The sequence below is a fragment of the Chaetodon trifascialis genome, chromosome 19, assembly GCF_039877785.1.
Source record: "Chaetodon trifascialis isolate fChaTrf1 chromosome 19, fChaTrf1.hap1, whole genome shotgun sequence".
Taxonomy (NCBI): Eukaryota; Metazoa; Chordata; class Actinopteri; order Chaetodontiformes; family Chaetodontidae; genus Chaetodon; species Chaetodon trifascialis.
Window position 1 is genome coordinate 7,414,248 of NC_092074.1, and position 60,948 is coordinate 7,475,195.

The 60,948-nt window shown below is 43.5% G+C and overlaps 3 protein-coding genes across 3 annotated transcripts; all 3 read right to left on the reverse strand.

The window, feature by feature from the left end:
* Window positions 1–17,993: 17,993 nt before the first annotated feature.
* Window positions 17,994–30,732, reverse strand: LOC139347292 (calmodulin-1). The gene is made up of 7 exons (XM_070986759.1): window positions 30,613–30,732; window positions 28,509–28,749; window positions 23,534–23,564; window positions 22,613–22,756; window positions 19,308–19,414; window positions 18,869–19,004; window positions 17,994–18,089 (listed from the first exon to the last, which is right to left on the reverse strand). Exons 2-7 carry the CDS (start codon window positions 28,509–28,511, stop codon window positions 18,061–18,063), a joined length of 450 nt encoding a protein of 149 aa, XP_070842860.1. The 5' UTR covers window positions 28,512–28,749; window positions 30,613–30,732; the 3' UTR covers window positions 17,994–18,060.
* A 2,374-nt stretch (window positions 30,733–33,106) lies between these two features.
* On the reverse strand, window positions 33,107–42,626 carry LOC139347420 (26S proteasome regulatory subunit 4). Its single transcript, XM_070987012.1, has 11 exons — window positions 42,595–42,626; window positions 42,005–42,058; window positions 41,604–41,700; window positions 39,926–40,050; window positions 39,646–39,831; window positions 39,250–39,378; window positions 39,037–39,133; window positions 36,128–36,317; window positions 34,940–35,091; window positions 34,502–34,656; window positions 33,107–33,442 (listed from the first exon to the last, which is right to left on the reverse strand). The coding sequence occupies exons 1-11, from the start codon at window positions 42,595–42,597 to the stop codon at window positions 33,308–33,310; spliced, it is 1,323 nt and encodes a 440-aa protein (XP_070843113.1). The 5' UTR covers window positions 42,598–42,626; the 3' UTR covers window positions 33,107–33,307.
* A 3,977-nt stretch (window positions 42,627–46,603) lies between these two features.
* kcnk13b (potassium channel, subfamily K, member 13b) lies at window positions 46,604–56,015 on the reverse strand. Its single transcript, XM_070987530.1, has 3 exons — window positions 55,271–56,015; window positions 50,260–51,047; window positions 46,604–47,295 (listed from the first exon to the last, which is right to left on the reverse strand). Exons 1-3 carry the CDS (start codon window positions 55,605–55,607, stop codon window positions 47,140–47,142), a joined length of 1,281 nt encoding a protein of 426 aa, XP_070843631.1. The 5' UTR covers window positions 55,608–56,015; the 3' UTR covers window positions 46,604–47,139.
* Window positions 56,016–60,948: the final 4,933 nt, after the last annotated feature.

Here is a 60,948-nt window from a genome sequence, read left to right on the forward strand (position 1 = left end):
TGTCAGCGTTTAACCCTGTTGTTGTTATTATTACCAAGCCCAGAATGTTACCATGCTGATGACTGGCTTCATTTACATGTTGTGTAAGTTCAAAGCTGTCCACTAAATTCTCAAGCTCCATGGCTTTGCTGTCATTCCTTTTGTTGATATGAATATTCTGATCTCCATTAAGGATTGGGTGAGGCTTTCTGCCTGTGCAGGCTGACCATGGTACTAATCTGTGCTCTCTTGTTTTGATACAGCATGTAGCAAGTGCATCTCGCAGCGCGGTGCTGAGCAGTCTGCAGCCAGTAATGTCTGGATGTATCCCATCAGGCTTGAAGCAGACTTTGCAATTCCAAACAATATGGAAATTGTCAATAAACTTTATCCCATGGGTGACACATGCTGCTGTCAGCCATGAGGTCAGGGCAAGGAGTATCCTGAAAGATTTGATTCCTTTCCCCAAGGTTGCAGTGGGGCCTGATATAAATGCATGTTTTGACTGACAGTCGCTCAGTTTCCCCAGCAGCATGCAAAAGTCTTTTTTCAGAGCCAGTTTTCCTTTGCAGAATTTCAAAAGATCCAACGTGAATGATAATCTTCCTGTCACTTGGATGTGTGGAGAGGATGGCTGGTAACAGCTCTGTTAGCTCCCTGACAGATGTGTCATTCATGGTGAGAGTGTCAGCCTTTGCCATTCTTACATGCTTTATTCTTACATTCTAACATGGATATGGAGTCCCCAATCACAATGGTGTAGGCATTGGTTCCTTCTTATTTAATTTCTATTGGATTTGCCTTTGTGGCGTTAGCCTAAGGCCTGGCTGGAGGGGATGCTTTCGGTGTTGTACCAGTTCTGTGCTAGTAAGAAATGTCATTAGGGAAGACAGTTTGAGAACCTCAACAGCTGATCTAGTGGCATTAGGACTCATTTAGGCCAATGTGTCCACCAAATCTACATGTCCATTTTCAACACTGAGTTGTCCATTTTCTCATATTCAAGCTGTGCAATTCTCTCAGTTCTTTTACTTTATCAGTTCACTGACTGAAAAGATGCCTAAGAGAGGAAATGACCCGAGAGAATTTCACCACATAGATCAGCCAAGTTAAGTGTGCTGAGTTCATCTCATGCTGCTAAAGATAGGTTTAGCATTTTGAAATTTTTAAGGGCCGTTCCAATTTTAATAAAGCTCTAACGCCCGAACTGTTAATACCAACTGAGCAAATGGCATATGATGTGTGTGATCCCTGGCATTTTCCTGTTGAGACGAGTGCAACCATCAGTGTAGCATCATCATACAACAACTTATGCAGTCTGTAATGCCATGACAGAAAATATAAATATATTAAACATATCCTGCAAACAGAAAAAATGGTATTATATAATAAATACCATATAGTATGAAGCAAATAACAATACATGCGTGCTTGTGTGCATATGCATTGTTGTTAGTCAGCAGTGTCTTCGTTCCATACCATAAGAGCAAAAAACATTTGTTGCTTACCACACATGCTTTAACACTGGTTAAATGGTTAGCACCAAGAGCTCTTTACAGGGCATTTCTGACGTGAGAGGAATGACTCAAATAGCTGTGGCCATAGCATTTGCCACATTGAAATACAATTCAATACGTTTCATCAGTTGTCTACAGATATGCACAACAATAACAGTGAAGCAGTGCAGAGGCTCAGAATCAAACTGCTCACAGTCACATTCCACCATCTTTGCATTTCAGGTGGCCTCAGTCTCATCACATCAGGTAGCTAGTCTTTTCGTATATGACGATGCCTATGACTTTATCTGTCTATGCATACTGTATAAGCATCATCTTTAAGATGAGCTCTGCCAATTATGTTCTTAATCAGGGATAATTATGTCAGAAAAATGCTCAGTTTTCACATTTTCCTGAAAGCCAAGGTGAGGTCATGAATTTGCCACTCTGACAAGCACTCCAACCCCGATAGTATTCAATTTACCATTCCCCAAGATAAAAATGAGAGGTGGAAATAAGGAAGTCTTGCCATTTTTCCTTGAAAATGACTTCTGCAATGAATCAAATGCCAAAGTGGATGATGATTGCTTTTAGTCTCGCTAGCAGCATGGAAGTCGGGATGGCAGTGTTGGTTGGTTCACCTCTGGTCCAGACTGAAATATGTCAAAAACTGTTGGAAGGGTTGCCATGAAATTTAGTTTAGAAATTCATGAACCCCAGAAAATGAATCCTAATGATTTGTGACCCTCAGACTTTTCATCTAGCGCCATCATTATGGTAAAATTGTTTTTTGACTTTGAAATATCTGCAAAGCTAATAACATTCCCATCAGTCTCAGTAGTACTTTGTGTTAACACTAAATTGAGAGGCAAACATTATACTGGAAAAACATCAACATGTTAGTATTGTCACTGTGAGCATCTTATTGTTATGGTTGGCATGATGACAAAGCACCACTGTGCCTCAGTCCAGCCACACGAAGCACAAAGCATAGCTATAGACTCTTAGTCTGAAGGACTGCTGATTAATCAGCTCTGCTTCATTTATTTACAGTAATATTAACTGTTGCTGACATCGCTGAAAATCGTTAAGCTCAAATGATTCCTCCCAGCAGGACTTAACACGCTGTCTACAGCAGCAGATGTGGAGGCTTGCATCAGTTATAGATATCTTTTAGATAAACAAAGTGGTGTGATGGAAATCTACACGCAGTTTGATTCCTAAAACTGACTTCACTTGTGCCTTTATCGCCCACATTTCACTCATGTTGCCACATCAAATGCACAGCTGTGAGCTGAGCAACGCTGCCAGGGGACCACAGAGTGCAGCAGTAATATGAGGGTACTTGTCAATGTCTGGACCCTTAGGCTTGGCCTCGTCACAACTCTCCAAAGCTGACATCAGATTGGCTGTCATCTCCATTTATTATCATGACTCTGCCTCTGTACTGTCGAAGCTACTGTAGCAACTGCGAAGTTGAAAGGCAGGTGTTGAGCACGTGGTATGGAGCCATCCGAGGACATGACGAAGAAGCACTGACTCATAAACACAAGAGAGAGCGCTGTGAAATTGTCCAAGTGCTGCTGATGCCTCTCCAAATCAATTCATTAGGTTGTGCAGAGGTCAAGCTCATTACAAGTCCAGCATGTGTGTGGTTGGCAGGCCGATAATGTGAAAGAGAAGCAGCTGTCCAGATATAGATTCATCACAGATAATCCAAACTCACTTACACATTTGAATATTGACCGACTCCTTCAATGAACGCAGTGCTGAATAATGACAAATGACGCAATCTGTGTCTGGATTGCTTCGCCAAAGACCTCGCGGAGGAAAAGTGAAGACCACAGTTTTCACCAGCCAGACCATGTACACATGAAAGCATGTAGGTGGATTTGAGTCTGTGCGTGCGCATGTGCGTGTGTTTCGACATTTGGATGCGCGTGGGTGGGCGGGATGTCAGAGGAAGACAGAGAGAGAGCAGCAGCACCACGCATGCATACTGTACAGCACGGGTGTACTTGTGTGTTTTCGCACAATGGGGATTTCTCGGCGCTGATCTCAGCGAATTCTGTTGCGTCTCCAACAGCGTTGAGCAACATGAATATTCATGAGGTCCTCTTGTCTTTGGTAAAAGCCTCATGTTGTTCCACAGAGGCCTGGTCAGAGGGGGTGCATGGGTGCTTTGTGTGCACTGCTGAGGTGAATCAATGTTTCATTGCGGGCTCACCTTTTTGGCGTCTGGGAGAGCCGGGGGAGGTCGTGTCAATCAGGACTGTGTTGAAGCTTCTGCATTTTGCATCAAAGTGTGTGTTCCTGTTTCTGCCTCTGTCAAAATTCGTTTGTGACACTGAGAGGACACGGGTGATTATGGGATCTACGTTTCACCTGTACCCATGTACCTGTACGTGTGGTAGTTATCTCTGCTTTACATTTTTTTTAAAAGCGCACACACACGCACAAAAGCCATGTGAATGTGTTGAAAACCAGCCCTCCAGCTCTCTATTTATGAATAAGTAAATAGAATTTCCTGTCCAGCAGTGGCTCCATTTGCCTCAGCCCAGCCCACTGCTTGTAGCTGTTTTTTTTTTCCCTCACATGGTCCTTTCTTACATCCACACACACACACACACACCTCTATCACCCCTTTGGCTTAACAGGCCTACTTTCACCTCCGGCTGCAACAGCGCCGGTATGCCTGCATCTTCTATTCTTATGTAACCCTCAGAAGGAGGGCAAGCAGAGGAGCAGGCTCGCTCTGTCTTTATGTGCTGGCTTCATTGAGCCTCAGTGATGCCCGGGGTCCGCGTTAAGCCCCGCAGACTGCGCGCCGGAACATACATAAAGACAGAGCTACCTGACCCATCATCCATCCACATACATGTTTAAAGTGGAAATGAATAGGCTGAAGTGTCTGCGTCTTCTTTAGAAGGAAACGTTCTGTTCCCTTTATCTGTCAGCGAACTAATGCAGAGGGCTGAGGAAGGCTGGAAAAAAGGGCTTTTATTGTGAAATGGATGCATCCTTTAATGGGTTAGAGAGCAAGGCAGAGAGAGAGACAGAGAGAGAGACTACATGAGCAAGAAGATGCAGCGAAAAGAGAGAGGAGGCTCTAATGGAATCCACCAGCATCCAATCATTCTCAAGTCCAAATAATTCCAATAGGCTTTTTATAGTGACAAATTTTCTCTGCTTCTTAGGCGATTAGAACTACACACAGTCTGACGGAACTGTGCCTTATTAATGCATAATAATAATATAAGCGAGCACTTCCCAAAAGGTTGAGAGCTGGATTTTCCAGTGGAGTTATTAAGAGAACACCTGCCCTCATTAATGTTTCATCAGGTCAGGGCTAACAGCAGAATCACTAGAAAACCTGCTGTGAGCGCTGATCAGTGACTGGATCTGTATTACAGGTTTCCCTCGTGGTAAGAGGGTCCTGGGTTCAAACCTCGCTGGGACTTCTCTGTGTGGAGCTTGCTTGGTTAGAATGTGCATGTTCTCCCCGTGTTCATCTGGGTTTCCTCCACGTGTCAGGTGCTCTACAGCAAAGTGCACAAGCAGGTGAGCCGAATTGGAAGCTACATTTCAAATAGGTGTGAATGCGGATGTGTTTGTGCAGCACTGAGACAATAATCCCCGGTTATTGGCAGGAAATGAACCGATTTGATGACCAAAATGATTGCGTAAGTCAAGCAGAATCAAGCAAAAACACCAAATGTCTCAGCTTTGGAAATCTGCAGATTTGCACTTTATATCAGTGTGAAGTGAAAAATCTTTGCGTTGTTGCTGAGACAAAACAAGCAATTTAAAGATGTCCTTTTGGCTGTGGACAAATGGTGACGGGCCTTTTTCACTAATGTCTGACAAGAGCATCGATAATTAAAGTAAAAAAGTAGAATGTAAAGATTTTTTATTATTATTATTGTTAAATTATCTGATGGCTTATAAAAGAAGATTTTGATTTTAATGTATCGAAAAAAAAGTTTTAAAAAGTCTCCTCTTATTTACTTCAAACAGGTCATTTTGTCTGACAAAGAGTCCAAGACCCAAAGATATTTACTGTTTCATTTACCATAATCAAAGAGGAGTAAGAGATTGACTCAAAACATTGAATCATTCATCAGAATTGTGGCAGAGTAATTACCAGTCCGATGGCTAATTGATTAATTGACTCTTTATTTCTGCTGTCTATGGCAGGTATTATCTGAACTTTTTCTATGCTAGTGGCGATATGACACCTTACTATTTATACATAAATGAACAGGAAGTTGGAAGCATCCTGAATTCTTATATACTTGCAAATGGAATATGCTGTAAGTATCATTGCTACAAAACTCAAAAATGTGTTTATTTAAATCAGGAGCTATCTGATGAATGAGTAAGTAAACGAGCTCTTCAGCGTCAGTACCCAGCTCTGCTGCTGTCATTTGCTGCTCACTATACTGTTGGGCCTCATTATCCCTGTGACCCTGGTCCTGCCCGGTGCCTCACACTGCCCCGGCCTCTGTGGCCGCTGGCCTTTGTTTGCCCCTCTCACTTGTTGCCCCTCTCCTGTGGCGAAGTGTGAGCCTCTAAATGTTGGCCTTTAGCTGCTCCAGCTCTAACCACATCCCGGTGAGTTCACCTGCCCTCACCAGGCTGCAGCCCCTCTATTATTCATCAGCTGTCTCAGGTGACCTCTCATAAACACTCTGTTATCATTTAGGATCCAATGTCTCATTAGCGGTCCATTCAGCTTCCTCAAATATTGCTTTGTGACTTCAGCAGGCCGCCACCCGCTGCCCTCGGCCGACCGATTGATCCTTGGCCGTCTGTCACTCGCCTGCTGGCGCCGCCGAGCTGCTGTGATTGGCCCGCGTTGCAGAGGCTGACTACAGGTGCTCCAGCAGAAACTGAAGACGCCTCAGCCCGTGGTGGCGAGTTTCAGCAGGCTGCTGCCGTCGTCTCAGGTTTTCATCTTCAGAGTCCCCCACAGGTCTCCTTGGTAACTGTGGATGAAGTGCATTTATTTCATTTACCCCCCTCTGTTTAGGAAACAGTCAAGCTGTGAGGGGAGGAATCGAGGTGGATGTGAGATACAAGTGAGATGTGTACTTAATGCAACTCTTTATTAACCCAGAGGAATGTGGAATAAAAGGATATTTTTAGCTGAACAAGCTGTGCCTCCATGTGTTTAGCCTTTGACCCTCCATTAGAGCTGGACAGGCTTCATTGGGACAGACCTTTGTCCACTTAGATTGGACTCTCAACACTAAGTACAGCTGCTCCATTACTACACAGTTTGCCTTGAGCACTTAAATAAAACATGCTTTGATGCTTCTGTATAGCCTCTTGTGTGTGTGTGTGTGTGTGTGTGTGTGTGTGTGTGTGTGTGTGTGTGTGTGTGTGTGTGTGTGTGTGTGTGTGTGTGTACGTGTACGTGAAGACAAAGTGATGTTCTTTGACTGCTAGTCTTTGTAGCTGGCATTGATTCAGAAATTCTCTTAATATAACCAAAACAAATGACAATCATCCCAAGAAAACATCTGTTCTGACCTCTTCCTGCTCCGTCCCTTAGCTCCTGAGTCAGCTTCAAGAGTTTTACAGCATACACTTTTTCTCTCCCTTACCAACAAATGATGATGTTCTGTACAGTCAACCGAGCAAGAGCAGGTCTCTTATACACACACATACAATATACAGTACACATGAACACACACGTGCACGCATTTGATGATCTCCCCCACCATGTTGATGGCGGGCGGCGCAGCCTTTATTTGTCTCCGTGTCAGCTCAGAGTGGGCCTTTGTTAGATGCTCCACTCTCTGACACAGTGTTTTCAAAAAACAAGCCAGAGAGGCTGCTAATTAAGGGCCAGGCTGCTGTTTGTATTTAACCAAAGAATCCTCCTCATTAGTGTGCCAGGCAGTAATTAGAGAGAAAACGGAGGGAGAGAGGGTGAGGAAGGGGATGAAGAAGTGACTGACTCTGCTCAGCACAAAGCACTGTGCTGCACATCAGTGAGGGTTTAATGATGACTGCCCGACCAGTTGCTTAATCCCCAAGTTTGATGTTATCTATGGCAAAAAAAATGTACCTCAAAATTGATCGGTACTCCTTTTTGAAAAGGTTTAATGAAAGAAAAGAGTCTAAGAGACTAGAAGACCTGAATTGATTAAAGAGGTCTGATGGAGAATGCCTGGTTCCCCTTCGTCTAGACAGCCGAACAGACAGACGCGCTATGTGTGCCCAAGGACTTCAGCGAGCTGCTCAAACAGCAGGACATGAGGCGTTTTAAAATTAAGGAGAGTGGTTAAATAAAAATAAAAGCCAGTGTTTCACCCGCAGAAAATCATTAAAAAGCCGTCTCTGCATACAGCAGGTTCTTCTTTGAAGGATTTGAAGATAAATTGAGAAATGTACAGTGCAGAGCTGTGCAGACAATGTGTGCTTATGTAACCACATAGACAAGAGAGCTCCTCTCAGTTTTTTCACTAATGCTTTTTAAGTTTTAAAAAGAGCATTCAGGGTGCTAAAAAGTCTGATTAATCACTTTCTGTCCGACCAAAGGCACTTGTTTAATATGATGTAAACCACTTAGGGAAGTGTTTTAATGCTGCCTTGTGTGATTGTTTTTAACCCCATTGACCTCCATTTGCATTAACTGCGTCTGTTTCAATGTAAGAACGAGCCAAGGTCTGACAGGCCTCCCAAGCTCACCGTGACTCACTTACATTTCTCGAAATTCTTAACCATCACTTTAAATTCTCGGCGAAGGCTCATCAAAGAGGATGATGGCATAACTATTTATATCAAGGTAATTCTCTGTTCTGAATCAGCCCCTGCTCATCACTGCGGCAGGGGTACGTTGGTGTGGGGAGATGAAGAGATGGAAGTCTTCTTCTTTTGGCTGGGAAAACCGTGCTCTCGCTGTTTCCAGTGGACAGGCGGCCTCAGCTGGCCAATGAGAGTGGACTGCCAGCCGCCCACCTGGTGACTAGGCCTCTGTGTGGGTGGACACGGCGGAGAGGACACTGCTGCTTTCCAGCCTTGTCTCTGTGGTTGCATATACAGACACACATTTGCTTTCATATGCACAAGGCCTGATGCAGATCAGATCTGTGCCATTCAAAGCCAATAACTGGGTTTGTTTAGTTAATGTCATGCGTTCGCTCTATAACAAGCATGCAGAAAATTGACGAGCAGTTTATCAAGATGTTATTTTTGACAAAATATTCAAAGATTTGTGCATTTTTCACTGCAATCTATTTTTCAGAATTCAATTCAGTGCCACAAACACTGCGTATGTAGGATAGTTTTCCTCCACTGTTTGTAATGTTCATATTCAGAATCATAGATTCTTTGCGCAACTGTAGAATTAAGGATTTTAAGAAACATAGTAAAGCACATTCTCTGAGTCTCTTGAATATATTTTAATGTCTTTAAGGAACTATTAATCGATTTTGGGCCACTTGGGAGCAAACTGCAAACACAAGATTAGTATATTATCACTTAAGGGAGTTGCTGCAGTGAACCTTAGCAAACAACTGCCTATTTCCACATTGAGCACACATAAAGCAAGATTAGCATTTATGCTTCTGTCCACCTGGCTAATCTAAGTCTAACATTCACTCTCCTCTTTGGTCCCCACCAACCCCAGAGGTAAATATCTGTGGTTTTAGCTGCTAAATGCTCCACTATGCTCACCAGCTGGTTGCTGACTTTGCCACCTAGTGTACAGTGGGATTTAGAGCTTTTTTACTAAAATCATCTGCTCTCTTTGTCTGGGAACAATGTTGATCAAAGTGTTAAACCATTCATTAAGTGCATACTGTAAAACTAAAACAATGAGCTGAAAAGCTGATGTGTGATAAATAGCTCTGGGTTTGTCACTACGAGCGACCGCTCTCACATTACACATAGTAATTTAATCCATTTGCTCGTATAAGAAATTATTACTGTGTAGCAATGCATGTTGACATTCTGATCAGTGTTATCCCTCCAGATCAATGGTGCACTTTAGGTTAACCACTAATTACTCCACTGTCATATACATGTATCTGCTTACCTTTGAGATGAAGAGACATTTTATTGAAAGGTCTTCCTAGTGTTGTGTCTGCCGCCATTTACATACATGCAGGACACAGAATATTAGAAACACAGTAAAATGCAGTCCAGCACCTCCACAATGAAAACATGATCATAGCTGAATCACCACCTCAGTTTTTGTCAGGGAGTCATGGGATTGCACTGCAGGTCTGTCAGTCCACCACTTTGGTCCAGACTGAAATATCTCAACAACTATTGGATGGATTGCCATGAAATTTGCTACCCCCCCCCCCCCCCCCCCCCCCCCCGGGTCATCCTTCTCTTCAGTGTCAGGTTGGTGCCAATCAGTAGGGGCTTGGCAGCGAGCTGTTGTGCAGACGAGGCAGGACATAGCTCAGTAGGTCTGCAGCAGCAGCAGTAGTGTTTGAAGTAAAAGTAGTGTTGGCTATTGGCAAGGAGTATGAAATGAGCCTAAGGGAGATTACCCATCAGCCCCAGCTGTACTTTGGGTGTAATGCTAATGCGTAAATGTTGAACATTAAACAAATGTTGCGATGTTAAACATGGTTAATATTACCTTCTAAACATCAGCATGTTAGTATGCTGATGTTTGCATTTAGCTCAAAGAACCACTGGTGCAGCCCGAGCTGCTAGCATTGCTGTAGACTCTGAACAATAACAAGCTTCAAAAAGTTGGGATTTATTATATATTGTTGCATTAGAGCGTATTGCATTGGGCTGATGTACTTTTTAGCTTAACTTATGCTATGATCATATATGTCAGATCTTACTTATTATTGTCATTTAGAGCTTTGTCTTTGGAAAGAGACTTGAGTGCTGAGTATTGTACAGGACCATTTGAGGTCTTGCTCCTATCCTAGCCTGCATATAATGGCCACCTCCCATTTCTGCTTCAGCCAGAGGCCACATACGACGCGTTCATGCAGGGCGATGCTACTGTGCAGAAAAGCCTTAGTGTAGCATTGAGAACAAGGCTTTTTCACTTGCTGACAGTTGGCCCCCTGTCAATCAGCACAGCTCTGGATTAGCCCACACTGACGGTTGGCTGACCGACCCATCCTGGGAACGAATGCTCTGCCCTTCCCTCACTGTCGCCTGTCAGCACCTTTCACATACAATATTATACAAATGCAGAGCCTCTCCATTCCCGTCACATTCCCCCCTGCTGGCTCCTCCAACTACCCCTTGACAGCAGGTTTTTTTTTTTTTACCCCCACAGCACAAAATGTGGCCCGCAGCTCGTCACAGCAGGACAGAAAAAGTCTGAGTCGGCTAGTTGCCTCAGCTTTCTTGGCACTCTGATACTGACTGTCAATGCAGGAAGAAGTGACAGAAAGAGAGAGGGAGAGGAAGACAGAGAGGTAGTTGGGGCTGAGGGGTTAGACAAACACGGCGAACAAATAAGGGATCTAAGCATGAACCAGGCTGTCACAACACGTTGTCTGTCTAATTGAATTGTTCCTGGCAGCTCTGAGAGAGCGCAGACCATTTTAAGCTTAGCTTTGTTGAATTATTAAATCAGAAAAGGAGGACGTTAACATTTAAGGGAACATTCTCCAGACTTGTTCGCTGAGGGAAGAGGGAATGGTGTTGTGACTCCCTGACTGTACGCAGTCTAACATGACTTGAAACAAGATTACTTCTGAAAATTGTATTACTCTGAACTGCGTCAGCATAGATTGCCATGTCTACATTACCTAAACCCCAGCCTATTCGCCATAATGACTTCTTTTGTGTCAAGGTACATTTGAGCCGTTTGTGTTTTGCTCAGACGGTGCGTGTATTGGTAATTAATTATTGAACAGTTGGGCACGTGTGTGTACATTGTTATGAGAGAGTGTGCGTTCATGAGAGTGTGCGTTCATGAACGTTTATGTACGTGCTCAGAGGAGGGAGGGCGGTAGAAGTCGGATTTAATGCCTTGTCAAACAAATCTGTGGTCTGGGACTGCAGGACAACTTCTGGCCATTCTCACTTTCATTTGTAGCTACTGTAGCACATTTCCATTGCATAGTAATATGCAATTTATACTGCACGTCAATCAAGGTCAAGGGTGCATTTCAAGCATCATCCCTCACACCTATGGGGGCCTGGAGTAACAGCCTTCCCTTGGATGTCCTTGCCCTGTCTCATCTGCAATGCCTCCCCCAGCACCACTGCATTATGTTGTATTTGCATCGTATTGCCTCTGCATTGCCTCTGCAAGACTGGCCCCCTTTTCACTACCCCTCCACCCCCGCCTTTTTATATCTCCTTCCCTTTCCCCCCCTGTCATCCCTCTCTCCAGTGTGAGGTTGGTGCCAATCAGCAGGGGCTTGGCAGTGAGCTGTTGTGCAGACGGGGCAGGACATGGCTCAGTGGGTCTGCAGCAGCAGTGGTAGGGACTGAAGTACAGGTAGTGTTGGGTGTTGGTAAGGAATATACGATGAGCCCAGGAAAGATTACGTTGCGGTAAAAAGAATGGGGGGGCGGCTACATCAGTGGGAGGAAATCCCTAGCAGGAGGATCCCAGCTCAGCACTTTCTCTGTGACAACCCCCCCTTCTCCTCCTTCCATCCCTCTGCCTCAGTTCCCCCCCCCCCTCCTCCTTTTTTCCTCATTCCCCCTTCTGCATCTCTTTCCTGTCTCTTTGGATTGGTCTCTCTGCATTGATCTTTCTTACTGTTTCTCTTTTTTTCCCCCCCAAGCCAGGGGGGGTTTATCCCCATTGGAAGAGCTGCTGATGCAATCCACTGCCACTAAGCCCCCACCCCCCAAATGCCTGGTCATGTGCATATGTGGTGTGTGCGTCAGTGAGTGGGTGTATTAGCTTTTTGCATGTGTATGCATTTGTCGTGCATTGAGCAGTGTTGTGTGTGCATCAGAAGGCCGGGGACGTCCGGAGCAGAGGACATGTAAAGCTTTACTGGCCCTCTCACCATCACTTTGACAATGTCTCTCGTCCCTGCCGGAACAATATGTATTTCAAAAGAGGGTTTTGCTTGACCGGCTTCCCCAAAGATTGTCATTACAGTGCTGATAATGGTGGCTGTTATGTAGGTAAGCCCTGTGGTGCAAGTGGGCCCCATGTAGCAAACAGGTCGTTGGGTCATGGTGCATTCAGCCAAGGGACCACCTGTTGATGTACAGAGTCTCTCAGTCTCTAACCACAACCAGCCGACTGTACTCCTGAAGCTCAATAGGGAGCAAGCTGTTCTGCCAGGCCGTTATTAAAGGGCTGTTTGTATTGCCTGCTGTTTTTTTCATTAGCAGGAATCTTATATCATCGGCTCTGAATATTGCATGAAGTTCAGGGAGGCTTGGTTGTCGTGACACCGCTGTAATATTTCACAACAATCAAAGATGGATGAGCCTATTTTCCTAGGTAAATAGAGGGAGGCCTGGCGCCGATGAGGAAAAGCCCAAAGACGGTGACGGTGACACTGACGCACCGCAAAGGGGGCTGTAGGAGGAAGAAGAAGGGACAAAAAAACTGGAAGAGTGATAGGAGTTCATAAAAATGAAAACGCACTGTAAGACAAATGGAGCAGGCAGAGACGAGGGAGCAAGGTAAATGAGGGGGAAAGGGAGAGTGAGAGGACAAGAGAGGGAGACAGAGCGAGAAATCAAGACGGAGGGAATGACAGAGTGAAGAGGATAAAAAAGCGAGAGATGGGGCTATTAGAGGATGAGAGAAAGAGTTAGTGAGAGACCCACGCTGCTCCCAGTAATTGAAAAGGCACTGGGACTGATTTAGAGGGGAGCTTAGCGGGGTTTGTTGGGATGGTGGTGGTGGTGGTGGTAGGATGGTGGTGGGTGGAGATCAGGGTGGGGGTGGGGGGTGGGACGCTGCATTGCAGAGTATGAGGAGCAAGAACAGCCAAACCCCCTGCGGCGCTTTGCTCCACCACCTCTATAGTCATCATTAACACAACACGGCGAAAACGACCCTCCAAGGCCCATAATAAGCAGTGAGGCTGCAAAAACGTTATGGCTAAATCCATACAAGCTAATTACTGAAGATGTCTCCGCTTTTAGCCTGAATAATACAGAGAAGTAAAGAACAGAAAAGGACAGCTTTACAGGAAAAAGATCAAATACAGTCATGACGGAAGAGGAAAGTTCTGGTGAGGTCCATACAGCAAAGTGAAACCCCTCCCTCCCTCCCTCCCTCCCTCCCTCTCCCCTCCCAAAGCCGGTCAACCTCGGCACAACTGCAGTGCTTACACAGGCTACTGTAATATTTCCCCTTAAATGGTATACAATTGACATACTATTGGTTTCATACTAAGGTTTTGGACATGCTATAAAATCTCACACACTGCTTTAGCATAGTACATAGCATGGCTAACGCAACCAAGACACTGAAAGGTGTCGATGCCTCAGCTAAAGTTTCGTTGTTCATGGAGGGTTCAGCTTCGTTGTTAATAGCCTCACTTTCTCTTTTTGTCTCCATACCCTCAGTTACTCTGTCACCCTCTCAGACACTGAAATTCAGCAGCGATTGATTAAACATGAATCCGTACACGGTAGTACCAACGAAATTCAATCCATACACTTAAAAGTACTGAGTTCGATACCAGGCCCTGGCGAGAGCAAAAGTGTAAAGGTCAGGACATTCTAAAAGGTCTCTCCTGCCGTTGTTTCTAACAGTGCTGGTGACACTATACCTTTAAATTTAGCAAGACTTTGTTCATCAACTTAAAATGCTGCAACCTTTATACCCACCAGAAGAAAAATCTGCTTGTTTAGCTCAATATAAAACATCCAAAACACATTAAGATGGCTCTAATGGACTTCTCTTACTCTGTGTGTGTGTGTGTGTGTGTGTGTGTGTGTGTGTGTGTGTGTGTGTGTGTGTGTGTGTGTGTGTGTGTGTGTGTGTGTGTATGTGTGTGTGTGTGTGTGTGTGTGTGTGTGGTAAAAAGTGCCAGAAGCTTCCCCCTATTGATGTCGCGCCCGACTCAGCTCACTTAGCCACTTCCTTAACTTGCTAATACAGCTGGACACAACACCAACAAACATGTCACTGCACACACGCCATGTCTGCACCCCCCCCCCCCCCCCCCCCCACACACAGGATACACACCCTCCCACACACAGACATACACACTCCTGCTGTATGTCACAGGCCTGTCTCATAAGTGTGTCTGTTCTTTCCAGGGGCACTGATATGTGATACCTCTGCCCAGTCAATCCATCTCACATTACTGCCTCTGCAGTGTGCTGCTTCATTTACACGTGAAATATTGATGTTCTTAATTTAACCCCCAGGGTGCTCAAGTGTCCCTTCCTCCCCTGGGAGGATGGGAGGCCTTTTCCAGGGAACCTGCAGCCTGAATGCTGAATAAACACCCCCTCTCTCTTGGGATTGGTTGACAGGGTGTGTTTGGTTTTGTCTCATTGGTTGGTTGACATATAGAGCACGGCAGCTCAAACCTACCAGTGGAGTCATATCCTAGTGGGTTGTCCTCCGCTTGGTGCCCCACCTATTCTGTGTGTGCGCTTGTGTTTGTAGGGTTTATATGTACTTATAGTACAGCTGTCACCGTGTGTAACGTGAGTGATTTAATGAGTGTTAAGTGCAATAAGCATTTGAAAACGAGCTGAAAACATCTCTGAATTTCAGTAGCTCAGGCGGCGTCCTTGTTAGGGAGGAAAAAAGCTTTTTCCCTTCATCCATTACGCCTACATACAAACCAAATTGATTTCTGTTCTACAATATGGAACTGAATATTCAGTAAACAAGTGAGACACAATGAAAAATAATCAGATGAGGGCACAGCGAAACATAAGAATGAGCCGATAAATTGTGACATTATTCAACATATTATTTGATGAGGCTGCATGTGCTTTCAGTCGAGCTAGCCAACTCGATTGTGTTATGAGTTTGGATTTGGTATTAAACTGAAATGTTGACAGCTGGAGCTAGCCGGTACATTCAGCTATTGCAATTCTAAAGCCACACGGTGTCTGAAGCCAACAGGCTAGCTCGCTGAGTGGCTGCAGGTGAGCCTGCTGGGAGAGGGCGGGGGCATGTGATTGGCTGAACAGAGGAGACGGGCAATTCTGACAACTCTGATGTCACTAAAAGTGAAATTGACATGTAATAAAAGTGGCACTGAGAAAAAGGCCAAACTGAAAAAAATTAACACTTTCATTGAATAATGTACTACATAGATTCTGAATGTGACTTCATTATGACTCTACATTTCATACATTGCTTTAAATCTTTAAGAGTGAGATTTGACCGCCTGACTAGTTCAGGTACCCTAGAACAGCACAGCTTCAGTCCCAGCTGTCAATCAACTTAACAGCAGTTCTTATTGGCCCGGCTGGTGCTGCAGGGAGGGGCGAGGGAGGATGAGTGCACTGGTTTGCCTGGTTTTCTTCAAACTGAAACACCACGGCTGTAATTAGGGGGTGATGGACATACTTCCCAGTTCCTGGCAGCTTTTGGGCAGGGCTTCTCTTCCTGTTTCTTGTTGCCCGCCCTTTCCTTCTGTGAACTTCAATTTATCTGATTAATGCTGGCAAGGCTCATTCCTCAGTAGCTAAATGGTGTCTAATTTAAAACAGATCTGCAGAGATAATGAGTGGATGAAGAATGCAGATAATGTTCTGTTTTTCCCCCCGAAAGCAGAACCATGCCCAATCTGTGTTTAAAGACTAAGGGGTGTGTGTGTGTGTGTGTGTGTGTGTGTGTGTGTGTGTGTGTGTGTGTGTGTGTGTGTGTGTGTGTGTGTGTGTGTGCACTTCCCTAAATCATACCCCTCGTATGATAAAGGGATATGTTCACGTTGTGCTGTAGGTGGGTGGAGGGCTGTGTCAGCCTATCTGTGCTCCTTTCTAAACATGGTTAAATTACAGTCCAAATATATACAACAATGGAGCTCTGACATGACTTTTTAGACTTTTAGGTGGTATCGTGGGCACAGCAGAGGCCTACATGCCTGTCTGTCCTGTATTCTGTGTGTGTGCTGCTCAAAAACTGCACACTGCACACTGTTGTGGCCTGGTTTGCCTTACTAGGACAAGCCAACATGGAGTCATCGGCAGAAGCAGGAGGGTTTATTCAAACTCCCACTTGCCTTTTCAAAAACCCCCAACATCCCAGTTACAGCATGTTCCTGTTGCCTAGCAACCGGCCGGGTCTTGAGAGAGAAGAGAGGCGTCATAGATGTGTATGTATATCCTCGGCTGAGTGCGAGAGCAAACACTCTCCGCTGCCTCTCCATCCCCTGTGAGCAGCTCGCTCTCTCCACAGCCTGGCTGCCATGTAATGGAGCACAGTATCACACACAGGCCTGCCTCTGCTGATCATCACCCAATGACACCGCACATGGAGAGAATGATGCTTAGAATCATTTATTATTGACATTTGTCCAGTCAGGAAACAAAGTACAGACTTGTTATGCTGTCTTTCGAGATCATTTTCACAATTGAGCGATAAGAAAAATGACATAAGACATGATAAAGTTCATGGTCTTTTATTTGAAAAAAAAAAAAAAAAAAATTAAAATAAAATAAAATAAAGACTAGCATGTACAACTTGGAATGAATGTAAACTGAACTCAGATGAGCAGTCGCGAGGACCGGCGTGCCGACGCTCCTGACAGCATGCGCTGCAAACACAGCACGCCGCTCGCTCTGCTCTCGTCTGAGTCGAGAAACAGAAGAAGAAAAATAAAAGTGAAGGCCAGTGAATCTCTCTTGCAAGAAAAGAGGACAGACACTCCATCTCAGCGAAAAAAAAAGAACAGAAGAAGAAAAAAATAGAAAGCTCACCGTAAGACTCTTTATGTCCCCCCTCCTTTAAAAGGGCAGGACGCACAACTACTAAGATGGCTGTCCAAATAACATAACAAAAACAAAACATGCCAAACATTTGAAAATGTATTTTTTGTACATTGTTTTTTTCTCTTTTTATCTAGCATACAATTAAGTCCCATTCCACTTAAACGCTTGAGTTAGAACCTGGTATATTCTCTCATCTTAACAGTACAGGGATCCTCTCCAAATACAAAAAAACTGTACCAAACCAACAAGAGGACAGCTTATAGTGGAATCAGCACGCTCTGGTAGCCCGGAGGAGGGATGGGGGGGGGGCAGGGGGGTTAGTGCTCCGGTCTCAAGCTGCATGCATGAAGAACAGAAAACAGAGAGAGAAAGAAGAGATGGCCAGCCCAGACATTTACCACTAGCAAATGGAACTGGAAGGAGTTCGCCAAATGCTTCTGCTTTAGTCTGAAGGTAGTAGTTACAGGGTTTGTTGTTATTATTGTTACTTGTTAAGTACTGATGCTAAACTGATCTCCGGGGGGAGGGGACAGGATCACTAACCATCATTTTCATGCAGATATTTTTTGTATATTTTTATGTTTTTCCTGTGTGGACAGAAGGATATTTTATTTCAACATTCAATTATTTTCTATACAGAAACGGTATGAATAAATGAACATTTTTTTTTCCCAAGAGGTAAGTAAAACATTTTGATTTTTTTTTTCCTTTTTTTCCTTTTTTCTTCTAAGAGGGGACAGGACGGGGCGGGCAAGCTTCACTTCGCGGTCATCATCTGTACAAACTCTGCGGAGAGACAAAGAGAGAGGACAGAAGACAATGAGGACATCGGGTTTAAGGCTTTGGCACAGCCTGTTGCCAGTAAGAGCAGTCACCTGCTAAATTGTTAAATGCTTTATTAATTTTTTAATCAAGCTGAGCTGGTTCAGAACACACATCCCAATTAGTGTCCCCTTTCCAAACGGCTTCCATGTTCATCTCATTAAACCCATTTGATTAAAAAGCTCTGGCATTGTGCTTACAGTTGTGGACAGCGATATGCGCGCGCACCTCCAAAATAAATAAATAAATGAGTAAGAGCAGGCTTTTCATTGTCTGCAGAGTACATATTCTCTCTGTGGTACAATGGGAGTGTAAAAGTAGGGCACTTTTCAGCCAAGACTTATGGACTGTTCATAATATATCAACAGCCTTCTAGAAAATGAGCGCAGTCTCTCGTGTAATGTGCCAAGGGACCAATCGTAGGGGGGAGGGAGGAAAGAGGGAGAGAGGCAGCCAGAAAGAAAGAGTGAAAAGGCTCCTGGCGCACTGATGATGATTCAGAAGGATGGCTTTCTCCCATCTCTGTTTCAGCAGGCTCCATCTATAGCCCCTATCTAATAACTAATATTATGTGTGGCTGGCTTGTCTTACAGTCGCCCTCAGAGAAATACACAGCTTGGAAAATCAAGTGCTCTGGTCCCCCTGTTTAATAAAAGCTTACAGCATGGCCTAGAAACTAAAGCTATTTGTGCACCATGACATTTTAGCGTGCGCTTCCTTTACAAGCATCTGCTATATTTTACCTTCGTAATTGACCTGTCCGTCTCCGTCGATGTCTGCTTCTCTGATCATCTCGTCCACCTCCTCGTCCGTTAGCTTCTCTCCCAGGTTCGTCATGACGTGACGGAGCTCTGCAGCGCTGATGTAGCCGTTTCCATCCTGGGAACATGGGTTCAAATGTGTGAAACATGAAAGATCTCACAGGCTGGTGCGGGGGACAAATTCCCACCAGATCCATTAATGAGCTAGAGGAGGCGGCAGGTGTTAAACAAGCAGGAAGTCGGAAACTGACTTTTCACTTCATTAAGGTAAACTTTACTCTGTGCTAAACTGGCCTCTCAAGAGTCACATTTTATTTGACTCCCCTGCGGATCATCATGTGTATTTAAAAAGATTCTTCGGTGACCTGACCTCTTCCTCCACATGAAAGAAGTGTGACAGTGAAACCTTGACCTTATTTACCTTGTCAAATACTCGGAAAGCCTCGCGGATCTCCTCCTCGCTGTCTGTGTCCTTCATTTTTCTGGCCATCATGGTCAGGAACTCCGGGAAGTCAATGGTTCCATTACCTGGAACGAGTGATCAATGAGGCACATTTAATCAGCAAAAATTGCAATTACTTAAAAGCAAACTCAGATAATCAGAGATAATATAACCCAGCATTTAGCTGATGAAAAGCACCCAACTGAAAATATTCATTTAGGCCTCCACTCCTCTTTTTTTCCCTTGTGTATGACATTCTCATATGGGCCATAACTCGTCTCCTGAGGTGCTCCTGGTAGTCACAGTGCAACTTGAGAGGGAGCAGCCCTCAAATCATTTTAGTAAACACCTCTCTTCCTGTGATAAACACAGCTACTGCAGCCTGAGAGGAGGAGGGAGGATGTATGTGTGTTACTCTGAGTGTGTGTGTGTTTTCCGGTCTTCCTCAGGGAAGCCCTGGGAATATGTATGTTATACACAGCGCAGCAGGATTGCAGGGAGGACCCATAGCCAGTCCTACATAATGTAGGCATATAGTATACTGTGCAGCTTGGTCTTCAAGGACCCTCAGTAAATCCAAGTCTCCATCCCTGTCAGAAACCCTGGCTGGAGGGGAAGGGCGTGGGGAGCTTCAATCCAAATGCTCAATCCCTCCTTTCCACTTTTGTCCCACTTCCTTTTTTTTGTCCCTCTTTCCCTTTGACACTGTTTTTTAATTTATCTTTGGTTTGTCCAAAAGGATTCAGAAAGAGGAATCAATGGTTTCCTTTCTGGTGGTCCTGATGGCAGCTGCTGTGCTGGTGGTGAATATATGCGTGCAATAGGATCAATATCCATGTTGCTGTTGTCAAGACAGGATTACCAGGGGATCAGACCCTCTTGACAGAGGTAGGATCTATGAGGAGCTCACCAGCTCACCGACTGCAACCACAGGAGGATGGGAAGACTGGTCGTGGTAGGACTCGCTTTTATGTAGACTTAGAGATATTGGGAGTAAGTGTGGCGGTTTATTATAATTAAAAACTAACAAAAACGAAAAACTCATGGGATTGAAGTGAAGGTCAGGGACACCGAGGGCAAAATACCCAGGGGGATTAGCCCTGGGGTGGGACGGATGGGGTGGGGTGGGGGGGATTGTGTGCAGATTAACCAATGACAGAGCACGCCTCACAGAGCCAGATAAAGAGAGAACAAGCGACAATGGATGTGTGTGTGGAAGGAAAGGGATGCAGTAACGTGATGGGGCAGATGGTGATCTCATGGCCCAGAGTAACAATCTAAGGACCTGTTATCTAACACACAGAGACAGCCAGCAGCACTGAGGGAACACATGCCGCCACTGGGGGTTGGAGGGGGGGTTGTCCCAGTCTTGGAGAAAGACTGACTGAAGAACAGGAAAACCATCATCTGAGGGGCACAATGACTAGAACAGCAAGGCAGCCCTCGAGTTATATCTGCTCAACTGCACCTTAAGCCAGCTGCTGCAGTGGAGGGAGGGAGGGAGGGAAGCAAGTAGGGATGAAGATAGGGAGGAAGGCAGGCGGGAAGAGAGAGAGAAATAGTAGGAGGGACAGAGAGAGAAAACAGAGAGGGAGGGAGGGAGGGAGTGGGCGGTGGAGAGGGAGATGGAGATGAGGGAGATGTGAAGAGGACAGAATATAAGGAGTGAACCGAGTGGGAGATGGTGCGATTACACATAAGAGGTGCTGACGCAAACGATACAAGGCTGAGGCATCTCTGCGCGCTTCTGTGTGTGGTCATCGTTTTTCCTGCATCATAAAACCAACTTCCATCCCTGAGATATGACAGAGAGGCAAGGTTGTGTAATGATGATGAGTGATGAGCTGGGAATAAAGCTCATATTTTTGTCATGCAGTTATTCAATCTATTATCAAATAAGTTTTACTGGATGTGATTTCCTTTTACATGTTTCAGCTCGGCGTGCCCTTTCATATGCCAGGAGTACTGAGGCCCCTGAATAATTTCAAGCAGGTGTGGTTAGCTGGTTTCCTGATCTGTGTGGCTGTAAGATAAACAGCAGCAATTCCATTTGATACTGTAATACTGTGTTCATAAACTGTGGTTTGGCTTTTACAACCAAAAAGCCAAAAGACTGTTTCTAATAGCTCACTGTCTGAAGCCTTCCATCCTCTCTTCCATTCATTGTAATTCTTTGCCACGGTCTCCTTGTTTGGTAAATAAAGCTGATTTTCAATGGGCCAGCTGACATCCCATGGCTGCCGATGTGGGTACTGGATGTGCAAAGCGCAGAGAGGCCTTATGTAACCACTTTTATTTTCCATTACTAGCTTCATTGCTGTCTGACCTAGATTGCATCAGCCAAGGGAGGTAGAGGCAGAACAAGGGGATGTTACTGATGGTGTGTATGTTTGTGTGTGTATGCTTGCTCTTGGGTGTAACTGGGGGGAGGGGCAGGGCACTGAGTATGGTGGGAGGACGTTTCAATAAAGGAGCAGCCAAGCTGTGGTGCAATTGATTTCGCCTGATCAATGCAGTCCCATTTACAAAATCCTATAAGCTGACAGAGCACCACTGGGGTAAAGGCCCCACTGACAGCTAACATCCTCAACTCTGCTGTCCAAGGACAGCCAGCTAGGGAGCTACTAGCCAACTTCTAGGACTCCTCTCTCTCTCTCTTTCTGTCTGTCATCCCCTCTATCACTATCTCTCAAACTCTGTTACTGCAGGAAGGGGGATAAGTGGAGGATAAAGACTCAGTAAACCTCTGTTCATAAGGTGAATTATGACTCTCAGCACGGTGCACAACACTATGACACTCACCAGCACTGAAAGCACCTCCTGCGCATCCATATCCCTGACATTGTCAACTATGATGGAGCTGAACACACAGTGACTAAACTGCTGACAGAGAGGGACACGTCATCTGAATATAAAGCTGGCTGGACAGTTGGCTTGGACAGTTGGTTGACAGTTGGTAGAAAAGGGAGGGATGTGGGCAACAACACCACTGATGTGTTTCGAGATGGGGCAGTAATGGACGCTCTAATCTCTTATGCATTTGTAATAGGTTTTATCAGTGAAGTCATGCAACAAAATGGTAATGTGAAATTATGGTTTCACTTCTCCAAAGTGAAATTTATGGGAACTACACCATAATGTAAAAAAGTGTAGTTTTTACTGTTTTGCAGTTAGAAGTTACTGTTGCAAGTCATTCATTGATTGAAAGTGGTAACTCTGTAACATACGACTTATGACTGACATTAACTGTTTTTGTCATGGGTGAATCAAGAATGTTTACTGACCGTCAGCGTCCACCTCATTGATCATGTCCTGCAGCTCAGCCTCTGTGGGGTTCTGGCCCAGCGACCTCATGACAGTGCCAAGCTCTTTGGTGGTAATGGTGCCGTCACCATCCTTGTCGAATAAGGAGAAAGCCTCCTTGAACTCTGCAGGAGTACAAGTAAGAGTGAGAGGTTATATTACAGTCGCTATGCAGTTACAGAAATGGGTTGTGTTGGGATACTGCAGTCAGGTTGAGAAGGTTAATCGATCCCTTGTGACTACAGGAGCCCTATTAACTCAGTTCATGCCCGCTTGTGAATTAGCCCACATGACCATGGACAGAAGCTGGAAATGTGCTGAGCTCTAAAACTCATCTAATCTCATACTGTGAAAAAAAAGATCACGATGCAGAAAAATGGAAGTTAAAAAAAAAAGAAAAGACTTTACTGTAAGAACTTCAATGTCCGCACCAGTTTGGTCTTTGAACGAGCAGTCTTCATAAAACCCCATCCAAGCAAGTGCAGACAAATTAGCCACAGAGGGGGTTTGACTGAGAAGAAACTGTGCAGCCTCCAGTTTTAGAGGCCACATCATTTATCAAGAATATCGAGGTGCCTCAGTGATTGAAGCTACTCATAAACTCGCCTGGAAAAATGTCTTTTTACAGTAGCTTCATGAGTTTAAGTCTTGACTCATGGCACGCTGTAAATGATGCTAATGATCTACCAAGGGAGGACGGGTGTTCTGTTTCATTTCATGTTCTCCATAAGTGACGTGGAAGCAACCAGAACAGCTAATCAGAGATATTGCCTTACTCATGTGAAAAGGGGACTTTATTGAGTAACATTTTAGGGAATTGATCCAACAGTAGCCAGTAAATGTGAAGAAATGACTTGACCATGAGGGGAAGTAAAGGAGAAAAAAAAATCTTCTGTTCCTACCTGCAATCTGCTCCTCTGTTAGTTGGTCAGCCTGTGGTTGGAAAACAAGAAGAGAGGGAGGGAGAGAGTTACAAACAATGACTGGAAACTTATTCCAAGTCCCAAACTATTTCGTCACTACATTCCTCATCATCCCCACACACCAACGACCACACAGCTCAACACTGGCCACGGTGTTCAGGAGTCTGTCAGCCACAATCTGCTCTCTGCACTGCCAAGATTTACTGATGACAATACCCTAACATATCTGACATATCTGCTAGCCTCTGTTAGTTAGCACCCAGTGCACTGGGGGTGAGGGTGTCATCAGTTTTACATTTTTTTATCTGAATGGCATTATACAATGTTAAATTGATTTTGTCCTTGTAATACTTTAATGCCAACTGGAGTCCACCCTGACTCGATCCTGACTTTGACTGCCTTAAAACTAATACTGAATATCAGCTATCAGACTTTGCTCATACTGATAGCAGAGTCTTATCAAGATGTTTTTAAAGGTTGTGTTTGACACACTGCCAGAAAGTTATGACATAGAAAGCTCTACAAAAATACTGCATGAAATAAAATTTCCTTCTAATGAGTAACTCTATGGGATTGACTCACACCATGTTCAAATTAGTAGGCTTCGCTATGGCGGTCCACACAAGAGGGACCGCTGGGCAACAAGATGTGTGTAATAAAACGGATGAAGTGCTGTCTCCTGACGGGGAGAAAATGTTCAGGCAGGGTTGTTTCAGGACATATCAGCATGGGAGTGTTTTCCATGGTCAGACCAACAGGAAAAAAGGCCTGCTGGCTTGGCTCGGTTTGGTTCCCCTTCCAGCCTGTTCTCATCCGCTAGCTAGGGCTCTCTAATGGCTGATAGTGACTCACGCATGCTTTAAATGGTGAGCGAGCATCCACTGCCGGGCCTTTTACAGAGATGGATCAAGCTTCTTTGTGAAGGAGCCACTGATTTCAAACAAACACCCTCAGTAGTAAAGTGTGAATACAGAGCTTGTGGTGCAAATAACTCCCACGGGTACCCTCCCATCTCTGTTTTATAAGAAAAGGGATTTTTTATTATTATTATTATTGTTAACAGGCCACACTGACATCATTGTGCTTGGCAGCAGGGAAGGAACACACACAGGCAAACATGAGCAGCCACAGATGTGCACAAACCCTTGCATACTAACATACATGTATGTGTGCTCATGCAAACACACACACACACACACACACACACACACACACACACACACACACACACAGTCCTTCTTAATGGCATTCTTCCTCAACACCAATACTTTCCATCCCCATGTTTCCTGTGAATTAGTCAGAGTAGTCAGTTCTGCCTGAAAGCAAATTCCTTCTGCCCGTCGGTGTGTTTATGTGTTTCTACAAGCAATCTAGCCAAGCAAGTCTCAGCCTGGTTCAGTCCACGTTTTGAGGTGAGGGTGTTTTCTTTTGTACATCGAGCCTGTAAATCGAATTTGTTGCATAATGACTGGATTTAGTAAGAACAGATACTATTTGGCAGGCCACCGCATGACACATTGTGAGCTGACCTTTTCAGAAACAAAAGGCCTGTCCTTCACGGCTTGAGCAGCAGCAGCCACAGGATGGATCGATCCAGCCAGCGAGAGGTTCGTGGATAACTTTAGCGGTGCTCATACGATTAGCTGGCATGATTCAATAACTCGCTCTGGACACAACAGCGCTTGCTTTTCTCCTCCCTCCCTGTGCCCTCTTCCTGCCTCCATTTCCATCTATGACAAATGTCAAGAGACAACACAACCCAGGCGACACTAACACACCACCCAGCTTGACCAATATTCTCTCTCATCTGTGTGTTTTCTGCTCCTCTATTCGCTCTCATTTCTCCTGTTTTTTTGCTCATGTTAATTTATCTTTCTCTGTCAATCAGAGTCCCCTCCTAGCTTCCCTTAGTCACCCTCTTTGTCATGCCTGTCGCTCCTGCTGTTTCTTTCTGTTCCCCACTGTCTCTCTAAGTGGACTGGGTGTGGGGTTTGGTGACTCAGTGCTATGGATCCTCCCTTGGCTTAGGCCCAAGCTGTTCAGGCCTCATGGTGCTGCTGCACCACCAGGCCTGCTGCCGGCCCATCCCTTCCTTTTCTCCTTTTTCCTCCTTCTCTCTCCGGCACTTGAACTTCGGCCAATGCAACTCCTCCTCCTCCAGACCTTCCCCCTCTGTGTATCTCTTTTCTTCTCTCTATATGTGACATACTGTTCAGAGGAAACTCCCTGTGATTCACCATCCATGGTGTGTTATGGACAGGGTTGTTCACTGCCAGGCATCCAGTCGTAACAGCTTGTAGAGGAACAGGAGTGTGTGAGTGTTTGGGGATGCTGGCAGTGGTTTGCTGGCATGAGTAGGTCAACCACTCCCACTGTTGCCCAGGCAGCCAGCCCCAGCAATGCGCTCCAAACAGGACTGTAGGAGTCAGGAGGCAGTTCACTGGGCCAGCAAGGTATATCTTTTGCTCTCACTTGATGTCATATCACCCTTGTGTACACAAGCATACTGCATCGGTCCCTGTTCATCCCAGGGTTAATTTGATAGGGGATGCAAAATGGTGTCAGAGAACGCCATCAGTTATCTTCTTCTTTCTCAACGCTGTGTGCACTTTTGGAATTGCTGTCAGTGTGAGGTGTCCAAACAGTTCCACAAGTAGCTTCTCTGTATAAACCAAGTGAAAGGTGCACAACTAGCTGTCACACTGACAGATGGGTGTGAGACACACACACACACACACACACCCACACCCACACCCACACACACACACACACACACACACACACACACACACACACACTTTCATTCCCTAACACAGGCACAAACACAAAGAGTCAGTGTGGCACACACACTCCCTTTCTATAGGAGCACTGGACTCCACAGAGTGCTGAAACCTCCTCTTTGAGACTGGACAAAAGACAGTGAGGCCTCAGGGCCGGGCTGTGTCTGGAGGGGAGGAGGAGAGAGAGGGGATGGGTGTAAACAACACCAGCCTCCCTACACCCCGCGGACAAGGCCAGTCCACCATATGGCCTGGTGGTGCTAGGTGGTTAGGTACTCCTCCGCACAACAGAGAGCACCTTGTCCCTCCTAGACACTGGGAACATGGGACATGGCTAGGTGTTGCTGCCAAGCATATAAATTATTCATTGCAGCGGATCAGATGTCCTTCAAGTTACAAAACATGCACCAGCAAACAAGAGCGAACAGGAACAGGATAGGGCCTTAGCATGGTTCGACTACTTCCCCCACGATGTGGGAGGCTGTTTCCACTTCAATGTGTTTATCGATGCAGACAAGGGGCTTACGCCTGTGGATTTAACTTTACAGAGATGCTGATACGCAGGCTAACTCTATAACAATTCCACTTTACACTCCAATTACTGCGCTGCGTTGCAACGTGAAACTGCATTGCAGCTCAATACCATATACGGGATATCTGATCGCAGCAGAGGGGGGAAAAGGAGGTCTACAGCTTCTTGACTCCCTCAGGTCATTCATGATCTATCAAGCTTTGTAATCAATGGATTAGCTCCAAGGCCTCTTTTCCACATGCAGATCATTTCCACTTGGTAACTTCTCCTTGTATGACGTAGCCCGTGGAGGGGCTCTGTTTCATTAGCTGGTTGCAGATGTCAGTGTGCCTTGTGAACGTGTGTCTCCAACATCTGGTGAGGTTGGTTAGGATGGCGTAGTAATGTGCATGTACATATATTTTGCAAGTCACTGAGGCCTAATGAGACGTTGTGGTTTCTCAGATTTGAAGCTGCTACACAGTAATGTACACCCTTTGGAAAGTATATTCGCTGTAGAGTAGCGTGGTAGTCCTGCAACGCTCATATTTCGCAACATTTGAGAATATGGTGGTTTGGAAAAAGTCAAATAAACTTCACAGCTGTTGATATTTTGTGATGGCCAGAACCAGACAGAGCTTCTTGGACAACTCACATGGGCACAACGTTTGCATAACATCGAAAATTTGCAAAGAGGCAACCAAATCAGCCGACATAATACAAAGATAAACCCTGAGGGCCTGCAGTAAAGGCGGAACTGCGTCTGGTGTTTTTTTTTTTTTTTCTTTTTGGTAGCCATTACAAGCCAGCCGATATAATGCGATTATAACCTTGTAATTACAAAATATGGCCAGTTTCCGTTGCGGAACACTGACGCGATATAATAGTTGCCATTCCCCCCCTCATCACGGCACGGCTCGGCTCGAGAAGCGGTGTGGTGCAACATAGAAAAAGGGGAAGCCAAACGGAGCCTCCTCGTTCACCTCATCACGAGAGGAGCGTCATTGGCGGGTTCACCGTGTTCAACCCGCGTGAAAAGCAGCGAATTAAACATGTCTGCCTCTCGATCAAGCCCTGAAACATGTCGGCTCCGTCAGGAAAATGTCTCTCGTATGACTACTCACGGGAGGCAGGCTTCCCAGCACGCCTGCGCTCCTATTAGGCGGATTGTAAAATCTACCCTAATGCATTTATGGCCGCGGAATTATGCTGTAATGACTCAGAATAGCTTGTTGGTTATTCCGATAGCTCTAAATCCAGTCCAGAAATTAATTCGATCTGCACCGTGCGCTGTGAACCGGCCACTTGACCCGATATAGCCGAATAGCCAATAATGCTGGATGAATTGCGCAGTTATGGGGAAATATGGTCCCATTTTGAAAGTGAACGTCATTTCAGACATAAAACGGCGAAGACGAACAAACACAGTCCATACCGGGGACTTCACACTATCCCATGCACTGGCTAAAACATATCAAATGCGCTCTGCGGGCGTTTTCCTCTCCACATACGAATAGGTGGAATCAATGAGTGAACAGCAACCAGCCTAACTTACAGGAGCGGAAAGGTAATAAGCCACACCAGGTTTACACTTGTATTAAGCTGGCTTTCCTACTGTTAAAACGCATTTACCCAAGTACACAAAATGAATGACAATACATACCATGTCGGATGGGTTGTGTGCTTGTTGGTCTGTGGATGCAGACTAGAAGTGTGGCCGTTCCTTAGATGGAGTTCCACTGGCGGGATAGGAGTGTGTATATTGGCCGTGGCCAGAATGGGGATTGCCTGTGTATCCCTCCGCCACACTGGCACTGATCACTCACTTCCTTATTTCAGTTCAGGGCTGCTGCAGTAGCTCAGGCCTCCAGCAGAAGACATGCCAATCACCGGGGCTAAAACGCCTGCAGTGCACGAGGGCATCCTTTTACTCATATTTAAGTACATGGCTCTGGATGCAGTGGATGTTCAGTTGATTATTGCATCTGAGTAGGATGGTGTTTTCAAGATGCACACCAAGACTGCTGGCCATATAATAGCATCACTACATCACTTGATACATATAACACATAGTGGCTGAAAATGAGGATCAAACCCCGAACACTTAATATGATGTTGCCATACTTATCTCACTGTACCTTTGGTCTCCATCACAGGAAGGAATGCCACAGTCATTTGAGGACGAGGTTATGTAAGGAAAGCTTGAATGGCCGTTTTTTTGTTTTTGTTTTTTTTTCAACGCTATTTCTTTTACTCACATGGATGTTTGCTCTATATAATCACATATTGGAGGCCATATTTTGCACACTTTTTGATACCTGCTTCCTTGTTTTGTGATGGAGACAGACATATCTTGCAAGAAGCAATATTTGATTGGTATGCCCCTTGGGAGCTTTCAGGCCGAGTTAGGCAAAGCAGCTATAAAGCTGCAAATGAAAGCTAAGACCAAGTAGTTATTGAGGCTTTACGGTTTACATAATGACTCTAATGAATTGTAGTAGGCAAAAAACTATAGTTGAATTTAGTAGGTCCCATTGTTATCGTTGTCATTGTCCCAGCCAAGAAGATAGTCCATTATGTAAATTGAAAGGGTATACTAACTTGTTTTTCTGTTTTTTAGGAATTATCATTTTTCTATAAAGACTCAAAGGACTTGACTCGTCAGTTAGTATAATCTCAGGATAGTCTAGAAGAAATCATCAACCAATACTTCCTGATGTGGGAGAGGCTGTGACTATAATCATAAATACAATTTTGAGATAAAACAAGCCTATGCTTCAAAATCCAGAAGTTAGATTCGAGTCTATTAATTATAAATTCATCCACTAAATCCCTGTATGTCCATGTATTTGTAATTGTATTGCCATTTGGTGCAATTTTGAGCACCATAATCAAACTCCATAGGCTTGAAAAAAAAAAAAATGCAGACTGTGCCTTTAAATTGGAACGGATCAGTGTGAGACATCTTCACTGAATACATCTAATGATGAACTTCTCATGAATAAAAAAGCAAATCTCTAATGGAGCTTTATGAATCTACCAACTATCTATCTGACTTCTTTGAGTCCAGAAAAAGAGTTAGATTTTCCAAACACGGGGCACTAGTTTGCAGCCGCGGAAGGATACCTCTTGTGTAGCAAGCAGCCTGGTTGACACTGGAGAATTTGCTGTGCCGGTGTGTGATGGCGTTTCTGATTGGCCGCTGCGGACCTGCAATATTATACTCCATGTGTCGGCCGCATCGATTGGCTACACGGGACCTGCATTGCACCAGGCAGTGGCACTTGATGGAAATATAATAAATATAAATACAGGAAACTTAAAAACCAACGCACATTTTAGCTCCGTCTTGTCTCCGCTTTATTAGTATGTATAATTATTTTTATTTGTTTGGTCGAGACGGAAGGAAAATGCGACAGGTTTTCATTGGTGCGGGGTAAATGTTTGATAGGTTCGATATGAGGAGTGCGCAGATTTACTATTGGCTACTCTAAAGTCTGGTAGGCCAACGTGAAATTAACAATGGAGCATGGCAGGGCTGCTGCCTACTTGTTTAGACGGTACACAGATGGGGGTACGTTGCACTTTACGAAAACAAGACCGAGCTTGTTGTATCATTAAGCTACCATGCCTGGCGCCTGAATGCAGCACAGTAAACTTAAGGCAGAATGACGCCGCAGAATTTGGCAAAGCAGATAGCATCGCTATGTTGTCATAATCTACACACACATTAGTCCTCCAGCCGGGTTTGAGAGTGTGAACTGTACCTGACAGAAGCACCACCCAGTGGACGGAGTGTGGAGACCATGAGCAGCTGTTCCGGAAGAGATACCACACACTCGAATCTGTCTGATCTGAGCGTGAGACCTAAACGTAGGCACAACCACAGATGCAGATAGACAGATACAAGTCTTAAATTCACTGAAATGTGTTCGTAGTTTGGTGGGTTTCTGAACGTGTCCCCACTCACGGCTTTCTGCTTCGATTCAGAAGACCGATTGAACTGTGATCACAGCCATAAGCACTCAAAGTGTGTTTTACTTACATATTGAAGGCAGTAAAAGGTTTAGCATCATCAACACTAAAACCAGATAAGTGACAGCAGATAATAAGAGCAGTGCTTCTGTACAGGGTGGCCATTCAGTGGAAGTGCTCACCATTATTAATCAGAAAATCCCAGAGTAACATTACTGTAATAACAGTTAAGAGGTAGGTTAAAGGAATGTCAGACTGATAAAGGGTTGGTTATTATAACAAGAATATGATAAGGAAGTGCATGGTTGTTGTGTATTTGTGCTGTACCTTGATTTCCGTGTATGTATATGTATTTACACAGTTCTTCATTTTCTATATTAACATTTTTAGCACCACAGAGCATATCTCTGCGCTTCAGTCCGAGTCCAGGCTGTTTGCAGGCCTCTCATCAGGTCAAGTGACTCTAACTCAAGTTGAGCTATTTCATGTGTTAATCTGCTGGAACTAATCGGGACCTTCTTACTGAATTTGTTCAGCGTTTTGCCCTGTTTAACAGGAGAAGCCGCCGTTACATAAGCAGATATACATTCCCCTCGCTGCTTTGCGTCACCTCGTCTCTCCTCACTCAGACGAGAACAAACACATATTTCTTCAGTCTTTGCTGCCACGTTCACAATGTCCGGTTTAGCCTGCCACCAACAGAGGCGAGGGTAAACAACTACATGTAACTCATCAATCAATCACCTTGAGCCCCTTGTTGGCCTTTAAAGAAGTTGAATAAAAAGCAACTAGAGCTATCTAAAAATGTTGCATGACAGTACTGTTTGAGCCAATATGTTTTGCGTACTGATGATTTTCTTACAAAAGGCTCTTATCACATGATGTCTTTGGGAACTTATCACAAACAAAAGGCTTTTGTGCAGAGCACTGATATCTGGAGCACAATCTCTACACATCACGAATTCACAAAAATGTGGATGTGACATTACAGTGAATGCCAGCACCATGATCAGCCCTTCCTTATCACCCCTCCCATGAGTTGACAGGGCAAACGCCTCATTAGAACACACACCCCTCCTCTTGTAACCCTCCCAGCCTCTCTGGTCCAACACGCCACGCTTGATTTAAATTTTTTTCCTCTTTTTCTTCCATTTGCTGAATGTGCTGCGATGTACGCGCTGTGGTTGAAATGCGTGACTGATTTAATAAGGAGAGTGTTTCCGAGGAGGGGGCTGCAGCAGTGGCTCCGTTCTCACTCGAGCCCAGGGACGGCCCTGTGAAGTGGTTCGATGCCTGCTGCATGGGGCCACTTTCTGCTGAGCACTGAGTTACACATGGCTCCACATCAAGAGGAATTAAATCAACGCTGCTGTTCTCTGCATGTCAAGACTGCAGCGAGGGGCAGCTTGGCTGACTTTACTCAACCGTGCTGTAATAACATCAAGGCTGGTTTGAACAGAGGGCAGCACAAACCAAAGCAGGCTGCACTCGTCCCCCTGCCACATGTGAACCAGCAGGTGCAGAAACCAAAACATGCACCAAAATCCACTTCTCCCTATCGCTGAGGAACAGGATGATGCAACAGTCGGGGTGTTTCATCCTATTCTGTAACCCAGAGATTTAATTATGTGCATCTGCGCTGCCATCAAGTGTGTGGGAGTCATATGGAATATTCTAGTAATTAGTGAAGAAAGCGTCTTTTAAAAGGAGGGGATGGGCAGTTCCTTCAGGCCTGTTTCATGTCTCTGGGCTCTTGAAATAACAGGTGTATCATCCTCAGAGTATCTGAGGAAGACACAAGCCAAGAAAAAAACATATTGACACGACTGATTCTGTTTGTGACACCAAGGGCGACGATGCAGAGGCTGAACCGATTGAATAATTCATGTGATTAATTATCTCCAGATATTACAGCACAGAGATGAACTTAATATAAAGGAATCCAATATGAAGTCGACGCCAACAGATGCTGCCTCTGACTCAAAGGAAGTAGGCTGAGGGTATAAGCCTGCCATTGGCCGACTATCTCAGCCTCCCTCCCCCTCTTCGGACCATCGCTGCATCCTGGGCTTAGCGCTGCCCAAGACAATTGTGAAACACAAACGAGCCAGAGGGTTTCTGTTTTATTTCTGTGCTGGAACGATAATGGGTGCAGCCGAGACTTTTCGAGCGCTGGCACAGCACGAAAACGAGGTGTGGAGACAGGTCTGCCTATGTGAGACAAGCAAGAATTGAGATGAAGCAAATAAAAAGTATAAAAACAGACAAACACATGAGGACCACTCACTCTTTTGTCCTTACATTTATTATCTTAACACATAACGGTAACAGGAGAGCGGGATAAGCCAGACATTAAATGCACAAAATATATCAAAACTCTGTCTGGGGAGACATACAAGTCAACTGCTGCCTCCTCTCTTTCACACAGCGATCGATAGAGAAGGGGTGAGGTTGGGGGGTGAGAGTGAGGGAGTGACGGTTTGAAGGTTAGAGGTAAAGCCCCTCCGGCGTGCCCTCCTGCTTCTTGTACAGGACGTTTTCCTTGGACTTCTTGAAGTCTTCGTTGGTGACTTTCATGCGGCGTTCCCGCAATGCCATGAGGCCTGCTTCTGTGCAGATGGCCTGGAGGACACAGAGAGGAAGAGAGTGTCAGGCTTGATTTTAACTTTATTAAGTGCATCTGTAAAACAAAACAGGTGCATAACACTGTGTAGAAATCCAGTGAAAATGGGTGTGGAAGCTCATTCTAATATGACTGGAACCAAAAGCACAGTAACGCTGCTTTGCGTTGTCAATTGGTCAGACTTTGTGTGTTTAGCTTTGCTGCTTAACAGGGTAAACTAGTAACTAGTGTATAATTAATCATCATATATTAATTCTAAAAGATATTATTTTGACTGGCCCCAGTTCAGAACACAGGATGAATGTGACAGCCACCTTTCAGGCCCACAAGGCTGTTTGGCAATCAAAAGATCAGAGTTTGGGTGGAGGCCTCACTTAAATGCTTTTACACTTCAGTCCACATGAAGTTCTTGAACACTAACAGTATCAGATAGCAGAAACGCCAGTAAATCCTTTTCTCCTCAATTCCAGCTATTGTAAATATAACGTTGACAACGTTAAAGCAATTAAATCTACCCGAAAAGTGGTGTAGTTCTATCAGATCCCACATGGGGGCAGCAGAGTCGAGTCAGTGAGAGGTAAAGATGGAAATGGGCAGTTACCACTCTGGATTGGACATAACACAATTAAATAAGTGTTGATGCTGCAGTAATTTCGAAAATCAGCCCTCGCGTCTACCCTTCAAACAGCTCCATAATGTTTCCCCTTTCTGCTGAGCCACCGTGTGAGCTGGCTCACTGCCAAGAAGTCCCACAATCAATAGATGGCTGGAGTCAGAGAACCGGGCCGGAGCAAATGAAGAAAACAGAGTACATCTCCCGAGCCAGGCTGCAGTTCGATTGGACACAAGCCCTGCCATGCTGCTTAATCCGCCCTTATGTTAACACAATGTACTCCTAAGACACCACGACATCTGGAGGAGTGAAGACAGAATGCGAAAGACTCACTGTCCCCAGCCATCATGTGTTCTGGCTATGGTGGGAAAATGTCAAGTTCTATTGTTCAACCCATCATTTGTAAGATTCTGTCTAATCTTAAGAACAACGCCGACAGTCTTACCTTAATGTCTGCTCCTGATAGGTCGTCCTTAGCCAGGATGAGGTCATCAAGGGTGACATCATCTGCTACTGTCATGCGGCTGGTGTGGATCTGGAAGATCCTCCTCTTGGTCTTCTCATCCGGCAGGGGAAACTCAATCTTACGGTCGATTCTCCCTGAGGAGAAGAAAACAGACACATCACACACCGCTGCTGCGAAGAGCTTCTTATTGTTTTGCTGATTTAAAAAGTTTAGGACATTTTATTCAGTAGACCAATGCCAACAAGTGACTGCCAGAGAAGAAGAAAACATGAACATTCAGTTCCAAAAGCAAAAATAAAATCTGGCATAGTTTGGACTTCCTGCCACGACTCGGCAGAATACAACCATTTCCCAAATGTCTAAAAGACAAACTGTAGGTATGCAGGCAGAATCAGCTCCATTCAGAGTCCCACTGACCAGGTCTGATGAGGGCCGGGTCCAGCGTTTCTATCCGATTGGTGGCCATGATAACTTTAACGTCTCCCCGCGAGTCGAAGCCATCCAGCTGGTTGAGCAGCTCCAACATGGTCCTCTGGATCTCCCTCTCACCACCGGAGTTCGAGTCATACCTACACAGCACAGCAGACATTTATCTGAAGAATTTATGGAATCCACTGCATCGCCCGCCATCCTCAGATGTGTCCACCCTACAGTCTTTGTTTTCACTGACCCATTTAATGGAGCTGTTTTCTGTCTTTTTCCATGTGAGGTAAAAGGCTGGGCCACATCTACAGCACAGGCTCATTTATTATTTATTTTTTAAGTCAAATTCCCACAAAGTCATGCACAGGCTCATTGACTCAAGTCAGCCAATATCCTACCTAACAACGTCTTCTTACATTTTGTTGCCAACAGGACAAGCTTAGCATACTTGTATTCTGAAGGTTTATGGTTGTATTTTTCTGTTTAATGTGGAAAAAAGCTGCAAAAACATTTCTTCTCTTGATGTTTTGAGAGTTCATTTTGTTTATTTATTAGACAAAAAAAAAGCTTAGAGAGCTTGTGGAACATAGCAAACCAAAGGAGTCATTCATGAGTCAGTGTGCCGGTGGCAGATGAATCCAACAAACCGGATTACTTTAAAGAACCCATCCTCTCCCCTGGCCCAGCCCCTCCCCCTGCATTCACAGCTGGTCACTGGGCTGACGGTGCCTGGTTGGAAAATTTTACCATATCACCCAGCCCTAGTGTGTTGCCACAGATCCTGGAACATCTTTTCAATCAATGAGAGAGAACAAGCTACAGCAACTGCCTTACATCATGCTCACCTGAAACACAGGCTTGCAAAGTGTGATGTGCCTCAACTAATTCGATGAATAAACTTTGTATACTGTGCAGTTTAAAAGGCTTACGTCATGTAAAATCTCCCAAACAGAAACAAACTTTCAGCTAGATGATGAAGAAAGTTACTCAGCCTGAACTGTTAACATGCTGTTAGGTAATGAATAAAAATAAAACAGTAATATATTAAGGCACAGCCAGTCATCACACTTACTAATCCAACACCTTGTCATCCCCTTCTGACTCCTCGACACCATATGTCGCACATTACCGCTGCTCTCATGCTCTCAGTCTCTCGCGTTCTGTCTGGAATACAGTCTGTACCTCTTAGTGCCGATGGCATCAATCTCATCGATGAAGACGATGGAGGGGGCGTGTTCCTCTGCCACTCTGAAGAGCTCTCGGACCAGCTTGGGCCCGTCTCCCAGGTACTTCTGGATCAGCTCTGAGCCCACCACACGCAGGAAGGTGGCGGATGTCTGATTGGCTACGGCCTTGGCGAGCAGTGTCTTTCCTGGTGATAAACAGGAACAGGTTAAGTGTAGTCAGTTAAGCGGTCCCCCTGAGACCCTGCTCACTGCTGGGTTTTATTCTAGCTGCCTAATATCCAGGTGGATGTTATCAACTATGGGCAGAACAGCAAGTCGAGCTTTCTGAGAGATTTAAATTGGTCTGTGATGTACCCATTTGGAGAATTCTCAGAGGAAGAGTGTGATGAAAAGCTTTTCAACAAAATGTCACTTCCGAGAGAAATGCTTTTCAAAGGCTCCTGATGTTTCCCGTGACATTTTCTTTCATATATCTCATTAAATTGTCGGATTTCATTTGGTATTTGTTTGTTTTTTTCTTTACTTGAACACAAGATGTATTTTCTGTCACTGGAAATCTCTCATGTGAATTTAAAAAGGCTTTCAGGAACCAAAAATAGCTCCCGCCGCCCAGGTGCCCCTAAAAGCAGCTCTAAAAAGGTCACACGCTTCACATTCTTCCATCATATCTGCTTTGTTCACCGTCTAAATGCAACAAAACATTCACACAGATGATAAGAGACTGATTCCATCACTAAAGGAAATGAATATATGCATTTACAAATTCACTATGTTTGATTGAGATGCCATTAAAAACAATTCTCTATCCAATTTGAAGAGACAAAGGTCAGAATTCTGGCTTTTTTTGACTAATCTTAGACACATGGATTCTGTCCATGTTCTGCTAACATTTATCTTTGTGCATACTGGCAGTATGATAGTAAATAAATGTATGACTGCTGACACCAACAAGGATTAAATACTGACAATGTGTCTCCTCCTTGCCTCTGAGTGCAAGTTTGTACTGTTACTCTACTTGTAACAGTGCTGATGTGTAGTTCTTTAAAAATGCACTAAGAAGGTTGGAAGGACTGTACAGACAGTCACAGCCAAGTTGAAGTGAAGACCACCTCACTTAACCTTTACTTCCTTCACTAATGAGGCTGTTCAGTGAAGAACACACCTGATTTGTAAAATGACTTTTTCTAATGCTGTACACTGTGACAAAGGTTGAAAAGGACACAGAGGCAGTCTTGGTAGTTCAGAAAATATCCTGCTTTGATGACACGGTTCAGGCCAGAAGAAGCATATTTCATCAGTGCAGTTTGTTGTTGTTCTGAATCATCACGCCAGTGTAACTCTGACGATGTAGCACTTTCATCAGTGGCATTACCAAGGGGCTGCAGGAGGTTAGCAACAGTCTCTCACCTTCCCTGTTGTGATGCCCTTTACAAAAGGTCCCAAGTGGCCAAATGGAATTTACCAGTGATACCAAACTGGGGCAGCAACACCTGTATCTGTGGATTTCATCTCAAAAGTACTTCAAACTAATGTGACGAACCGGGAAGTCAAAAGTTATGGTATAAGATGATTGTCTATAAGTGGTCGAATACTTTCTGATGCTGATTATGTTTTTTAACACGAAGTGCATGAGTCTGTTGATTACATTTGTTCAGCCTGCATTTATCTGTCTTAATACCCAATCATGACACGATTACCTGTTACCAATGAACCGGTTTACCTGTGGAATGTTCAAATCAGGCACTTTGGTGTTTAAGGAACATTAAAGCAAACGAACAACTACAAACAGGTGTAAAATTATATAGATGTAAGTGTCTTATAGTGTGGAACACTTCCCTGAACTTCTCTGGGACAACGCCTGCACCGGAGATTATCTTTGCCTTTGTCCTTATCAATGTTCAAATTCAAATCCCTCTGCCTGATGAACCTCAGGTTCTCACAGCTGGCATATATCGCGTTATAAGATCTCTTATGAAATCGAATGAGTCGAATGATCATCCATCCATCCATCCATTATCTATACCGCCTATCCCTTTCGGGGTTGCGGGGGGCTGGAGCCTATCCCAGCTACAATGGGCGAGAGGCGGGGTACACCTTGAACCGGTCGCCAGCCGATTGCAGGGCCACATGCAAGGACAAACCATTCACACTCACACTCACACCTACGGACAATTTAGAGTCATCAATTAACCTAATGAGCATGTTTTTGGTCTGTGGGAGGAAGCCGGAGTACCCGAGAGAACCCACGCATGCACGGGAAGAACATGCAAACTTCACACAGAAACTGACCTGGGGATCGAACCGGCAACCTTCTTGCTGTGAGGCACGCGCACTACCTGCTATGCCACCGTGCAGCCCCGTCGAATGATCATTTTTCAGGAATTTTAAAAGATTTTGCAATAGCATCTCAATTGAACTGAAGGGGGCAATGAGGTCTTGATCTGTCCCTGTTCATCCTCATCCGAGGTGATAACTTACATTAAACTAGTGTGTTGCAAATTTAGCCAGTTCAAAGGCTGCTGTACTTCTACATTGGGCAGGAAAAACCCACCATTACTTCTTGTCGTATTAAGTTCTAAATTAAGTTAATCCTTGAAAACATGGCTTATTCACATTCTATAAATAATCCTTTATAGTTTGGTTGTATCATTTGAAAATTTCTCCAAGTATTACCAGTAGCAACATTGACAGGTAGTTAAACTGTAAGGCAATCAATGTCTTATCTGAAGGGAGTTGAGGAAGGGATTATTCAATCAGCATCATATTTTAGTTGTCTGACCAATGACTTACTATCTTTATCTTTCATCTCTATCTTTGTCTTTAACCCAAAGAGGCCCCCAGAATGTAAAGTTTTGCTGGAGTTTGAAAACTGCTGACGGTAAAATGTTTCATGGGAGCACTTACCTGTGCCGGGTGGTCCATATAAGATGACACCTTTGGGTGGCTTAATGCCCATCTCTTCGTAATACTCTGGATGTGTGAGAGGCAACTCCACTGACTCCTGCATAAAACAAAAAAAGCCATCGTGTTAGGAGAAGATGATGAACTAATACAGCAACCAACACAACCATTCAACTTTATATTTTCATTGCAGGTTGAAGTGCATTTGTGACATACCTTGATCTCCTGGATCTGATTGTCCAGTCCACCAATGTCGGCGTAGGTTTCTTGTGGAGCCTTCTCCACCTTCATTACTGTCACCAAGGGATCAGTGTCATCCATCAGCACCCCGATCACAGCATGAACCTACAAATGATGCACAAAACAGGCCGATTACTAAGAACTTCCAAAACTTTCTTTAAAGTGTTTCAGGGAATTGCAGGATACTTACTGACTCTAGATCAGTTAAAGCAGTTAATAGCTGAGTATGAAACACTCGCGAGAAGTTATTTAACTGTAATAATTTTCTTTTCAGCGTCCTGAATCTGAACATTTCTAACAAATGTATCTTGATTAGAATGCATGTATTTTTAAAAAGGTATGCTTAAAATAAGGATTCTCACTGATTGTTACCTTGTGGTTTAGCAGGACAGAGCAGCCAGGCTCCAGCAGATCCTTATCCACAAAGGACAGGATGCTGACATAGTGCTCTGATCCCACTGAGGTGGAAACGATGGCGTGGTTGTCATCAATGATTTCCTCTAGAGTGCCAACAGACATGGGGGTCCCGCGCAGGTCGTCCACCTTTGACCTCTCCTCCTGTGAAAAAGGTAAGAACAGGATTATTGTATCTACATTAAACTCGAATATGCAGCACAAAAGCAGGCGAGGCACACATGAAAAGAGGGCTGACCTCCTGTTTCTCTTCCAGAGGCTTCATCTGCTCCTGGTTCCTGATGAACTCCTCCTCCATCAGCAGGTAGTCTTTGATCCGCTCCTGCTTCAGCAGCTTCAGGCGGCACTGAGTGTGAGGGGTTACTGAAAGGCAAACACAGGCCAGCATATGTAAAGCCTCCATGAAAAACAAAATAATGCACCACCAATTTGATACAGCCACAAACAGACTTTGCCTTCCCTCTAACGCTGGCTGTCAATGTCAAGTATTTCCCCCTCAATATTTACATCACATTACAATAGCATTACAGTCTCTCTACCAGGGAAGTCAGGGATAAAAGCAAAACAATATAACCAGTTGTATCTAGTGAGCTCAAATAGAGCCCGGCAAGAGACCTAAGAATTTAACACATCATAAACAACATAGCTCCAAAAACAGAGAGACAGGCCACCAGACAGATAAAACACAGTGTTTCCCCTACCATTGTACAGATCCCCAGGCCAAAAAAAATCAATATGCCAAAAATAAGCCACCTATCCATTCATTCATAAATCAATAATCATTTACATTAAGGAGCATCTCTGTGGAGCGCAACGTGAGTCAACCTGTTTCTTTGCCTAGCAACGATGTGAGTACCGCGGCTGAGAGCGTGGGCATATTTTATGGGATGTTTAAGGCTTGTAGCTAGCCAACTATGGCGCCGCCGAAGAGAAGAAAAAATATCGTGGGCGACAGACAACTTAATAAAAAGAAGTTTTGCTGCCAGACTCCAGAGCCAAGGAAAATAGATGAAGGGAGAGTAACAGAGGCAACTCAAAAAAAAAAAATGACAGGTGCAGGTGAGACAGAAGAAAGGGGGCAGAGTGCAGTGGAGAGGGGGGCTGCCCCAGGACCATTACTGCGGCTGACACCTGTCCGACGGGTGACTGCGGGCCCGGTCCGACTGGAAACCCAGTCAAAAAAAAGAAAAATACAGCTAAACACAGAACATCTGGCTGGGATCCCGACTGGCCTAATAACCATAAATACAGCCCTTGGTTGTACCACAGTCCCCATGGTAAGTTTCCAATTTGTTGTTTAGCTTTTATTTTTGTTCTGATTGAGCTTCTTTTTTTCTTTTTGGTAAGCAATAATGATGAAAATAACACAGACAACAGGCTGGTTTTCCACTAGAACCACTAAGGGGTCATTTTTCCCCAGGCATTGTCAAATGTATGTAACTCTGTTATAATAAAACGAACAAAAAACTTCTAAGTTTAATGTTTGTTAAATGTTTAAATTATTTATAACTGATAGAATTATTAATTATTATTATCAATTATATGTAGGAAATTCCCCTACCACAAAGCCTTGGTGAAGTTCTTCTCTAAACCGAGAAAAATCAAGTGCAGCACAGAACAATGCACACTGTGTGGCTGAAGTGCCATTTGTATGCAATAAATGCACCTTATTAAGTCACCCTCTCCTTGTGATCTTGAATACAGTCTGGGTGAACAAAAATTTGAATGCAAATATGATAATTGCAGAATTGCAGACTGCTTGCTGTGCCACCTGGCTTAATCCAACTGCGCCAATACACCATCCCACACGTCTCGTCTGTTTAGGGCTTTTTCGGTGGGTGCCACCGGGCATGAAAAAAATTCTAGGGGAAACACTGAAACACATCTTCACAAACTCTCCTCTTTCAGTTCCTTACCCAAAGGTAATTTGCTAGCAGCATCTGGTCCCTTAGTCTTCTTCTTTTTCTTGCCAACTCTGGTGGGAATTGGAGGCTCATACTTCTTCTTCTTATCCTTCAATTGGCACAAAGTGGGGTGACGTGTCAGAAAGGTTATAGGCAGAAACATGCAGGAGGAGACCAGTGTTAATCAAAACAGCGTGTGTGGCTGGATGGCCAGATAATGAGAAAAAAGCAGCTGAAGCACAACCAAATATCTTATGATGTTATACAGAAAAAATATGATTTAATTGATGGAAGGTTTGTCACATATTACAGCCCTAATTGTCATGTAAAACCATACAAAAACAGTAACATTTGCTGACCAAAACAACGACGTTAATACATGCATTGGCGAGTAGAAGCTGTGTCATTCTCACCTTGTCATCCTTCTTGCCTCCCCCCGGACCGTGGCCTCCACTCTGGCTTTGACCCTACAAAAATATCCGGCATTTGTCAATAAAGCTTTCAAGAAAAGAAGAAGAAAAGTCGCCACCCGAGCATTCTGAACTGTATAGACAAAGATTTCCCCTCCTAGCGAAGTTCAGTAACTTATTAGCCGAGCTGTTTACTGCAGTTAGCGTACCTCTCCGTTACGTTACCTGCCAGGATAGCTAAATTCAATGGAAAGACAAACTCTGTGACAGTAATGCCATCAACATAGAAACATGACCAACTTTATCGACAAGCTTATCTTAAAAATGATGACTTGCGAGTAAGAGTTAGGATAACGGCTGCTGCCAACAGAGAAAAAGCCAATTTAATACAGCTAACGCTAGCCTTCGGCTAGGAGGCTCATTCCTGCTTTTAATTCTGTTGTTACGTCGTAAACAAGACAAAAAAAATTCTGAATCTACATGACACCCCGAATATTAACCTTTCAAGCACAATAAGAGATGTTTTATCGGCGAACAAGACGTTTTAGTAAAACCAATATACGAGCCGCAGAGAAAATTGCTTGCTCACTTACCATTGTTACTTGTCGCTTTTAAGTGACGTCATAGGGTACGGCGTCTTTGTAGGACCAAAAGTCCTTAGGATGAGTCCGCTGTAACGCTACGTGACTAAAATGCTTTCTGTACAAAACTGCAGGCTACATTTATGATCTTATTGGTGATTTAACAATTTTATATTAAAGTTCAATCTGTCGTTTTTAATGCAAACATTGATTTATGTAGTTCAGCCTTAAATATATACATATATGCATATATATACATTTATATACGTGTGTGTGTGTGTGTGTGTGTGTGTGTGTGTGTGTGTGTGTGTGTGTGTGTGTGTGTGTGTGTGTGTGTGTGTGTTTCTTATATTTCTACTTTAAAAGGATTTCCTTAGACATTATGTCAGAAGTCAAGAAGAGACATTTGTGTACATCAAACCAAAACGTATTTGGCTGGAATGTTTCAAACACATCTTTATGGTCCACTAAACTGTATGTATTAGACTAACTTCAAAAAAGTATAATTTGATGAAATCATACTTTCAAGTCTATGAATTCCAGTGAAGTTGCATAAATGCGTAGAGACTTCATGGTCCAAACTCATTACAACAGCACACAGTGTGTTGTTTTAACGGAGGGTTTCCTTTGAACTTTATTAAATCCATTTAATTAACATCACATTATTGCACATTTTGACTGACTATTACTCATGTGGGCCATAATTAGAGGAGGTAAAGAAGCAAACTGCCAGCTTATTCATGTAATTACAACCATACAAAAAGTGAGTTTATTGTGTCATGAAGATGAACAAACGAACCAGCATGGTTAATCCCATCTTGAACATGTTAATACTTAGACGAAAGACACGCACTTAACAAGAAAAGGTAGACATTGATTTACGGCTTTAGGCACAGGGTTCCATCGTCAGTAGTCATGACCTTGGTGTGCAACATATAATAAAGTCGCAGGAATAATATTATCTTCATTTTGTTGCTGGACAAAAGCTTTCTTCACAGTGCATATGCTCGACTAGCACCAAGTGCCGCATGGATCTCAAGGTCTTTGTGTTCACCGAGACTATTAAATTAACTTGCTTGCTTTTTCTCCTCCCCTGTCGCTGTCATGCACATGATAAATCAATAATTATGCACACAATATTGACAACATCCCACCCATCCTAATTAAGTCATTAAGATAATTAGCTAATTGTTCAGAGCTGTTACTATGTGTGTATCTAATCCCTCTGGGCAGACATGTCTGTCTTTAACTGGAGTCAGAGTCAGATTCGGTGTCAGTGGTCTTATACGTATTGTCCTGTGTATTGTATTGCATATGTTACACACTGTATAATATGTATGATATATAATCACTGCTGGTTCCCTGCAAATGAAGGAAAAGCCATCCATAAAGGAAAAGCCATCCATTTTCATTTATCTTCAAATTTGCTCACAGTGTAGTCACACTCATCCATTCTTTACTCAGTTACCAAGCTTTCACCCCTTTGGTGAACAATAAAATCGCCAGCTATTAAGTTTATTCCCACTTCGCCATGAATAGAGTGGCCACCTCTGCAGCACAGCAGAATCAACCACATTTTCAGATCCCACATGATGATTCCATTAGAGTATGTTTCAAACTGTTTCCAACTCAGCGGATACGACAGTGGTGTCAGTAACTCTCTGGGAGTTGTCGTGACTCAGAAAAAAGCTTTAACAAAGAGCCTTTGTATGTTTGCATCTGTCCGAGTCTCGCCTGCAGCACACACACACACACACACACACACACACACACACACACACACACACACACACACACACACACACACACAGGCATTTGTTCAAAGCTGTAAGTATCTGTGTAGGCACAGCTTCTCTGACATATTCTCTGATACTCTATTAGGCCATTTTGTGTGTGCGCTTCAGTGTGTGATTTTGTGTGGGTAGCGTGCATGTGCATGAACATTGGCAGTGGCAAAGCAACATCTTTGCAGTTTGTGTGTCACAATATTCTGTCTCAGGTTAGATTGTCTCCAAAGCAAGGAGTGGAGGCTGCTAGATTCCAGTTATTTTAGTCAGTTTTATTATTCAGTGTAAGATTTCAGTGATTTGTTTGTGTCCGTGTTATTTCCTGCCTCGCTGCTGGTAAGTAATTGGCTTGCTGAATAGGTAGCTAACATCTCTGTGTTAGTATTGATGAGAGTAACATGTTCCCATGTAAAGTAAATACATAAAGTCAAGGTGGATTTTGACTCACATCATTAGTACTTTACAGAGTGTTGAATATGGAAGAGTATACAAATTAAATACATCCAAAACGATTGTGTGAAATGGATGAATAAAAGCTGCAGCAATTGACTGCTCACTCTGCCCTGCCCACTCACACAGCACATATCCAGTACAGTGATAATGATGCCAGATTTAACACTCAAAATTAGATTATGTTTTTTTAAGCATTGCATCCTTGATTTCAGACAAAGGCAGACAAATGCAGGCTTCTCATTTCTAGCCAGTGAAAATGCTGTCTGATCCCTGCAGCAGATGATTTTAAAATACGATAATATTGTTTAAAAAAATTCTGCTTCAAGCCTTCAAATATATTGTGGTAAAAGACAGAGGCGAAAGCTGCATGTGCTGCTGGGGTTGCTGGACAGTAAATAAAGATGCAATGTTAGCCTAAACTCTGCTAGCATCCAGGACCAGCTACCACACGGTCAGGATATACTACACAGAGGATGTGATGGAGCTAGAGAGAGGGCTGTGCCTTTAGGCCTTGGAGTTACTTTTGCAGGTAGTGAGTTAGTTAGGCAGACATACTAATGGATCCACCTGTTAGAGCAGATACCCAGTTGAATACACTCTTTTTGGTTTTGGAAAGACTGTACAAAGATGCTATCCTCTAAACAGAGTTTTGCTGTTAGGCCCCGTTCCACATGTTGAGGTTACAGTTCCAATTCTGATTGGATAACCAATATTTGGGGGAGGGGTTTAGCAAATGGTCAATTACATTACATTTCTTTCTTTTTATCCGAATATATTCTTTACTCTGCATATGTTTTTTAGTGCCATACACCATCTGGATCTCACCTCCTTCCTCTCAGTACACGCTGTGAACGGAAAAGGATTTTGCAAGACATGACTCAGATATAGTATTCTCACAATCATTATAATCATCCTCCAAAAACCAAAATGACCCTGCTTAAGAACATTATAGTATTCTGAACATCTGCATACTTGCTTGCTTTTATCAAAATGCACTGAAGAAGGTTGTCTCTGTTCTCTCACCCTCTGGAAAACAGATACTTTTAAGTCAGATACACCAAAGCTCAGTTGGTGATGTCAGAAGTGGAGCCTGGAGGATTTTCACCCTGCAATTTCCTCTCTGGTGCATTTACAAAGAGAATGAAGATGCCTATACTAGTATCTATCTAAATCAAGCATAATATTGCCCATAAGTCATCCTCCTGCTTCGCTGCTTTCATTGGAGTCAAGGTATGTTAGAAACAAGCTCATCTTTCTGTCGGCTGCCCCGCTTGATGTGAATCCAGGCAGCAGGAAAAAATACAAACCTAACATCGCTAAGCTAAAAACAAATAATGAGCCCTGGAGTGACTTTTTTTTTAGCAGAGTTTATAGAAATACCAACCACCTACAGGCCTGAACAACAGGTGTGAAAAGATCTGCAGTGGTGCTTGGATAATGTGCAGCAAACCACAAAGTAAACAGCAGTCTCACATAATAGGTTTCACCTCAGACTGAGACTACCCCACATTCAGCTTGAGATGGGTCTGCTTGGTGAGGTTCCTTTCGAGGGGTTTTGTCTTCTCTTTGTCATCGGAACAAATGAAAACAGCAGCACAAAAGAAGGAGGCCGCTGAATAGCATATAATATGGCTGTGTCTGAGTCATGAATGATGTGAATGAGAATGCAATTGATGGTCTAATTGTAATATTATGCATTCTATATTGAAATAAGTCAATTCAACATACAATTATGCATGAATTAGGCTTGCCATATGTAATAACTACTGTTAGACACAAAACCAAGAAACACTGATTTTATTAAAGCTATTTTTTCTCATTTATGTCCTTTACAGTGACAGATACAGTAAAGTGGACATGAGTAGAGTCATAGTGAGTATTGTGAAGCATGGTGGATGAGAGGAAGTTGCAGTTGGATGTGAAGTAGCATGTAGTGCATCAAGTCTTTAAGGCTTGTATACAAGGGCTCTAGGCAGGCTTTTTTTTTATCACCATGGAAACTGAATTCCTCACGGGGTAACATTCCGGCACTGTGCACAGTCCAGATGTGAGACTCCAGCAAACTATCATGCATAATTCATGTAGCCATGTTCTTGAAATTGGGCTGAGAGGGTTTGATTCTAAGCTGTAGGTGTGGGGGTCAGCTGGCTTGCCGATGGAAAGGATGCATTACGTAGTCATAAATACAGTCTTGTGCACCACCCAGATCTTTTTTTTTTTTCTTCAGGACGGCAGCCAATTTGTCAGTCAAGGGTCAATTTGTCCTTACTCATCTCAGCCTTTTGAATCCTTTAAAAAGGATCCATGCTGTTTCCCCCTATCTGTCCACACTAGTCTCTGCCAACCGGTTGTTCATGATGCCGAGGGCGCCCACCCCTCCTGAGAATCCGTTCTGACGGGAACTGGAGCTGGACTGGCGCGGGTGCCCAATGGCCATCTCCGAAAGCTGCTTCTGCATGATGGCCAGATTCACCTACAGGAGGAGAGAGGAACAAGGAAATCAACACATGAGGACGGATCTTATGTCTGTTTATGGAAGTGGGACGTGCAACCAGTGAAGCCTTGCAAAAACAAGCATTAATACAATGTGTTGGGGGCAGGCACATCTGATATCACAGGTGTGATGCGGGGCTACCAGATGGTGTTTTTTCCTCCCCTTAGGTGTGTCGATTTAAGTGAACAAAGACGACAAATACTGAGCAAGTGCGACTGACAGAAACCAGATATTTACTCTCCCACACACCAATCTTTCCCCTTTAATTTGCCCTCTACACAGCAATGGGTGGAGAATGTGCACAACTGATTTGTAATACTGTTGTTCAGTCAATGTTAAATCTAATGGAATTGATCTGTTTTACACAGAATTGTGTACTGTGTAAGCTGTATTTTTAGCCAAGCATCCACTACTATGATCCAGACTGACAAATTGACTGACATGACATTTTGTACAGACATTCATAGCCCCCTGTGGTTGAAGCCTACTTACTTTGCTAACCCACTGACTTTCACTGTGATGCCGCTTTAAGATGAACATTAAAAAAAATTTGTGAAATGTCTAACAAATGAAGGGATTGACATGAAATTATTACAGAGGTAACAAATCGTAATAAGTCAAATGATATTTCATCTATTATCATCATCATCAAGTCAAAATTTTTATTTATCCAATGTTTTTTTTTTTTTTGACCAAATACCTGCAAAACTAATGGCATTCCCATCAGCCTCAGCTGTACATATTCTTTGGTGCTGATTAACAACTGCTGGTGTGCAAATATGCTAAACTAAATGATGAAGTGGTAAACAGAACCTACTTAGCATCAGCATGTTAGCATCGTCCTTCTGAACATGTTAGCATGCTGAATTTAGCGCTTAGCTCAAAGCACAGCTGTGTCTAAGTGCACCCTCAAAGAGCCACGAGCATATCTGTAGATTCTTAGACTTGTAGTGACTAAAACAATGAGTCTTAATAATAAAACGTGTGGACCTGCAGATTTGATCATCAATATCTCAATCAGTATTTTTGCACCTGTGCCCAAAGCGAAGGGGAAGAATTTGGATAATGTGTAGTCCTTTAAGAATATTGGGAGCAATAGTTTATCTCAGATCATCAATGTTCACCTGAAATAAAATGATTTGTGTCTTAACTAAAGGCGGCCTTTCATAGTCAATGTCTATACAGACAAGCCCAATATTCAGACTGCGCTGCCATTTTGTTTCACTTCGTTCATATATTGTTCTATATTACAGAAATCGCTGAACAAATCAGTAGGGAGCCGATCACCATGCACTGGTGAAATTTTTCCTCCGCCTTTAGCCCATCCTGGTAAGTCTTTCCTCTGCGGCAGACCAGGAGCAGTGGGCTGCCATCCGACCTGCGCCCAGGGGACCCAGTGTTCTTCGTTGTCATCATTGGTCAGGTGGTGATCTTCTTGCATGTTTTTAGAGGGGGGTTTCATTTCATGGAGGATCCCCCAGGTGAACACAGGGAGAACATGCAAACTCCACACAGAAAGGCCCCCTTTTTTCCTCAAGCAGCAGGCACCGAAGGCATGGTGGAGGACACCACCCGGCACCCACAGCGGGAATCGAACACCTTCTAGCTGTGAGGTGATAGTGTTATCACCGTACCACCATGCCGCCAAAACTTGGGCACAACTGTACTTGCTAACATGCTCGCAATTAAAATGCTAACATGCAGATGTTTAGCAGCGTCAATGTTTACCACGTTCACCATCTTGGAACGTGCCAAATGTTAATGCAAACCACCTGATAGTGGTTGAGACAGTTCACTCAAGACCACCGATGACAACCTGCAGGGGCCGTAGAGAAAAACTCTAACAGTGAGCACTGACCAATGAATGTCTTTACAAAACTTTGATCAACTCCATCAAGAAGAAGTTGAGATATTTCACTGAAAACTTTGACCTGCTGATGACAACTAAATTTTTGATAATTAAATGTTGTGATAATAACACATTACTGTTTGGTATGACCATGTAGGCCCATATCTGTATTATATCTGTATTACACAGAGTGTTACTTGTAACATGTTTTTTTGTTTTTTCTGTTTAGTTTGCGTCTAGATGGTTTTATGTTGTTTAATCACATCCTTGCTGTATCACACCGTGCAGTCTACTGATTTTCTCAGTCAAAACCCTGAGGCTCTTTAATCAGAAAGATCCAGAGTGGGAGCCAGTAATCGTAGGCTGAGTGAGCATGGTTTTGACATAGAACAGCTCATGCTGCGTGTTGCTCGTGTCTGAAAAGGGTAGAATTAACAGAAATTTAGTATTCAGAGAAATTTTGTACATGTACATGTACACCCCTGATTCCAAAAGAGGTGGGAGGCTGTGTAAAACACATAAAAACACAATCCAATCATCATACAAACTTTGTTTACTGACAGCAGTGTTCCTGAGCCCATGTAGTAACATCCGTTTTTCAATCATGTGTTCACGAAGTGGTGAACCCCCCTCACCATCCTTTCTGATAGACTGAGCCTTTCGACATTGCCCCTTTCACACCCAATCATGATACTATCACCTGTAACCTGAAACGTGTTGCTGCATCAAATTCAGCATAAGTGAATATTTCCAAAAATCAATGAAACTGATGAGGATAATATTATATACAGGCAGCCCGAATCTTTGCTAAACTATGATTGCATACTTTCATTCCATTTAGAGGCCATAATTATCTGTTACATGTATTTTATGGTGCGTGTTATGCAGCATGTTATGGCTCATAATGAGTTTCCGCACTAAACACGAGTCCATGTATGCAAGATTATTGACTAAATTTGTTTCTGCTACTGATGTGAGCAGTATAATCAAATTCCTCTTGGAGATAAGTGAATGCTCTGCGTACAAGAACATGTGATTTCATTAGATGGGTGGAATACCTCACAAGCTGTCAGTCACAGCCCTGAAGCTCTCACCTTGTTAGCTGCTAGAAAATCCCTCATTGAGATCATCTCCCCAGACATCCTGCGCCCAGTGTCAGTCTCGCTCTCGTTGATGGCGTCTGTCTCAATCGAGGGGTCTCTGCGAGTGCGCAGGTGACCCGGGGCCACCACATTTCGTCGGGGGTGCCGGTGCGGGTGGTGACCCCTCCTGGGGAAACAGCAGCGGCAGGGGGCCTCCAGCCTCCTCAGCAGCCAGTTGAGGACCTGCTTGATGACGATGGAGATGACGTTAAAGAGGGAGTAGATGCAGCATACGCCGGTCAGGATGAAGAAGAAGTTGCCCAGCCGATATGCAGCCGTGGCGTGGCCTTCGTAGATGACCCGTTGGCTGCTCACCATGTCTCCAAAACCAATGGTGCTAAAGGCCACAAAGCAGAAGTAGAGCGAGTCCAGGTAGCCCCAGCCCTCCGCTGCTGAGTACATGAGCGAGGCACAGCAGGACACCAAGATGGCTGCCGCTCCTAGAATGAGCATGACACAGTAGACCGAAGGCTTCCAGCCAGCCAGATCCTCTCCTTTTCCTCCTGCAACTCCCCCAGCTCCACTCGCTCTGTTCCCCTCCGAGACTCGCTGGCCATTTTGTGGGAGCACAGCTTTGTTATGGCGCCGTTCGTGACAGGACTTGAGGACAATGGCGATGACGGTGATGACACGCTCCAGAAAGAGGTTGAAGAAGAGGATGGTGGCCGCACAGCCCAGCAGGCCATAGAACATCAGGAATACCTTTCCTCCAATGGTGGCAGGCGTGGTCATCCCAAACCCTGAAATACACACAGAAACATGAAGCAATAAGTAGAGATCTGCATCGCAACACTGGTCTTTTTCAAGATTAAATGAGGTGACAAGCATTACCATCACTTGAAAATGGCTTAGTCAAACACACACACAAATAAAACACAGTGCTTTTGCAGAGAAGATGAATGTGGTCATTGCCCCCATCTGACATAGCTTTTAAACCAAACTCGCATCCACTCGGTCATAAAGACAGCTAATTGCTGATCTCTTCTTCTCAGTGAAATTTACACTCACACAACTGCCTCAGTCCACTGGGTTGCCATTGGTGACGTGCACTCCCTCTCTATCTCTCACTTTAAGAGCTGAGGTGTTTTCGGTCCAAGCACATCACCGCAATCAGTCCCGAAGTGTTGGTTAGTCGAACATACATCACTGTATGCCCCATGGTTATCTGGCAATTGAAAGACCCACTGGAGTCATTTCACATCTCAATTTGATCATTTTCTCTCATTTTCAAAGGTTTGAGCCACTTCAAGTGGTTGTACCCGGAGGGGAACTGAGACGCTGTTTGTGAGTGACTTCTCCTTTGTCTCATGCGAACTGGCAGATGAGTAAAATGGGAGTCAAAGTGAGGGGTCTTTCAATCGACTGCACCGATCTCAGTGATGTCTCTTTCTCATCCCTCATTTAACACTGAAAGCTCAGTGAAGCAATCTCCGTCCGTCTGTTCCTCTTTTCCAGCTTATTACAGGCATAACATTGTCATAATGTTATCACAGTTTTTATGGTGATGTGCTTTCGTGGTGTGATGAACTGATTGCATACAGGAATCAGCAGCTGTAAATTCTTGCAACATGAGAGCTCTTTTCACCTGAAAAACAAAGATAAATGTTACTGTATTTTGTATCATGAAAAACATACTCTGCAGCTGACTAATTGCCACTGTGGCACAGGCAGGCTTCTTGTGGAGGATTTGATTGCCTCCACATTCGCATTCGTTCTCAAGGTGCTAATTGGGCTGCAGTTTTTCACAACAATAAAGCCAAATGAACTGGATTTTATAGACGTGTTTTTCTTTCCTTCTTGTTTTGTGAGCTCACTTAGATGTGATGTTGGTGAATCATTTGACCTGGTTAATAAAATATACATGACAGAAATGAGAGAAAATAGTGTGCTGTGTCAGCATGACATCTGTGTCATGATGACAGTCCAAAAGCTCTGAGCATGGTCCATGTTAAGGGGGGTCCTCAGCTGTGCTACATAGTCCTGACTTCAGCCTCCCTCGATGAAGAAAAACACTGAGAGGAATACTTTGTCTTTTGGGCAAGTACACATAAACACTTTATGAGAGTTGATGATTCAACTCTCACATTTTTAAATATCTAGCTACAGCCAGCAGCTGGTTAGCTCAGCACAAAGACTATAAATGGGGAAATGGCTATCTTGGGTCTGTCTGCCAGTAACAAAATCCCCCTTGGACCACCTCTAACACTAACTAATTAACACATTATGTCTTCCTGAAGTGGTCGTCATGTTGAGGTTGCTAGTAAACCAAAGAAAACCCAAGTCTAGCAAACCCTGGACGGATTGTGTTGCCTTTGGAATACCAGGCTAGCTGTTTCCCCTTGTTTCAAGCCGTTGTGCTAAGCTAAGTTAGGTTAGCCTGCTGCTGGTTGTAGTCCCATTACAATTTTTTGTTAAACACTATCCTCGGGGTTACATTGCACAGAAATGCAGGACTCTCACAGATAAAGTAACAATCCTATAAGTTTCTGTTATGGCCATTAAGGTAGTTTTCATGTCATTTTTGAGGCTGATGGGTGTCAATACTACATTACCCATGAGCCACTGAAGAAGCCAGTCAGGGCAGATTCAAATCTGCGTCTTTGAATATGTGAACCAAAACACATCTGAATAGTAGCAAAATTGAGTCCACACATTGTTTTCTGCTGTGCATTGTGTTTCCAGTTCTCTTTACACCATAATCACAGCTTCCACCATGAGTGGTGCACGTAACAGAATGAGGCTCTGTGATTGGATGTTTCTTGGTAGATGTGGTTAACTTTTATGCACACAGACTTTTTTCCAAAGAACTTTTTGTTGACTAACACAGCTGGAAGTTCTGCAGCTGTGACCCAGCCCACATGGGGAAAATAACTTTGCTTGGCTAGGCTATTTAACAGATACATGAGAGCTCGAACGATTTTCTCATCTAAGCAATCAACTCATTTCCCAAAATATCGAACTATTGCTTTCACCTTGACAACAAACCCATCTTTGTACAATGCTTTCATCTATTTTAATTACCACAATCTAAGAATAAAACTTTTTTGCCATTAACTGAAATGCAAACATGAGGACTTGTTGTGCATGATGTTCTGACCATGTATTAACCTCTCTGATGCACACAGTACTCTCCCTGAGTATGCAAAATAATGGCATGTTCGCAGGGACCTGTCCCTTCAGCTATATACATACTTCAAAAACTGAGAAATTAGAATATTAGTTAATTGTTGACTTGACACAACTGGATTCACAGTGACAAGCGGGACCTAACAGCATACTTTATCTCTGCAGGAAGTTACAGCAGTGATGACATCAAGCAATTTCCTGATGACAAATCTGTCATTTGTTAAGATCAGAGAAAATATGCAGTCTCAGTAGAATTAGTGCAGACACTACTTACACTGTTACAACCTCCAACTGAGCCTTGTAGCAGCACAGTCACTGACTATGGAGCCATATGTTAAAGCATTTTGAATCTGCCAGTGTTTCTGATTTCATGTCAGAACAGAACAATGATTCTTGTTCTCTGAAGAGGCCACTTGAATGCTACTCGATCAAATATGGGATGAAGTCTTTACTACTCGGTCAGAAGTCTCAGGAAAGCTGCTATTAGAGCAGAGCAAAACAATTTCTTTCAGATAGCCATGTCGAAAATTGTCAGTGGCTTCAGGAATCATGGGAGAATGATAGAATTGCCTCTCTTTTTGAGCCACTGTCCACCAGAAAAATCTGCCTAAAAACACAGGGAATGATACTGAAAGAAGAGTATCTCATGATAAAATGTCTCCGGCTAAGAACTTGATACAGCCTGGTGCTCTCCTTCAAAAATGGTGATGGCCTTAGCTAGTCATCCAATCAGTGGCCTGTCAAACTGTCAATCATTACGGATCACCTCACTTCAGACAAAGATGTCGAAATGGCACATCGGGTTCTGAGAACGGGAAAAAAAGTTTAAAAAATAAGTGTGCAAGTATGAATTGGGGTAACGACAACAAAAGACCGAAATTTTATTGTCACTATGTGTAACAGTGTATAACAGTGCTGTTGATTGAAAGGATGGCTCAGTTTCTCTGCTCTGTCTGAGGTACTTACATCGATGCCTCCAGTGCTCTTAGACAGTCCTGGGCACAGCCAGTGCTGAAATGGAGAACGTGGTGTCAGGGACAAATCTTGTTCTGGAGCAGGCATTAAAGTGCCTTTTTTCTCAGTCTAGTTTTGTTGAACCCAGTGAATCAAATCGCAAGCACTGAGTCGAGACTGAGAGAAGCTGAACAGCTGGATGTCACTCTAAAAATGACTTAGAGGTGGATCTCTGAACAGTGAACAAACATCCAGGAACAGATAGGAGGATCTGACTTGAATAGACATTTCTCACTACTGAATTTTGACTTGTCAAGCATGGGTATAACTAAAGGTACTAATTATGGCTTCATTTTATTCTGATAGTGTGCATGCTGGCTCAGTGCATGGCTCACCAGTGCACATAATCACTAATGCTGCAAGGACAAGTCGAAAATGAGCATGCTACAGAAAGTATTTTGCATACCACCATCTGATTAGGAGGTTGTATCTGCAATGTGTGAAAGTTTAATTAAACCTGACCTGCCTTCTGACCCCTCTCCATACAAACTGCAGCGAGGGCAGTAGAAAGACTATAAAAAGTGAGAAGCCTGATAAATGGCCTTGATGGGGGAGAGTTTGTTATTTAGCCTGCAAAAGAAGGAAGACTATGCATGACAATTTGTGACACGGTGAGTCAGAATATAGGCAAACCAAAGAAGCTGTAACAATATACGAACGCACACACAGACAAAGCATAAGAGCACACACACACAAGTTTGTACCTGATGGCGTCCACAAAGACAAGTTTAATGGGGGGTTTTAAAATGTGTATGTTTTTAGAAAAATGCACGGTTTTGAGAACGTCTGCCTTATACACAGCTTTTAAATCTCCACATCTCACCAATGGTCGACACCACAGTTCCCACGAAGTAAAAAGCACCGGTGAAGTCCCATCGAGGTCTGATTGTGTCCACACGGATACCGGCTACGTTCGCCTCCTCGTAGTTCCTCAGGAAGTTATTCAAGTCTTTCTTACTCAGGTTATACTTCTGGCTGAAATGCTCGAACCTCTGCGCCCAGCGTTCCTTCGCCTCTCGCTCCTTTGGCTCTTCCAGCGCTGAGAACACGGCGGCCCCACAAAGGAGATAAATGATGATGAACAACGCCAGCAACAGGAACCTCGCGTTATCCTCGTTTATTGGACCGGAGCCGCAGCAGCAACCGCTCCTACATGCCATTATGTAGCTGTTGTCAGCGCGGTGCAGCTGCAGTGAGGGACCTGTGGCATGGTGGTCTCGAATAAAACGCACGGTCCTCGGAAGAAACGTTGACGAGATATTTTTACGACAGAAAGGTCCTGCGCAATACAGTTAGATTGTTCTTCAGGCAGGTAATGCTCGAGTTGTCCAAATGCGGCGGATTTGGCATTTTGCTCCTGAGCCTCAATGCGCAGTCCAAGTCCAAACCGTGCAGCCAAACGCGTCCTCTGACGGCTCCTCAGTTCATTTCCGCCGGCTACACTCTGAGCTCTGGGCTGTCAAGAGGCTCAGAGAGGTGCAGAGAGCCGTGCAGGAACCTGTGGATGCAGAGAGTCGTGCTGTTGTGCTCTCCGGTCCTGCCTCTCCAAGAGATCCCCACCCCTGAGCGCGCGTTTTACGCACCGCGGACTGATCACCACCATAGGAAGGAACTTACAGCCTCTGTCCACCCATCGCCGTGTGCGAAGTCTGTTCGGTCAAATCTGGTAAATTCTAGTGGTAATTTCACGATTTCTGCCTAAAAAAAGGCACGATAAAAGCCGAATCTGATCACCAGCCCCGAACTGGCCTGAAAATGTTCTCCATGTTCCCAACCTTGGAGGTTTGATTCTGACAATATAGAGCGCGTTTGCATAGTGGGATCAATATCACTTGACCTTTCTGGGTTCTGATGAGGGATTCATGCTCCTGCCCCTGCTTACCCGGGGACGATGTTAGCAAATGTCACAACGGAACGACGGTTCGAAATAAATTATTCAGGATCGCAGGGACAACAAAGCGGTATTTCTGTAAAACTGGGAATTGAACAACATGATGATGCGTCCACGACCAACTCAGACGTATGGACAGAGCTGCAGCCTTTCTAGGTCACACTTTGTTGAACATCATGATACCACATGAGTTGTAACTATCAAGGACTCGAGTTTGAAATCGTGGAATCAACTCTTATTTGGAAATAACAAAGTGCTTCATTTGCCAAAACTACACAACATACACAGGGCAGCCAAAAGTGCTAATCTAACCAATTATTAACATTTTGTATTCTTTAATATTACACAAACAGAAACCCAAATTATGTTGTTGCAATACTGTTTCTCTGCAGCCTTTTAAAGAGACTTGTAATAGAGGATCTATGCATCAATGAAAGTGCCGCTTGAATTAAAGCAGGACTCTGAAGTAAAAGCAATACAGTGCATGTATACAGAATAATGAACAATAGACTACCAACATTCCCATACAATAAGATCAAGCACCAGAAGATTAAGTTCTGGAGAATGGTGATCATTATCAATAGCAGCATTTAAATACAGTATTAACACCTTGGTAACTTGCTTGTGATTGTTTATATATGCCTTATAGGTTATTATTCAATCAATAGCTCACGACTCTGCAGGTTGATCAATATAACACATAACACCCACCTACCTTTCAAGCTGCTTATCAGCTCCCTTGCGGTTATTCCTGTCTGTGGCTACAAGGCAACAATTGAACAAAGATTTGAACAGATGGTTTGAGCCATAGGTGGAAGCAGTTTAAACCTTTTCGGCCAGGCATGTGTTGAAAAGTTACTTTGCAGTCCTCTCTAATAATTGGATAAGTTATACATATATAAATCAATTACAGTTTGAATGATTGAAAGGCAAATGAAGGTAAAAACAATAGCATGGGGTGGTTTTATTACAGGACAAACACATTTATGAGAAACAAGACAGGCACAAGGCAAAAGTGTGAACAGAAAAACAATATTCTCTCTGAGCAATTGAGAGCATGAAGGCAGGTAGTTAAACATAAAGAAGGTTTTATCAGGGTGGGACCTGTACAAGTTATAGTTATTATAGTCATTAAAGAGGAGGAAGCAATAGATAAATACAATAAATACCTGATAAAATAACACAGCAGTCAAAGTAAACCATCTACTGGAATGTTTACTGTGTACATGACTCACATCCTCATTACAGCCATATCTTGACAGATTTAATAGATTGGACCAAATCCATAACACACAGCAAGGTATTGATATTTCACTGGCAATTATTTGGAGATTAGTGTTGTTTGGAGGGCCTCTGCTATGGGTCTGGAGTGGCTGTTTAAAGCTGTTCAGCAAGTGAGAAAGGAACTTATACTGTATGTGAGCAGGACACTGGGCCAAAAGATGAATCATGTTGATTTTTACACTTAGGGTTAATCAACACAGGGCTGCACGGTGGTGCAGCAGGTAGTGCGTGTGCCTCACAGCAACAAGGTTGCTGGTTCGATTCCCGGGTCGGGCTTTTCTGTGTGCATGCGTGGGTTCTCTCCGGGCACTCCGGCTTCCTCCCACAGACCAGAAACATGCTCATTAGGTTAATTGGTGACTGTAAAATGCAACCCCGATACGCGGTATAGAAAATGGATGGATGGATGAATGGTTAAACAACACTGATAATTCTGCTGTGTTTTCAACTCTGCGACTCTGTAGTTCATGGTGAGCATGCTGTAGTCATACACTATACTATACTTGGCTACACTATACTACCCCATGCCACACTATTCTATACTATATTGTACTGTACTATGCCATCCTATACTTTTCAACCACATTATGCTAAACTATGCCATGCTACACAATTCTATATTATATCATACTACGCTATCCCATCCTATACTATTCTATACTATATTATGCTAAACTACACCGTGCTGCACTACTCTATACTATATTATGCTACACTAGCCCATCCTATACTATTCTCCTACATTATGCTAAACTATACCATGCTATACTATACTACCTATACTATACTATACTATACTATACTATACTATACTATACTATACTATACTATACTATACTATACTATACTATCCCAATCCTATTGTATTGTCTATATTATGCCTCTATCTCATGCTATACTTCTTTATACTACTCTATGCTAGACTATTCTTTTCCTGCTTTTGTCATGCATTCTCTTTATTTGATTTTGCCCTTGTTTTTACTATTTTACTGTTTCATTCTTCATCTTTTTTACAGTAATTCTTACACTAATCCTTGTTGTTATGTTCATATTGTGTCTTTTTTATATGAAGCATGTATTACTATCATTATTATTATTATTACACTTTATAATACTATACTTTATACTTACTTATACCATTGCAGTACTGATGCTGTACTACACTGTGCAATATAGTTCTATAGTATGCTATGCTAGAATATTATACCACATTCTATAGTGTTCACTATTATACTATATTATACTATTGTATAACATAATAAATTGTATACATAATATACTGTACACAGCATTATGCTCTCTTTCAGATGTCTAAATATCCAGGTTTTAAAATGAATGTGTCCTTTCACATGTGAGTCGCTTGTTCCTCACCATGGAAAAAACAGGCCACTCCGAAGCTGTTCCTTTCCAACAGCACTGAAACACAAGCAGATAATTATTTAGTCCCTGGGGATTGGCATATTGAATACCTCTAAAGATTTGTGTCTCACATTGCTCACTGTGAGAGCTGCACCTCTCCACATGTGTTCCTTTGAATCAAAGCATAGCCTGATTTTGTGGAAGTTGCTGCATCTCCTGTAGAAACGGACAGCCAGACTGACTGCTTCACTGACTGACTCTCCAGTCTGTCTTGTTGTCAATTATACTAAACAGCTGCTGTTTTCGGTGCCACTTCCCACAGAGTGCTAGTAGTAGAAAATACATCTACTGGCAACTCAAAGTTACAGAGCTCAGATAAAAATCAGCAATATGCTTTCCACAGGGATGTCTTCATCTCCTTTACCACACTTGTCTGTGTGCACCTCAAGTCTTGCTGTTGCAAAAAACCTTAATTTTCGTTTTGAATACTTCCGATGATTCTGCCTTTACTTCCTGGAACTTGACTGAGTTGCCAAGTATTACTAAGCTATGCTGCATAGAAATGTTAGATTAATTTACCATCCTGTTCTTATTTCATTCAGCACTGGAGATTATTGGACTATGGTAACTTTATTAACAATATAAATCGTGGCAGACAGATGGGTATTGAGTCAGTAACCATTACATTTGTAAAGCTCACCTCTAAATCTGTGTTCCCTGCAGATAGGGGTCAGTTCATTTCAGCACTAAGTGTTTCATTAGTAGTCAATGACTTGTTTCCAAACACATTTCCTGACTTGAAGATACCCAAGCCCCACTCTTCTTTAGATTGGTAAAAGTGTTTGTAGTTTGATGAACTGACATAAAATGTTGATCACTACAGGAGTCGCATACATGCACTCTCCATGCTCATGTTTGTGCATATGCGGTCTTCATTAGAGACCATTAATTGTGATGAAGTCGGCGTTCACAGGCGTTTGTGTGGGTATGAAGACATGTCATTTGCTTATTTATGCACAGACACAACTACGCATGTATGAATCTTGTTTGTATGTGTGGCTTTGATACTATGCCGACTGTCTCTTTGTGTTTCTCTAGCGGTCTCTTTCTTTGCTCATTTTTCAACCTATACATGACCCTATTTTTTTCTAGAACAAAATTTGAATGAAGAGATGTACATGAAGTGGATGATTAAGCACAAAGTATGCATGAAACATGTCTGTATACATTATGTACAGCATGCAAAATTTATATTGACCAGCGGGGGTCTATGGGGTGATGGATCTGCAGTGATGTTTGACAATAAAAGAGTAATAACAAGTTAATTAGTGAGCTTTGGAAGTGCTGGTAGGAGTAAATTTTTATTTTTGTTAAGCACCAGACTAGCTTCAAGACTTTACACTGAGCTATAGGTTATCTTTTGGTTCCAACTCTGAAATGATTGCAAAATGTCAAAGCATTTTAATGGTGATACAGCATTATGAGTATGACACAAAAAATGTTGAATAAATGCTAGATCTGATACAATAAAAACTCTCCTGACAGCTGGTTAATCATTTGATAGTAAGCAGTAAGCGTGTTTCCATCCGTTTGTTTGTGCCTTTTTTTTTAAACCTTAAAAAAACGAGTGGAAATGCTGAAAAAAAGTTTTGCAAGAAAGGTTTTTGTGCTTGGCTGCGGTCGAGAAGTTGGGGCAAAGTTTAATGGAAACAGACTCAGTGAATAAATCATGACATACATGAAACTTCACTCAAGCTTCCACAGAGGTAAACATCAGATTTGTGGGGACTAATGAGGAGATAATAACGTTTCTCCAATACATGAAACACACATAAATGTCATATTTCCATCAGGTTTTCTACATTGTGGTACCTTGGTGTGCCCTCCTCTTCTGCAGTGGTTAAATGGCACCAACTGGAGAATTAGCGATGCCAGCTGTTTATACGCTCAACTCCTAATATTCACAA

Bases quoted from the DNA above. Each gene is read 5' to 3' on its own strand.
- LOC139347292 (XM_070986759.1), bottom strand. The intron at 19,415-22,612 runs GTCAGTAAACAT...CACTCGTTCCAG, and splicing joins CAATGAGGTGGACGCTGACG to GTAATGGAACCATTGACTTC. The intron at 19,005-19,307 runs GTAAATAAGGTC...CCATGTTCCCAG, and splicing joins CTTTCCGAGTATTTGACAAG to GATGGAAACGGCTACATCAG.
- LOC139347420 (XM_070987012.1), bottom strand. The intron at 36,318-39,036 runs GTAAGTGCTCCC...GTTTATCACCAG, and splicing joins ATATGGACCACCCGGCACAG to GAAAGACACTGCTCGCCAAG. The intron at 34,657-34,939 runs GTCAGTGGGACT...TCTTCTCCTCAG, and splicing joins CCCGGCCCTCATCAGACCTG to GGAGAATCGACCGTAAGATT.
- kcnk13b (XM_070987530.1), bottom strand. From the start codon at position 55,607: ATGGCATGTAGGAGCGGTTGCTGCTGCGGCTCCGGTCCAATAAACGAG. The intron at 51,048-55,270 runs GTGAGATGTGGA...TGTGTATTTCAG, and splicing joins AACTGTGGTGTCGACCATTG to GGTTTGGGATGACCACGCCT. The intron at 47,296-50,259 runs GTGAGAGCTTCA...CTCCTCCTGTAG, and splicing joins ATTTTCTAGCAGCTAACAAG to GTGAATCTGGCCATCATGCA.